Source organism: Bubalus kerabau, chromosome 2 (genome assembly GCF_029407905.1).
Source record: "Bubalus kerabau isolate K-KA32 ecotype Philippines breed swamp buffalo chromosome 2, PCC_UOA_SB_1v2, whole genome shotgun sequence".
NCBI lineage: Eukaryota > Metazoa > Chordata > Mammalia > Artiodactyla > Bovidae > Bubalus > Bubalus kerabau.
The window spans coordinates 81,011,906-81,083,994 of record NC_073625.1 but is presented as its reverse complement, the minus strand read 5'-3'; positions in this window follow the sequence as shown (position 1 = coordinate 81,083,994).

Genomic DNA, 72,089 nt, shown 5'->3' with positions numbered 1-72,089 from the left:
ACACAGAGTTGGACATGACTGAAGTAACTTAGCAGCAGCATATAGTCGAAAAATATATTTTGATTTCCACTAATGTGTGGTAAACTGAAACTCAAGATTCAGAGAAATATTAATGGGCTATTAAATCATGCCCTATGATGTCTTTAAATCATATGTCTTTTAGGCTTACATTTAATTAAAATTTAAAGGCTATTTTTGGCTATCGAACCTACTCTCCCATCAGAAAAATCTTAGAGAAAAGTAAGATTATTCACTTTTCTTGTTAAATATTCAGCATCAGTTAAATGTTTTCATACCACTAACTACATGCTCCCAAAATTCCAATTCTAGTAACCTATTTCATTTGCATAATACTTTTCTTGCTTTGAGAAACTTTATGGTAATACTTTTATATTTAGATAAACTAAAAGGCCATTACAATTTTAAATAGATTTATAATCTATACACAGAAATATGGTGTTAGCACATCCTCTTTTTAAGGTGATATTCCAAAAAGCAAATCTTTATTATGAATGAGGGATTTTTCAATTTTTATAATTTTATATCCTTGACTTGTATTCACACCAATAATGTATCTTCTGCAGTTAATGTAATGTAATATGATCACCTAAATGGCTACCAACGTTTTATTTGCAAGAGAAGACTATGAACATTTCTATAATAATATTTTTAAGAGATTTGAGTCAGAAAGAAGAACCCTGAATTTACAAGGTTCCAGTAAGATTATATTGAGAAGGTAGTTCAATTTTAAATTATGTATATTAATACTCTGAAAGTTCAACTGTTGATGGATTAAGAAGTAGAGTAAAAAAGAATAAAAAAAAATATAATTCAAAAATAAAATTAATTAGTTCCACAAAGATGGGCAGAATTCAAATCTGAATTTGAGTATAGAAATATCTTTTGTGGAGGGATGCTGAAGGATGCCAGGTGTAGCAAAAATTTGGTACTATGAGCCTTAAAACGCATCACTGAAATGGTTCTAGTTGAATGAGCTCTGATTTGACTTTGAGTAGGCAATCTACCAACTAATGATTATGTGAATTTTTCTGGGACAATAACTTCACATGTTTGTGCTTTTTTTTCCCCCTTCAACATAGAATTTGATTATTGCTACTGCTGTAGAACAAAAGCTTGAGATTTTCCTAGTTATTAAATTTTGAAAATCATTTTAAAAATCCTGATTTTTTGATACACCAGGTTTTTAAAAAGAGAGAACACTACAAATAGAACTCTATTAAATAAAGAAGAAAAAGATGATATGCTATGAGAGTAAAATTTTAAAAATTCCCTTAGTATGTTTCATATGTGATCTAACATGTAGTTACATACTAGCACAAAGAAAAATACAGAATCTCTTTCCTATTGAAGTTAATTTGTGGGTTATTTGGAAATAAAAAAAAAAAAAAAGTAGTAATGCATTTTGTAAAAGTTAGAAAAGTCACTGAATTGATTGAAATTTTGAGCATTGAATTAGGAATATGCAACATCCATCCCATTCAGGAAATATATAATCTTGCTAGAAAGATAAACTGTGTTGCATCCAAAATAAATGATATTCAGTGGGAGGGACTCTAGATACTATTTGTAATTTCAAAACAACAACAACAACAAAGCTGATAATCTATGATATCCTTTACCTTAAGAAAGGGGTATAATTGTTTTAAAAACAAAGTATCTTTTTGCAATTAAATGAATGTTTAAATTAATCACTATGTCTTTATTATTTTTAGAAATATCTACTTTTCTAGTTTGTAAGATGTTGAAGAGTATTTGACTTTCATATGAATCAGGGAATCAAAGTGTCACTACATATCCAAGTCTTTTTGTTTTCAAGGTATTACAATGTAGTGCTAGTTTAATCAACAACTATTCTGATGAAAGCCACGTTTTACTCAGTATTATGGAATTTGGGTCATTCAAATAACTTTACATACACATCATCCGCAGAGTTTCACCGGTAGAGGGAGCCATTATCTACATAGTCTAAAATCTGAAAACAAAATATTCTCTGCTCTTAAAAAAAAGCAGTCACAGAATATTAGTCAATTTATCAAGCCCTTTGTAAATTAAAAAAAGAATCCTAATGGGTTTAACATTTTTAATTTTAAAGCAAATTTGAAATTAAATTTACTTTAATTCCTTTTGATGAAATAAATAAATGAACATTTTTAATAATTTGCATACTTTTAAAAATCTTTCCTCAATTACTTAAATGTCAGTATACTGAAAGAAATGTATAAATAGCTATTACCTGAGTATTTTCTTATTTTCATATTATTGCTAATATATTTAGCCTCATTTTTACCAAAAGAAATTCAAACAACATAGTCTCCATTCTCATATTATCAAGTCATATAAAATATTTTCTAACTTATAAATAATTATGAATTTTCTTATTAGTAACTATGAGAATATACTGGAAAAAATTTTGATGAGTATAATGTATTTAGTAAACTAATGCTTTTCTCTTAAAAATAAATAGAATTAGGAATCTGTGTTTGCTCATACGTTGACACATTTGTAACAGTGTGATATTTAAAGCTTATATATTTAATTAAAAGATATTAAAAAAAATGATGTGTGAACATACCTAAAATGACTCACATGATTTTGTATAGCACAGATTAACACAAATTTAAAATAAGTGTATAATTCAAAGTTTCCACATTCATACTCCAAAAGCTCAGTTTGCTTCTCATAATGACATTTGAATTAACACCTGTATTAATCAAATAAAAACATCTTGTGACTATTTACTTTTAAGTAGCATTTCATTAGAGATTTTTTTTTAATAGGGTTATTGTTACCATCTTTCTAAATTCCATATATATGTGTTAGTATACTGTATTGGTGTTTTTCTTTAAGGATCCCACACTTTTTCACAGTTCTTACTATCATTATTTGATACACTTCTTACTTTATCATAGTTGTAATAGTTACACAGACACAGCCCTTCTTTATACCAAACCTTAGGGTCTAAATTCAGCAAATATAAGGTAGCAGATGCAAATGAGATTATTGGTTGTTATAGTGTGAGTCAAAACGAGGTTTCACAACTTCATTTTTAATGTGGTTTGTATAGTAAGAAATCAGCCAAGTTAATGTTCAAGAGAGGAGTCTACACCTTTGCCACTCAAAGTGTGTTCTAGTATCCAGTAACATTGGTCTCCTCTGGGAGCTTATTACAACTCTCCTCTCAGGTCCCATCCCAGAGCTTCTGAACCTGAATCTGCATTTTAATAAGATCCCCAGGTACTTCGAATGCACATAACATTTTAAGAAACACAGGAATACACCAACTCTTTACAGAGGTTTCCCTGGACACAGGGGACCCCTAGACTTCTGGTATCTCTAGTATTAATAAATATATGTGACTTTGAACCTGAATAGTTTTGGAAATCTATAAAAGTTTCCTAGGTCTTAGATGGCCTGTCAGTGCCTAGGCGTTCTACTTGAAATCATGACTTTGAAAGTGTGACACAGAGTACTTAATGCAGTTTTACACCTGCAGGGTTTAATTATGAAATCACTGAAAAGTTATTTTTTATTTATTCTATAATTTTCAGTAGAAAAAAACATTCATTAGAAATGCATCTAAGGCTATTATCTACATAGCTTGTGTGTTTTGTTCTTCTCTGTTTGTAAAACTTTTCTATTTAAATAGTCACTGTCAGATAAGCAGTTTTTATAGAATATGAAGTGACAGTATATTGGTAGCATTAAGACATTTCATAATAGTGTTGAAAAAATAATCCTGTATATACGCTTTGGCATAACAAAGCTGGCAAGGAATTAAACATCACTAGCTGCTGCTTGTGGAGAAGGCAATGGCACCCCACTCCAGTACTCTTGCCTGGAAAATCCCATGGATGGAGGAGCCTGGTGGGGTACAGTCCATGGGGTCGCTAAGAGTCAAACACGACTGAGTGACTTCACTTTCACTTTTCACCTTCATGCATTGGAGAAGGAAATGGCAACCCACTCCAGTGTTCTTGCCTGGAGAATCCCAGGGACAAGGGAGCCTGGTGGGCTGCCGCCTATGGGGTCGCACAGAGCCGGACACGACTGAAGCGACTTAGCAGCAGCAGCAGCTGCTCCTTGGGAACAGAGGTGGAGATTGAGGTGCTAGAATACTGTGATTACCTGTTGTCCCCAGACTTGCACTCCCACTTCAGCTGACAGGGTGATCATCTCCACATTCAGCGATTCCCAGAGTTATGTTAATACTCGGCCAAATTAAATCTTCAATGTCATAAGCAGTCTTGCCTTCATTATGATATAAAATGAACAAACAGCAAAACCCGTGATGTAGAACCAGCAAAGAGAATGGAAGTTTATCTTCTGGCTAGAGCTAGCTTTGTGTCCCTTGCAATGTGGGTGATAACCTCAACCCATGCACATCCCTCCTAGAGAACTGTGTCTCACGTGGGAAAGAAGTAGAGGAGGAGAACCAGGAGAAAGGTGGTGATTCCATTGCCTGCAGTGTCCTAACCTCCGTGTTGTGTCTGTATGTGTGTGTGTATATATGTGCACACACAAAACTAATATTCCCTGTCTCCCTGTCTTTTGTCCATTGTCACAATTCACAAGGGTCTCAAGGGATCAATGTCATGTCCTTGAACAGAAGGAAGAATCATCCACTTTGATTACAGATAGAGAAAGTGGGGTTCAGCAAGAACTATGAAACAGTCAAAGCCAAGTTTCATCAAGGCCCAACAATATTTTTCCACACTCACCTCAAAGACTGCTTTTTAAAAATGTATGGATTTTATTCTTCCTTCCAGGCATCCCTTTTAACATAACTTTGAGATTGGGAAGAGAGGGAAAATGCTCAAACATGAGGCACCCTGGGTCTTTAGACTAATTTGATTGAAGGAATTGCTGTCAAGTGTCTACCATACTCAGGACTGTGTTAAGTGGTAAGACAGATCGACCAGAAAGATGTCCCCTCTTATCTCACTGAGCTGATATATATGTGAAGGCTGAAGGTTGTCCCCAGGCTGCACAAACTGAACAATTCTCTCCAGTAGGAAGTTACAGTAGCCTGTCATAAGCCTCAGTGGGAGAAAGCACCTCTCTCTCTCTCTGATCCTTCACACTTATACCTAGAGGACTGCACACACCCCTAGGAATCACACATTCTCTGAACACATAAACAGGTCTACCGGACTTAAATGTGGTTCCCTGGGAAATAGCAGACCATGTCCCTTATCGACTTGAGAACCTTCTTAAATTTGAAAGGTGCAGACTAGGGAAATATTGAAATTCTGAACATAGTATTCTGTTGTTGAAATTTCATCATAAACTAGGCTGTTTTATCAAACACCAACATCATCTTATACTTTTAATTTTTTGCCAAACATAGGGGTTTGCAAAATTAAAAAATTAGTGGCCTCAGCAATTTAAGATTGGCATGTTATTTTTTAAAACTGCAAAATTTAAAATTCTAGTGTTTCACCCTTTGATCTCATTCCTTTCCCCTGTTGGTAAAATGATTAGTGGCAAGCATCAGCTCCCCACTCAAATACACACATGCATCCTACTGTTTTTGCAAGAGAATAAAATTATATTTCTGACTGAGAAAAATCATAAACCTCTCATTATATCATTTTCCTCCTTCCCCAAAATCAAATAGAAAGAGGATGGCAGGAAGATTGGCATTATTAGGGATTGTCATCGCTAAAAAGTGCTTTAGCACATGCTGAAGAAATTTCAGCATCTCCCCATTAAAATTTTGTTGTTTTAAACCATCGAGATGCACATTTGAAGAATCAAGTGCAGATCATCTTAACACTCTCATCACATAAAAGATGAGTGCTTACTTTGGAGGGGAAGGGAAAGAGGGGGATTAATTAAAAAAAAAAATGAAGGTGCAGAAACTGTAGAAGGATAGAACTGCAGATGTTGAAACATTCTTACATAATACACCTAAAAAATTATATATATATATATATATGAAAAATCAATAGTGCACACATACATAGTGATAGTAAGAATTTCATTTTAGATGCTGCTATTAATTCTGTGTAAGTCCAGGTCCTCACTCTCACTTGAAATACTGCTTCAACTTCTTGACTGACTACATCTTTACATGTCTCTCCCTAGTCAAATTCATCTGACAAATTGCCACAAAAAGGTCTTCCTGAAAACATAATTCACATAATTTCCTAGTTTTTAAACAGTTTCCTGTTGCTTGTCTATGGGATGAACTCCCACACAGACCTAGGCGTTAATGTCATTTGCAACCTTTCTGTAGCTCTGTTTCAAACTTTGTGTTATGTTTGCCATTACTCCAACACTCCACCTGCTTTCTACAACGTATAATCTGGGTTGCTAAAAGTCTTCCAATATTTCCCAGACAAGCAAAGCATCATTCCTCCTCAGCTTGGGATGCTTTCTTCCTTTTTCACAAGGCAACTCCTGGTTTTCTGTGCAATTCTGACTTAAAGCTAGCTAATGAGAATGAATCCCTTAGTAACACTGCTCCTGCCTCTTCAAACCATGACTTAATGTCGTGTACCTTGCAGAATCTGAGCATGTATTTTCAACAATCACTACAAGATGGTATTATACAAGTTTCCCAATTTCTCATCTATTTTATTTTTTTAGCAATTAATAAGACAGATGCTTTTGAACTGTGGTGTTGGAGAAGACTCTTGAGAGTCCCTAGGACTGCAAGGAGATCCAACCAGTCCATCCTAAAGGAGATCAGTCCTGAGTGTTCATTGGAAGGACTGATGTTGAAGCTGAAACTCCAATACTTTGGCCACCTGATGCAAAGAGCTAACTCATTTGAAAAGACCCTGATTCTGGGAAAGTTTGAGGGCAGGAGGAGAAGGGGACAACAGAGGATGAAATGGTTGGATGGCATCACCGACTCTATGGACATGGGTTTGGGTTATTTCCGGGAGTTGGCGATGGACAGGGAAACCGGGCGTGCTGTGGTTCATGGGGTCGCAGGGAGTCAGACACGACTGAGGGACTGAACTGAATAAGAGAGAGTCCATGTTTTTTCTACTTATCTATTTCCAGTGTTCATTACCAAGCACAGTACCAGGCAAATAATTGTTTCTCAATAACTAATTGTTCAAGGGAAAATAAATGAATGACCCTAATTAGATTGGGCAAGTCCATTGACAAAATTAAAGAGTTCACTCTTTTTAAACTCATGAGCACAATATTTTGCAGCTCAAATTATTCTTCAAATTGTATTCATATGTACTACAACAATTATTAATTGGCTATTTCTGGTGTATAGGGTTCATCCCTCCTTTTGACTGAGTAACAGAAATATGAAAATGCTTTCTATCCATTTAGACCCTCACTAGAACAAAGCTAGTGAAGGTGATGGAATTCCAATTAAGCTATTTCAAATCCAGAAAGATAATGCTGTGAAAGTGCTGCACTCAATATGCCAGCAAATTTGGAAAACTCAGCAGTGGCCACAGGACTGGAAAAGGTCAGTTTTCATTCCAATCCCAAAGAAAGGCAATGCAAAAGAATGTTCAAACTACTGCACAATTGCACTCATCTCACACGCTAGTAAAGTAATGCTCAAAATTCTCCAAGCCAGGCTTCAGCAATACGTGAATCGTTAACTTCCTGATGTTCAAGCTGGTTTTAGAAAAGGCAGAGGAACCAGAGATCAAATTGCTAACATCCACTGGATCATGGAAAAAGCAAGAGAGTTCCAGAAAAACATCTATTTCTGCTTTTTTGACTATGCCTAAGCCTTTGAGTGTGTGGATCACAATAAACTGTGGAAAATTCTGAAAGAGATGGGAATACCAGACTACTTGACCTGCCTATTGAGAAACCTGTATGCAGGTCAGGAATCAACAGTTAGAACTGGACATGGAACAACAGACTTGTTCCAAATAGGAAAAGGAGTCCATCAAGGCTGTATGTTGTCACCCTGCTTATTTAACTTATATGCAGAGTACATCATGAGAAACACTGGGCTGGAAGAAGCACAAGTTGGAATCAAGATTGCCAGGAGAAATATCAATAACCTCAGATATGTAGATGACACCACCCTTATGGCAGAAAGTGAAGAGGAACTAAAAAGCCTCTTAATGAAAGTGAAAGAGGAGAGTGAAAAAGTTGGCTTAAAGCTCAACATTCAGAAAACTAAGATCATGGCATCTGGTTGCATCACTTCATGGGAAATAGATGGGGAAACAGTGTCAAACTTTATTTTTGGGGGCTCCAAAATTACTGCAGATTGTGACTGCAGCCATGAAATTAAAAGACGCTTACTCCTTGGAAGGAAAATTATGACCAACCTGGAGAGCATATGAAAAAGCAGAGACATTACTTTGCCAACAAAGGTCCGTCTAGTCAAGGCTATGGTTTTTCCAGTAGTCATGTATGGATCTAAGAATTGGACTGTGAAGAAAGCTGAGTGCCAAAGGATTGATGCTCTTGAACTGTGGTGTTGGATAAGACTCTTGAGAGTCCCTTGGACTGCAAGGAGATCCAACCAGTCCATCCTAAAGGAGATCAGTCCTGAGTGTTCATTGGAAGGATTGATGCTAAAGCTGAAACTCCAGTACTTTGGCCACCTCATGCGAAGAGTTGACTCATTGGAAAAGACTCTGATGCTGGGAGGGGTTGGGGGCAGGAGGAGAAGGGGACAACAGAGGATGAGATGGCTGGATGGCATCACCGACCGATGGATGTGAGTTTGAGTGAACTCCGAGAGTTGGTGATCGACAGGGAGGCCTGGCGTGCTGTGATTCATGGGGTCAGAAAGAGTCGGACACGACTGAGCGACTGAACTTAACTGAGTGTATCAGTGAGAAATTTTCTGCTATGGCAAAATAATTTCCACATTTGTTCTTAGATTTCTATATAACTTTATACAAATATCTTGCAAAATTACAATGAATAAAACTCCACTGATATCATAAAACATCCTCTTATATCTCTCCAGATTGTTTAACACTAAGCACACGTTTTGAATTATTATCTTGCACTGCTTCCCTGATAGCTCAGCTGATAAAGCATGCACCTGCAATGCAGGAGACCCTGGTTCAATTCCTGCACTGGGAAGATCCCCTGGAGAAGGAATAGGCCACCCATTCCAGTATCCCCTGTGGCTCAGCTGGTAAAGAATCCGCCTGCTGTGCAGGAGACCTGGGTTTTATCCCTGGGTTGGCAAGATCTCCTGGAGAAGGGAAAGGGTACTCACTCCAGTATTCTGGCTTGGAGAATTCCATGGACTGTATAGTACATGGGGTCGAAAAGAGCTGGACATGACTCTTTCACCTACCAGGTATAAAGTTCAAATCAAATTAATTGAGATTATAAAGTTTTATCCTACACTCTTTGTGTGCTATTATAGTTAATAAGTAGTCTCAATGTGTTTGCAAAGGCTTATTGATCCAGCCATCTAATAATAGGAAGTATTAAACTTGGGGTTCATTTACCATTAAATGGATTCAAGAAAGCCAGAGAACCTACACTTTTTCACCATGAGATACCATGATTCACCTGTATGACATAAACCCAGGTTAAACTTTCTTAGAAACTCTTTGAAAAAAAATTACTCTATTCTCTATAGAAAATTATGCCTATAAGTAATCATAACAGTGACTGTGTTGGATACTACTCCCTTCAGAAGTGTTTGAACAGACATGATCCCATTTCCACTGCAACAGTATAAAGTTGAATAGAAATAATGAAAGAAGATGTCCTTTTCTTATTCTCAATATTAAGATGGAGGAAATGTTCAGTATTTCTTCATTAGGTATGTTGTAAGCTGTAGGCTGTTACAGATGCTTGCTTTTAGATTGGCATATTCTCCATTTGGTTTGTTGATAACTTTTACTATGAATCAGTGCTGACTTTCATCATATGATACTTTCTGTATCTATGGATGTCATTACATGATTCTTTTAAGGTAACAGTTTACACTGATTGAATTTTTGTGTGAAACATTTTATAATCTTGGGGTAAAGCCTATTTGATCATAGTGCATTATCCATTTTCTGTATTATTGGATGGGATTTACTAATATTTTCTCATGCTCATGAGCTTCCCTTGTAGCTTAATTGGTGAAGAATCTGCCTGCAATGCAGGAGACCCAGGTTTGATTTCTGGGTCAGGAAGATCCCCTCAAGAAGAAAATGGCAACCCATGAATGATTTCAATATGTAATTATCTTTGCCAATAATACCTTTGATTTTGGTATCAGGGTTATATGGTTTTGAAAAGAGCAAGGTGAGAAGTGTTTCCTCCTCCTCTAGTTTGTCAAGAGCTTTGCATGACGTGGTATTAATCTTCCTTTAGTGCTTCACAGAATTCATCAGTGAATTTATCTCATTCTGAAATTTTCTATGTAAGGTTATTTTTATTAAATATTTCAATAACAAGTATAGGGATAATCAGATTTTCTACTTCTTGATTCAGATTTGGCAAGCTATAACTTCCAAGGAATATGTTCATTTCACCCAAGTTGTCAATTTTATTGACATAACATTGTTATAATCTTTTAAAATGTGAGTATCATCTGTAATGATGTTCCACCTCTTATCAGGGTACTGATATTTTGTGCTCCCCCCACCCTTGTTTTTCTTTTTGCATCATCAGTGTTCCTGAAGAGTTAACAATTTTATTAGTGTCATCAAATAATCCATTTTGACTGCTGATTATTTAAGTATTATTATTTAATGATATTTAACCATTTGTTGTGATTTTTTCTAAAAATATGATTTATTTGCAAGTGGTTGCTTAATTTCTGATATTTAAAGATTTTTCCAGATATCCATCAATGATTTCTATTTTAATATCAGCATGGTCAGAGAACATATTCTGTATGATTGTGATTCTTTGAAACTTATTGAGATGTGATTTATTGCCCATTCTTAGTGCATGTTCTATGTGCAATTGAGAATGTGTTTCCTGCTGTTTGGGGATGTAATATTCTATAAATATCAGTTAGTGTAGCTCAGACTTCTATAGTCTTTCTTTTCTCTACTGGAATTTCAGTGTAAATCTAAATTGTCTCAGGACTCTGGGTCCTGATCTGGATATCTTCCCAGGAGGAATAAACGGCCCGTCATCTGAGTTCACTCTGAGGAGAGGTCAATGCCATCACTTTCATTGCTTCTGTAGTAAAAGAATAAGGTCTATGGAGTCCCTTCACTATAGGAGGCCATCTCTAGAAACTTAAAGGTATGCGAAGAGGTGGGAGAAAAGAAATCTTCACTATGTGTCCTTGTTTAGTTTCCTCATGTTGAATATACTCTGCTGTTTTAAAAGCCTGTATATGAGGAGTGCCAAAATACCACACAACTGCACTCATCTCACACACTAGTAAAGTAATGCTCAAAATTCTCCAAGCCAGGCTTCAGCAATATGTGAACTGTGAACTTCCTGATGTTCAAGCTGGTTTTAGAAAAGGCAGAGGAACCAGAGATCAAATTGCCAACATCCGCTGGATCATGGAAAAAGTAAGAGAGTTCCAGAAAAACATATATTTCTGCTTTATTGACTATGCCAAAGCCTTTGACTGTGTGGATCACAATAAACTGTGGAAAACTCTTCAAGAGATGGGAATACCAGACCACCTGATCTGCCTCTTGAAAAATCTGTATGCAGGTCAAGAAGCAACAGTTAGAACTGGACATGGAACAACAGACTGGTTCCAAATAGGAAAAGGAGTATGTCAAGGCTGTATATTGTCACCCTGCTTATTTAACTTATATGCAGAGTACATCATGAGAAATGCTGGACTGGAGGAAACACAAGCTGGAATCAAGATTGCCAGGAGAAATATCAATAACCTCAGATATGCAGATGACACCACCCTTATGGCAGAAAGTGAAGAGGAACTCAAAAGCCTCTTGATGAAAGTGAAAGTGGAGAGTGAAAAAGTTGGCTTAAAGCTCAACTTTCAGAAAACGAAGATCATGGCAGCCGGTCCCATCACTTCATGGGAAATAGATGGGGAAACAGTGGAAACAGTGGCTGACTTTATGTTTTTGGGCTCCAAAATCACTGCAGATGGTGACTGCAGCCATGAAATTAAAAGACGCTTACTCCTTGGAAGGAAAGTTATGACCAACCTAGATAGCATATTCAAAAGCAGAGACATTACTTTGCCAACAAAGGTCCATCTAGTCAAGGCTATGGTTTTTCCTGTGGTCATGTATGGATGTGAGAGTTGGACTGTGAAGAAGGCTGAGCACCAAAGAATTGATGCTTTTGAACTGTGGTGTTGGAGAAGACTCCTGAGAGTCCCTTGGACTGCAAGGAGATCCAACCAGTCAATTCTGAAGGAGATCAGCCCTGGGATTCCTTTGGAAGGACTGATGCTAAAGCTGAAACTCCAGTACTTTGGCCACCTCATGCGAAGAGTTGACTCATTGGAAAAGACTCTGATGCTGGGAGGGGTTGGGGGCAGGAGGAGAAGGGGACGACAGAGGATGAGATGGCTGGATGGCATCACTGACTAGATGGACGTGAGTCTGGGTGAAATCCAGGAGTTGGTGATGGACAAGGAGGCCTGGCGTGCTGCAATTCATGGGGTCGCAGGGAGTTGGACATGACTGAATGACTGAACTGAACTGAACTGAACTGAAATTTAGTCAGCCTCACAAAAGATATGAAGGGAATTGGAAGTTACTTCAAATTTAAAAGCAATGAGGTTTGATTAGAAATTCAGAACCAGTCAAGGGAAATTTAGAATAGTGCTTATAATAAATACTTTGCTTAAATAACATTTGTTTCTTTTATTACCCCTTCTTAACGCCATCATACACAACACACACACACACACACACACACACACACAATTCAGATCTTAACTTCTAAAATGAAAGCCCAGAAATCATTAAGTTTTGAATACAGAATGACATATTTAAAAGGTACCATTGTATCCCTTCTAAAATTATATTTGCATAAAGTTTTTTTAAAAATAAATTTAATCAAAATCTTTGATTTAGCAGACCCATGAAGGAACACCAGATATTTTTCCCTTTAATAAAAATGCAAGGATAAAAAATATGAAGAAAACATTTAGTTAGAATTCCCATCAGCCTAGGTTTTTTTTTTTTTTTTCTCCTTCTTGGCTACTTTAAGCATTAACAAATGAAAGAGTGAAGAACTATTTCAATATATAACTAAATCATAGACACTTTTCCATTACTTTACAAAATAGATTGGTTGTTTCCCAAGTAGTCTATTTGCCAGATTCTTTCTCTAAAAAAGTACTGCTGTGACCTAGAAACCACATGAGAACCTTATAACCAGAAATAATTTTTCTTTTCCTGCTACGATATCTGTTCATTACAGTGCTTTAGAAACCAGGGAATGGGTGTCTTCATTAGTTGCATATTTTTATGTCTAGTAAACTGCTTTTAAAAGATCATTTCTTATAGCAGAACAGCCATTAAAATGAGGTTTTCCAAGTAAGATAATTTTATCAAAGAGCACTGTGGGTTTTTATTGGATATAGTCATAACATGTGAATATATGTTTTTGCTTTATCATTTTTCATCTGTTTAGTTATCACATTAATTTGTGTGACTCTATTGCCTCCTATACACATATAATTAGGGAGATGAAAATCAACTCAGAGAGAACGCTGGGAAATTCTATACAAGGCAGTCATTTTAATCTGCTGGTGCTAAGACTATTGAGATGCATTCCTTTTTTTCCTTTTTAAGTCAGTCTTACACAATATCTTGAGTGGCAAACCTTTTTTCCTACTTCATTGATATATGACTGACATATAACATTGTGTGAGTTTAAGGTGAACGGTGATAATTTAACACAATGCATATATTGCAAAATATTTACCACAGTGAGGTTTGTTAACACATTCTTTAACGTAATTACAATCGGATTGGTGGTGGGGGTTCAGTGAGAGCAGTTAAAACTCTATTTTGATAGCAACAGTAAAGTTATAGAATACAATATTGTTGACTGTGGTCAGCATGCTTTATATTAGATCCAGGTAACTTATCCATCCACTGAAAGGTTGTATCCTTTGACCAACATCCCCCATTTTCCCCACCCCATAGCCCCTGACAACCCCTCTTCTACTGAGTGGTAAAGTTTTACAAGTGTTTAGAGTTATATATGCTTTGGTGTTGGGGCAGATTTGCTGGTGTCTTACCACAGGGTTAAAAGTGTGTTCTCAAGGCAGTCTGGTCTAAAAGGACAGTTTGGAGTGAGAAGCAGAAATAGGCACCTGTTTGGAATTATCCTTGACCAGTGGTGAAACATTTTATATATTCCTGTTTGAAAGGATCTCCATTAATGGAGAGCAAATCAAAACTGCTTCCAACAATCATTTCCTGAACAAGGTTATACCCTTTAGCTTAAACTCTTCTAGAAAATAATAACATTACATTAAGGATTGAGTTCTGGCTAAGTGAATTTAGCTGGTCAGTTTCCATCTTACTCACTTGAAAGGTTTTCTGCTATTTAAAGAAATGCCATATGTATTTAAAATTATATTAATGGCTAAAGATTGTGGTGGATTCATTTTGATATTTGGCAAAACTAATACAATTTTGTAAAGTTTAAAAATAAAATAAAATTAAAAAAAATTATATTAATGGCTAAAGAAAAGCTGACTGGGCAAAATATGGCAATGGCTATTTTCAAATATAAGTATATATATATATATTTATAAATAATACTTTGTGCCTACAAAAATACAAAAAAAAAATCATTCTTATTTCTACTAAGAATACCTTTAAAGTTATCATCTCCCTGAGAAAATTGTTGTCTATAGAACAGATTTAACATAGAGATACTTATTTGAAGTGTTATTTCTTCACATATGTATATTTTTGGGCAAATGAAACCCAATGAAATAGACTTTTTAATATTCATGCCCATTTTGCCCAAGATGAAACTAAAGACTAATTTGTTCATCATCATACAAACAGGATAGAGAAAATTAACACATTTATCAGATATTTATTTTATTCATTTATATTATTTAGCATCTAGACCAACCATGTGCATACAAACACATGGATGTATAGTATGAAATAGACTAACAGACTGATTTATTGTTCAATATAATTTATATGAGTCCATATACACAAATATGTATTAATTAATTTATTACTATTTCAGGTGATTTAATTATATATGGCCTGGAAGAATGTAGTAAAGTTTAAAACACCAAATAAGCAAATCATAAAACCTACAATAAAATTTTTATAAATCATCAGAAAATGGAGAGATGGCTAATAAAAGTACCACTCTGATGTAAAAGTCATGGATAGTAAGGCTTGCTAAAAACACTCCCAAATATTTTTTCCTTCTGCAATGAGGAGCTTATTTTGTGTAAATCTGCATCTATTCCTGTGGAAAGAGAAATGCATGAAGATAATGCAAATTTAACCCAAAAGGAATTTTTGTAACCAGGGTTAGCAGGGATAGTAATACAGATGAGAAGTAGAAGCTATACAATTTTCAAGCCCAGATGCAGAAGCAATAAGGGACTGCTACTCAAAAGCAACAATTTGGTGGCAATTTAGTTTCAAACACATTAAGATTAGAGTCAAATGAGTGTGATCGACTCTCATATCCTTGAATTTTCCCTGGATGGAATGGACAACTCAGATACATGGCAATAACCTCCTGGCTGATTTTGACCTAGAGACTTTCTAGTTCATTACCTTCCTTAGTATTTTAGTCCAGGGAAAACCAATTTCAATTCTATTAAAGGGATTCTTGCTATTATGCCTCTTTGTCTCTCTCGTTCATTTTTTAAAAGATTTTTTTCTTTTACCTTATCTGAACATATTTCAAGAGACATCAGTTTTGTTTTATACTCCACTGCTTTGAAATAGGTAGTGTTTCTACTATGATCTTACCCGATAAATGACTGCAAAATTTCTGAAATACATGCTGCCAGTTGCAATGAAATATTAACACTTAAAGCATTTTGATTAGTTATTTATATCCACAATTAGTTGAAGTATTAAGAATTGAAAATGTATTTATAGCACATCAAAATTGATTAGCTTACATTTACACTTTTCACTTACTTTACAGAAAATCAAAGTCAGAGCATTTGCACAGTGACGCCAGCCACCAGTACTTTCTACATATCCAGCATCCTTGTCAGTTATTAAATCAGTGTGCTTCATTTTCTCAGCGTAGCCTTATGCTACTGCAGAAGAGATGTGAACAGTGGAAGCAACTGCTTGAATTTCTCAAATAATCCAAGCAGAAATAGAAAGTTTGCTTGAAGCACTATTGTTATCCTTCTCTTCACAAGTTGAGTCATCCCCAAGCCTGTCAATCAAATGTCCTCTCTGTTAGACGGTTCCACTCTCTTAACCACCATTGCTCAAAATGTCTAGACCTCATACATTTTCTTATTTTATTCTTGGAAACACTCTTTTAAAAATATAGACCTCATTTTTGATAGAGAAAGAAATGAACTCTAGCAACATTTTTTTTGTAAATTAAATATTTTATTATGCATTTCCATATAAAATTTTCCAATCCTCATACCAACATGATTATATTTCCTCCACCATATAAGTCATTATGAAAATAGGCATATTGTGTATGGCTATGTGAATTTTCAAACATTAAAATATACACATATAAATAATGTTAATACTTTCAAAGGTAGGTTATATGTTTATTCAGAAGTAACTACTACCCTGAAAAGAAGTATTTAGTGTTTTTCTTAGAGAATTAAATTGAATGTCTGTGATAAATTTGTTGAATTTCTAGAATTCTTTGCCCATAAAAAATTTATTCATGTCATCACTGCTGCACAACCTCATCAAACATTCTTCCATGTCAGAAATAGAACTTAGCCTGGCACCTGAGAGGGTCCTGATGTTCTCCATCCAGATAACAATCTTCTCTCTCCTTCCAAAATAATGCTATCTTGATTTTTATCATCAGAAACATCCTTGCTTTTCTCTATGATATTTATCATTCAAGTGTTCATTCACAGACATTATTGTATAGTACAGTTTTTTTTTTTTTTTAAGTTGGATATGTAATTTAAATCTCTTTTAAGCTTCAGGGTCATTTTCTATTTCTTTAAATTCTAAAATGTTAATTATTAAGCCATTTGAACTGTAGAGTTTCTGGTAGTCTGCAGGTGACAGATTTCATGCTTACTGTGTAATGCTAAGTGCTACTGTGACTTCTGTATTCTTGTAAACTGGCCATTGGATCCAGAGAGTTGATGAGACTTAAGTTTGATCCTTTTGGCAAGCCCACATGTGATAGCGTTTGTGTGTGTGTGTGTGTGTGTGTGTGTGCTCAGGAGACACATCTGGGTGGATTCTGCTAATGAAAATGACATCTTTTTTGGGTGTTAGTTCTAAAAGGTCTTGTAGGTCTTCATAAAACTGTTTAACTTTAGCTTCTTCAGCATTGCTGGTTGGGACATAGGCTTGGATTACCGTGATATTGAATGGTTTGCCTTGGAAATGAACAGAGATCATTCTGTTGTTTTTGAAATTGTATCCAAGTACTGTATTTTGGACTCTTTTGGTGACCATGATAGCTACACCATTTCTTCTAAGGGATTCCTGCTCATAGTAGTAGATATAATTGTCATCTGAGTTAAATTCACCCATTCCAGTCCATTTTAGTTCTTTGATTCCTAGAATGTAGATGTTCACTCTTGCCATCTCCTGTTTGACCACTTCCAATTTGCCTTGATTCATGGACCTAACATTCCAGGTTCCTATGCAATATTGCTCTTTACAGCATCGGACCTTGCTTCTATCACCAGTCACATCCACAGCTGGGCATTGTTTTTGCTTAGGCTCCATCCCTTCATTCTTTCTGGAGTTATTTCTCCACTGATCTCGAGTAGCATATTTGGCACCTACCGACCTGGGGAGTTCATCTTTCAGTGTCCTATCTTTTTGCCTTTTCATACTGTTCATGGGATTCTCAAGGCAAGAATACTGATGTTGTTTGCCATTCCCTTCTCCAGTGGACAACATTCTGTCAGACCGCTCCACCATGACCCGCCCGTCTTGGGTTGCCCCATAGGCATGGCTTAGTTTCATTGAGTTGAACAAGGTTGTTGTCTTAGTGTGATTAGATTGACTAGTTTTCTGTGATTATGGTTTCAGTGTGTCTGCCCTCTGATGCCCTCTCTCAACACCTACCGTTTTACTTGGGTTTCTCTTACCTTGGGCGTGGGGTATCTCTTCAAGGCTGCTCCAGCAAAGCGCAGCCGCTGCTCCTTACCTTGGACCAGTGATATCTCCTCATGGCTGCCCCTTCTGACCTTGAATGTGGAGGAGATCCTCTCAGCCCTCCTGCACCGGTGCAGCCGCTGCTCCCCCGGACGTGGGGTTGCTCCCCTCAGCTGTGCTTCTGTGCGGTCCGTCGCAGCCGCCATGCTTCTGTGCAGCAAAGAAAGAGAGGAAAACAACATCCTAAAGGAAATCAGTCCTGAATAGTCATTGTAAGGACTGATGTTGAAGCTGAAGCTCCAATACTTTGGCCACCTGATGCGAAGAGCTGATTCATTTGAAAAGACCCTGATGCTGGGAAAGTTTGAGGGAAGGAGGAGAAGGGGATGGCAGAGTATGAGACGGATGGATGGCATCATCGACTCAATGGACATGAGTTTGGGTAAACTCCATGAGTTGGTGATGGACAGTGAGATCTGGCCTGCTGCGCTTCATCAGGTTGCAAAGAGTTGGACACGACTGAGCAAGTGAACTGAACTGAAACTCTATGAAGGGAGCTTGGATTATATAGTTTTTCTAACTTTAGAAAGTTTTTCTTACTTTCACTACGTTTTGAGTAGTGTTAAAAAAAAATAATGCCTTGTTTTATGATTTCCTGCCATGTTCCCAAGCCCAGTTTCAAATAGATCCTCTCACCAGAGGAATATAACACACAGTTGCTTTGTACTGGGGCTTCCCTGGAGTCTCATTTATAAAGAATTGCCTCGCCTACCAATAAAGGAGACTCAGGTTCAATCCCTAGACCTGGAAGATCCCCTGGAGAAGAAAATGGCAAACCACTTCAATATTCTTGCCTGGGAAATCCCATTAACAGAAGAGTGTGGTGGGCTACAGTCCATGGGGTATCAAAAGAGTCAGACATTACTTAGCAAGTAGACAACAAGGAGCTGTGTATTGCTTTTTAAATTCTAATTACTAGTTTCAGCTTGGGGGAATACCTTGTCTTCTACCTTTGTTGTAAATTTTTAAAATATGTGCTTTATTTTATTATCTAGTCTCTGCTTATAATTGGAGATTTGACCAAATCTCCAAAGATATGTTCCCATCACTTGCCATTTTCCAAAAAATTCTGAGAACAATTTCAAAAAGAGTTTTCTGAATATCATTTGAGAAAGGACAACATAATAATGGCCATCTTTGAAAGGAGATCACTAAGATGTCTGAAATATTAAAAACTTAATATTTTATAGCCATGTCTCATGTTATATATATTTCTATTGAAAAATGATGAAAAGCAATTTGGAGCTCAATGTCATTTTAAAATGTAGCGTTGGAAAAAAAAAGAAAACTACTTTCCATCTATACAGTGCTATTTTTATCAAAGAGATTCAATAAGATGAATAACTTAATATGCAGTGTTTTCTTTTAATTCCAGCTTTATCTTGACTATAACACAAAAAACAAACACACTTACATATCTGTGAACTACACAAATATGTAGAGTTGGTCAAAAAGTTCAGTTGAGTTTTTCCATAAAATGTTACAGAAAAACCAGAATGAATCTTTTGGCTAATCCAATATAATAGCTTCTTATACATGGGAAATAATATACTTTGAGAGGTACTAAAGTTATTAGGATATAAAATTGAATGCATTTCTGTGTTATCTTAAGGAATAATGTGAATCTTTTTCTCACTGAATAATTCTATAGCAAAACTAGGAAATTTCTCTGTAACCATAATATATCCTTTGATCCATGAGGTTCTACACACATAATTCCCTCCATGTTTCTAGATTTCAGTTTGATAAAGACAAATTTTCCCTGGATTATGCTGGAAGAGGTAGTATAATTTTACTACTAGTTGTCAATTCACTAACAGTGACACTCCAGAAAAAAACTGTTTTCTTATTTATATCTTAATATTTGCTGGTCATATTTCCTCTAAACTTTTAGTAGTTAAGTATTACCAACTCTGAATAGAATATTGGCTTCGTTTATATTGGAATAAATTAGAATAATTTAGACAAACTAAACTTAGATTTCTAGGAGTTTTAGCTCTAAATTCTATGCTCAGAAAAAGTTATATTACATTTACCTATAGAAACATATGTATTTGTACATATGTACATATATGCTAATATGTATCGCTGCTGCTGCTGCTAAGTTGCTTCAGTCGTGTCTGACTCTTTGCGACCCCATAGACGGCAGCCCACCAGGCTCCCCTGTCCTTGGGATTCTCCAGGCAAGAACACTGGAGTGGGTTTCCATTTCCTTCTCTAATATGTACTAGTATTTACATATGAATTATGCATTTCATATAATTTTATATGTATATATATGTGTGTGTGTATGCATGTGTGTGTGTGTGTGTGTGTGTGTATGAGATGTGTAAGTGTTAGTTGCTCAGTTGTGTCCAACTCTGTGCGACCCCATGAACTGTAGCCTACCAGGCTCCTCTGTCCATGGAATTCTCCAGGCAAGGATGCTGGAGTGAATAGCCATTTCCTTCACCAGGGGAACTTCCTGACCCAAGGATATGTGTGTGTATGTGTGTGTTTATATATGCTAGAGTTTCCATAGAAACAGAGAATACCACAGCACAGTCTGGGTGCTTACACAACAGAAATTTATTTTCTCACAGTTCTGGAAGCTAAGAATGCTATCAGTATTAGTTTCTGGCAAGGTTCTCTTCTTGGCTTATAGATGACTGTCTCTTGCAATCTCCTCAAATGCCCTTTATTCAATACATACATGGAAAGAGAGAGATTTTTGATGTCTCTTCCTCTTCTCATAAGGACACCAGTCCTATCAGATTAGAGCTACACATTTATCACCCCCTTTAAGTTAGTTACTTCCCTAAAGACAATTTCCAAATACAATCATATTGAAGGCTAGAGGAGACATTATTCAACCCATTATATATACATATAAACACACACACAAATATACATATAAGCCTACAAACAAATAATACAGATGCAGAGAGTCAGGAACACACTCTGTATAGATGAGCATTGTTAAAATTTCAGTTGTAGGTAACTATTTGGAAATGTGGTAGTTCCATTTCCCGATCTGTTTTTCTAAATCTTAAATCTATTTAAATCATAGTTTACCTATATTTTATATTCAAAACAAGAACTAATACAGATTGCTATTGTCTCACTAGAAGTTGACTAATATTAATGTAAAACCTTAAACTATATTCTTGACATGACGTGAAATTCACTCAGTCGTGTCTAACTTTTTATGACCCCGTGGACTATACATTCTATAGAATTCTCCAGGTCAGAATCTTGGACTGGGTAGCCTTTCCCTTCTCCACGGGAAACTGTATTATTAGTGGTTAAATACTTATTATTATTATTTGTTTTTGCAATTTTGAATTTTGGTGCTGAAAACATGCAAAAGGGGGGTAAACAAATAATTTTTATAGAAACTTAGAAAGACTTTAACATATTCAGTTCAGTTCAGTTCAGTCACTCAGTCATGTCTGACTCTTTGCGACCCCATGAACCACAGCACGCCAGGCCTCCCTTTCCATCACCAACTCCCAGAGTTCACCCAAACTCATGTCCATTGAGTCGATGATGACATCCAACCATCTTGTCCTCTGTCGTCCCCTTCTCCTCCTGTCCTCAATCTTTCCCACCCTCAGGGTCTTTTCAAATGAGTCAGCTCTTTGCATCAGGTGGCCAAAATACTGGAGTTTCAGCTTCAACATCAGTCCTACAAATGAACACCCAGGACTGATCTCCTTTAGGATGGACTGGTTGGATCTCCTTGCAGTCCAAGGGACTCTCAAGAGTCTTCTCCAACACTGCAGTTCAAAAGCATCAATTCTTCAGTGCTCAGCCTTCTTCACAGTCCAACTCTCACATCCATACATGACCACTGGAAAAACCATAGCCTTGACTAGATGGACCTTTGTTGGCAAAGTAATGTCTCTGCTTTTTAATATGCTGTCTAGGTTGGTCATAACTTTCTTTCCAAGGAGTAAGCATCTTTTAATTTCATGGCTGCAGTCACCATCTGCAGGGATTTTCGAGCCCCAAAACATAAAATCAACCACTGTTTCCACTGTTTCCCCATCTATCTGTCATGAAGTGATTGAACCAGATGCCATGATCTTAGTTTTCTGAATGTTGAACTTTAAGCCAAATTTTCACTCTCCTCTTTTACTTTCATCAAGAGGCTCTTTAGGTCTTCTTCACTTTCTGCCATAAGTGTGGTATCATCTGCATATCTGAGATTATTGATATTTCTCCCAGCAATCTTGATTCCAGCTTAATTATATTAGCAAATACTAAAGTAATTTTCTGAAATTTCCACCAATACTTCAAAAGATATAATTTCCTTTATTAGAATAGGGGTTACCCCTGAACTCCTCATATTTTGATTTGAGTCTGATAATGTTTCTATATCACAAGTGTAAGGAGGCAGGGAAGGGAAGAGAGAGAGACTGAGATTGACTTGGGGTAATTTTTCCGTATTTCTATTCCTCTCAGTTCAGTTCAGTTGCTCAGTCGTGTCCGACTCTGTTCCTATACCATCTCCAAAATGAACAGCCACAGTGACATTGCCTCTCTGAATTCCTGGGGTGGAATCTCTTAAAGCTTTGGGTTGTTCTCCTAAGATTCTCCCCATATAGTCACAATCACAGCAATCTGTCAAAGTGGTTTTCAGGACTTATGCCATCAAGGTATTTCTTTGGATTGGTCACCACAGGATACTTGATATTCCCAGACATCTCACATCATTTAACACACACAATGATGCTGACTAGAATTATTTTAAATTCAAAATCTCCTCTCAATTCCTTATTCTTAACCAATATGCTTGATTTTTTAAATAATACTGACTAAAAGAAACAATAGTTGCTTCTTTATTTTTATGCTAAAATAACAACTGGAAGATAAATAATACTTGGGCTCCACCAAGTTACCAACCTATACTGTCTGCCTTCCTTCTTTGTATAATATGGTCTGTGCTCCCATCTAGGGTGATTTCTTCATTTACAGTGGATTATATTCACTCTTCATTCAAGGAAGTCAGTTCTGAAGTTGTTTCTTCCCAAATATCACCAATTGTCCCTTCTATTTTCTCAGTCTCATCAACAGACAAACATGCTATAGTCTGATTTTCAATAATAATAATAACAATAAAGTTGTTCTGATGATTATTTCCATCTCATTTCTCAGCTCTAATTCTGTAGCAAAATTCCTCAGCAAATTCTTCTACATTTATTGTTTCCAATTCCTGACTTCTCATTCTCTTAGAAAGCCATTTGGTTCACCATTACTTCACTGAAATGTCTTACTCATGGATAATTATAGGAAAACTGTTTCAGTTTCCTCATTAGTAAATTTGAAATTTTATTTTCTGTTTAGAAGGGTTGTGTGAGGGTTCAGTAAGAATGTCTTATTTGTGTTCAACTGCTTGAGGACACAGCCATTTCAAAGTCCATTATAACCCAAGAAGATGGCCATTTTACAAAGACTGAGGCAGGGTTAGGACAAATATCTCTTTAAAATCACTGTCATTGTGAATGGGGCTGTGGAGAGAGCACAGTGCTGAGTAGCTGCAGTCTGATCATTTTACAGAGAACTTTAAGGTGGAAAATGTCTCTCTTACATTCGCTTACTAAACTCAGAAAGTAATGGTGACATATTTGATCTTCATGGCACTTGTTACAGTTGCAAAATCCTCTACAACAAAGATATCTTCTCTCCTATCTAATAGGTTAAGGTATATGCTGGAACTTGTACTATGGCTCATGAGCACCAATTGTTAAATATTTCAGAATTTTTTAAACCAGTTATGGCACTGTTCAGTTCAGTTCAGTTCAGTCACTTAGTCGTGTCTGACTCTTTGCGACCCAAAGCATCGCAGCACGCCAGGCCTCCCTGCCCATCACCAACTCCCGGATTTCACTCAAACTCATGTCCATCGAGTCGGTGATGCCATCCAGCCATCTCATCCTCTGTCGTCCCCTTCTCCTCCTGTCCCCAATCCCTCCCAGCATGAGTCTCTTCCAATGAGTCAACTCTTCACATGAGGTGGCCAAAGTACTGGAGTTTCAGCTTTAGCATCATTCCTTCCAAAGAAATCCCAGGGCTGATTTCCTTCAGAACGAACTGGCTGGATCTCCCTGCAGTCCAAGGGACTCTCAAGAGTCTTCTCCAACACCGCAGTTCAAAAGCATCAATTCTTCAGCGCTCAGCTTTCTTCACAGTCCAACTCTCACATCCATACATGACCACTGGAAAAACCACAGCCTTGACTAGACGGACCTCTGTTGGCAAAGTAATGTCTCTGCTTTTGAATATGCTATCTAGGTTGGTCATAACTTTCCTTCCAAGGAGTAAGTGTCTTTTAATTTCATGGCTGCAGTCACCATCTGCAGTGATTTTTGGAGCCCCCAAAAATAAAGTCTGCCACTGTTTCCACTGTTTCCCCATCTATTTGCCATGAAGTGATGGGACCAGATGCCATGATCTTCGTTTTCTGAATGTTGAGCTTTAAGCCAACTTTTTCACTCTCCACTTTCACTTTCATCAAGAGGCTTTTTAGTTCCTCTTCACTTTCTGTTTGTGACCTGAAAGTGATAATGGAGCAAGTATTTATAGGACAGAAACTGGCAAACACTATAAAACAGGGAATTAATTAATTAATTATTAACTGACTTACCAAATGACACTGCATATAATAAAATGGTAATAATATGTTTCTCTGTATTACTTAATTATATTCAATTTATTCTAATAAATTTTTATCATTTAGACAATTTCAACTGTATCTACAACTGTGAAGAGATTTACAGATTGAGTGGACACTACTTGGGGAGAGCCTAAAAACTAGCATACACTAAAGCCTTAGAATTATTCTAGTTTCCATCTTGCTAAACTGAATAATAGTGGGGCCCAGCTGCATATTTTACTTCCCCCTTCATAAGAGAGGGCTTCATTTTAAGGATGTAATATGCCTAAAATAATTCTTAAGCTTTTCAGACAGAGAATGATGGTCTCAAAAAAAATTGTTGAGCATATATATGAAAATGAGTCCTATTATTAGATGAAACAAAATACAGATATGTGGAAAATACAATTTCCTGTAACATTTCTTCAGAGGAAACTACTTATGCCATTATGAAACACTCTTCCCCAATCATTTATTATGGTTTATTCTCTATAAATATTTTGGTTTCCAGTTATAAATGTAGTTAAAATATCCAGTGCATCCTGCTATCTGGTTTCCGTCACACTAAAGTTATGTTTGACTAATGACTACTTGTATAACTTCTTGTTTTACAATATCCTTTCTAATCCTAAATCATTCTCAAAGCCAATAATAGGTTCTGATGTGTCATGTCACTCAGCATAAAGTTCCTCATGTATTTTTGATACCACTCAGACTAAGGCAAGATAACTCTCAACATAAAATCGTTCTTGTGAACTTTCCAAGGGAAGAACTTTTGCAAAACTACTTTAAAAAATCTTTTTTAACCCATGCTGAATTTTGATGAATAACAACTCCCTTAGCCCCTGACAGCATCACCCTTCTAAAAAGGTTGCCTAATACAATCTCACATAAACCACTTCTTTGTTCTTTGAATTCTCAGCCTTCATTAGTTTTCAACTCCTTTAATTTGAACTGATATTTGCATTTAATCAGAATATATGTCTGTATTTTCCATGTACTTACCTTGAGATTGTGCAGTGTACTGATATACATTTATGCTGTGCCATAATACTTAAGTTTTAAAAACTCCTGAAGGGATCATATATTTTGAGTATTTTAATGTTTTTATTTGCTCAGTGACTAATGTGACCAGCACTCAATAGGTATACAATGTGTGTTGAAAGATTCTTACATGTTTGTCAGATTTGCATAAGTATAGCAAATCTAGAAGATATCATATGTAACTAGAAAAATCAACAATTTAGTTATTAAATAGAATATTATAATATGGCTTTGTACATTCAAAGACCAGAATACTTTCAAAGGAATCAATGATTTTATGATGATAAGATATTTTAAATATTTTGAATAAATATGACATTTCCAGACCATCCACACTGGTTAAATTGTTATTCTGGTCTTGTAATTACAGCCTTATTTGGTGATAAGAATTATTGTGGCATATCACATTTCAAATAATTGGACCACGGCTCAGTAACAGACAATCTGAGGAATTTCATAAAGTCTGAATGAACATTGGAATTAGGTTTATTCCCAAGTAAGGCTAAAATTTAGACTTACAGGAAGGTTGAATTAGGGAGATCTTACAACAAGTGCTGGAGTTTGGGAAAAGGTTTCCAATTTCTTGAAAGATAGAATTATGTACCAAATGAGACTATCAGTCCTGAATAAATCACACTTATAAAGAGAATAAAACCCAAGTTTATTCAGTAGAGACAATACTGGATTTAGGCTTGAAAACCAGGCTGCACAATCAGTGAATTGGCTAACATGACTGACTTGCTTCCTAGATGGCTTGTAGAGTCTCAGGCTGAGGAGGAGGAATCTACAGATTGATATTAAAAAACATCATCAAAAAAAAAAAAAGGAGAGAGAAGAAAACCAAAAAGAACATTGTGGTTTTATTACATGATTGGCAAAAATGATGTTCCTCTGGAATAGTTCTTTGTAAGGCTGAATATAAACAGATTTCTGGGATCTGTATATAATTCATTCCTCAAACTGGTGTCAAAAAGTATCCTTTTTTTATCTCCCTTTTATCCATTCCTAAATACCATAACTTATTCAGAAGACAAAGACAGAATCACTGAATAAAACAATATTACTAGGCTGGTCATAAATGCAGTTTAGCCAAGAAGGCATTTAAAGTATTTAGCATACCTATGTACATAACTTGGAGAAAGCAATGGCACCCCACTGCAGTACTCTTGCCTGGAAAATCCCATGGATGGAGAAACTTGGTGGGCTGCAGTCCATGGGGTCGCTAAGAGTCCAACACAACTGAGTGACTTCCCTTTCACTTTTCATTTTCATGCATTGGAGAAGGAAATGACAACCCACTCCAGTGTTCTTGCTTGGAGAATGCCAGGGACAGGGGAGCCTGGTGGGCTTCCATCTATGGGTTCGCACAGTGTCAGACACAACTGAAGCGACTTAGCAGCAGCAGCGGTAGCAGCAGCGTGTACATAACTATTAAAATAGTGTTTCTGACCCAAACATCTGCTTTCAAATATACACAGATTCAGTAAACTTGCTTAGACTTCTTGAGAAAGTGTACATTTTATAGGTAGTTCTAAATATTAAGTTGTGCCCTAGAAAGTTATTTGCATTAATATACAGAAACATAAATGGTTCTGCTAATTAAACAGTTATATGAAAGTTTTGATAAAACCTCAACTGACTTACCTATACATATTTTCCTAAAATACACACTTTATTTGCTTAGCTAAAATTTAACTATACGATTTAACATAGAAGTGAAAAAACAGGACTTATTCAGAAAATGTGAGGGGAAAGTGCTTATAAACATTAGATTCTGTTGTACAGGAATAACTGTTATAGGAAAGGAACATGAGTGCACTCCTTTTAATTCATTCACTTTAGAAAACATGTACTAAAAATGTATAAATTAGTTATACTGCTCGACATAAGGATGATCTATGAAATTAATGTATTGATTAAAATATTAATTCCATGTATAAGCATAGGAGATTTATTTCTTAAAGAATATATTTTTAAAATCATATAATTCATCAATCAACATATCAGGATAGTTTTTGTCTCATACAAAAATATATTTTCCAGAATAAAAATAACAGGTTTAATATTATTTGCATAAAGAACCTTTTATTCATCTTCCATCAAATCTCAGTATATATTTATATATTATATAAAATTTTCTACTAATTTTAGTCAACTTAAATTTAAAAACAAATATAAAAATTAACCAGGTTAAGAATAAAATGGGCTAATTATCTAAACAACACCTACCCATATTCAACCCATTCTTTATCATATGTCTTATTTTCTGAAATCTGTTCTATTATTTCCATTGAATCATTCTCCTTGGATTTTTTTATGTTAGACTCTGCCTGCATTTCACAAACAAAACTTTGATTATATGTCTATTATTTTACTCAGTAATTAAAACAAGGAACTTCTTGAAAATTTTGGAAGAAATAGTTTTAATTTTTGTGTAATTTTTATGGGAGTATAGTTGATTTACAATGTTGTGTTAATTTATGTTTTATGACAAAGTGAATTAATTATACACTTTAATATGTCTACTCTTTTTAAGATTCTTTTCCCATATAAATCATTATAGAGTACTGAGTAGAACTCCCTGTGCTATACAGTAGGTCTTTATTAGTTATCTATTTTATATATAGCATTGTGTGTATATCAATCTGAATCTCCCAATTTATTCTCCTTCCATCCTCCCCTCCAGGGTAACTATAAGTTTGTTTTCTCATCTATGACTCTTTTTTAAAAAATTTAAATTTATTTATTTTAATTGGAGGCTAATTAATTTACAATATTGTACTGGTTTTGCCATACATCAACATGAATTCACCACGGGTGTACACGTGTTCCCCATCCTGAATCCCCCTCCCACCTCCCTCCCCGTACCATCCCGCTAGGTCATCCCAGTGCACCAGCCCCGAGCGCCCTGTTTCATGCATCGAACCTGGACTGGCGATTCATTTCACATATAATAATATACATGTTTCAATACGATTCTCCCAAATCATCCCACCCTCTCTTTCTCCCACAGAGTCCAAAAGACTGTTCTATACATCTGTGTCTCTTTTGCTGTCTCACATACAGGGTTATCGTTATCATCTTTCTAAATTCCATATATATGAGTTAGTATACTGTATTGGTGTTTTCCTTTCTGGCTTACTTTGTATAATAGGCTCCGGTTTCATCCACCTCATTAGAACTGATTCAAATGTATTCTTTTTAATGGCTGAGTAAAACTCTATTGATTGGAGAAGGAAATGGCAACCCACTCCAGTGTTCTTGCCTGGAGAATCCCAGGGACGGGGGAGCCTGGTGGGCTGCTGTCTATGGGGTCGCACAGAGTCAGACACGACTGAAGTGACTCAGCAGCAGCAGCAGCAATACTCTATTGTGTATATGGACCACAGCTTTCGTATTCATTCATCTGCTGATGGACATCTAGGTTGCTTCCATGTCCTGGCTATTATAAACAGTGCTGCGATGAACATTGGGGTACACGTGTCTCTTTCAATTCTGGTTTCCTAGGTGTGTATGCCCAGCAGTGGGATTGCTAGGTCATAGGCAGTTCTATTTCCAGTTTTTTAAGGAATCTCCATACTGTTCTCCATAGGGGCTGTGCTAGTTTGCATTCCCACCAACAGTGTAAGAGGGTTTTCTTCTCTCCACACCCTCTCCATCATTTATTGCTTGTAGACTTTTGGATCGCAGCCATTCTGACTGGCGTGAAATGGTACCTCATTGTGGTTTTGATTTGCATTTTTCTGATAATGAATGATGTTGAGCATCTTTTCATGTGTTTGTTAGCCATCTGTATGTCTTCTTTGGAGAAATGTCTGTTTAGTTCTTTGGCCCATTTTTTGATTAGGTCGTTTATTTTTCTGGAATTGAGCTGCAGGAGCTGCTTGTATATTTTTGAGATTCATTCTTTGTCAGTTGCTTCATTTGCTATTATTTTCTCCCATTCTGAAGGCTGTCTTTTCACCTTGCTTATAGTTTCCTTTGTTGTGCAGAAGCTTTTAATTAGGTTCATTTGTTTATTTTTGCTTTTATTTCCAATATTCTGGGAGGTGGGTCATCTATGACTCTTGAGCAGGAAGACAGTGTTGAAAAGCACTGCCACAGAACAGAATAAAGAAAAAAGAATGAGAAGAAATGAGGAAAATCTCAGAGACCTCTGGGACAACATTAAACATTTACACCAACATTCACATTATAGTGGTCCCAGAAAAAAAAGAAAAGAAAAAGATCTGAGAAAATATTTGAAATGATTATAGCTGAAAAAGTCCCTAACATGGAGCAGGAAACATTCACCCAGATTTATGGCATTGAAACATGTAAAATATCATGTATGAAACGAGCTGCCAGTCCAGGTTCAATACACGATACTGGATGCTTGGGGCTAGTGCACTGGGACAACCCAGAGGGAGGGTATGGGGAGGGAGGAGGGAGGAGGGTTCAGGATGGGGAACACATGTATACCTGTGGCAGATTCATTTTGATATTTGGCAAAAACTAATACAATTTTGTAAAGTTTAAAAATAAAATAAAATTAAAAGAAAAAAGCAGCACAATGAGTCCCATACATGATAAGCCCAAGGAGGAATGTGCTGAGACACATATTAATCAAACTGACAAAAATTAAATGCAAAGAAAAATATTGAAAACAACAGGGAAAGGCACCAAATAACATACAAGGGAATCCCAGTAAGGTTATCAGTTTTTTAATGCTGAAAATAGTAAAAACATACATAAACAGGACAATTACAAATGTTCATCTAGCAATCTTATAACCATCAGTTCAGTTCAATTCAGTTCAGTCGCTCAGTCGTGTCCGACTCTTTGCAACCCCATTAATCGCAGCACGCCAGGCTTCCCTGTCCATCACCAACTCCCGGAGTTCACTCAAACTCATGTCCATCAAGTCGGTGATGCCATCCAGCCATCTCATCCTCTGTCGTCCCCTTCTCCTGCCCCCAATCCCTCCCAGCATCAGAGTCTTTTCCAATGAGTCAACTCTTCGCATGAGGTGGCCAAAGTATAGGAGTTTCAGCTTTAGCATCAGTCCTTCCAATGAACACCCATAGGTATTAAAAAAAAAAAAAAAATCATTGCAGCCCTATTTATAACAGCTAGGACACGGAAGCAACCTAGATGTCCATTGACAGATGAAAGGACAAAGAACATGTAGAGCATATATAAATGGAACAGTACTCAGCTATAAAAAGGAATGCATTTGAGTCAGTTCTAATGAGGTAGATGAACCTAGAGCCTATTATTCACAGTGAAGTTCAGTCTGAAAGAGAAAAACAAGTATTGTATAGTAATGCATATATATGGAATCTAGAAAGATGGTACTAATGAACCTATTTTCAAGGCAGCAAAAGAGAAACAGATAAAGAAGGGACTTGTGTACACAGTTGGGGAAGGAAAGGGTGGGATGATTTGCTAGAGTAGCATTTAAGCATATACATTACCATATGTAAAATAGATATCCAGTGGGAATTTGCTATATGATGCAGAGAGTTCAAAACTAGTGCTCTGTGACAACCTAGAGAGTGGGATTGGGTGGGAGGTGGGAGGGAGGTTCAAGAGGGAGAGGACATATGAATACCTATGACTGATTCATATTGATGTATGCCAGAAACCAATGCAATATCGTAATTATCCTCCAATTAAAAATAAAATAGGAATTGTTTTAAAAATAATTTAAAAATTAAAAGAACAATGTCATAATATTAGGAAAAATTAGTGTAAGGCATACAAGGACATGATGTTTAGAATAGTAAATGACAACCTAACTACTTGAAATGAGGCAGAAAATAATCAAGGTTTAGTTGTCAGCATATTAAAAATAAATTTTAAGTTTTTAAGATCATTAAATACACAGTTATCAAAAATATCAACTAATTGATATTATCAAATAATTGAATATAAACTGATGGAGAGGTTTGTACATATAATCAGTAATTAAAAAATTTAAATTCAAGATATTAATCTGCAATAGCTGCTGTACTTTAATATGATTTAAACTGAGTTATTTGGATCAAGGATTTATTAAAAAAGATTTTTAGCAAATTCTGAGCCTGGATACATCTTTATCCTTTTGAAATCAGGGCAATGCTTAGGGGACCTTATTAAAGAGAATAAAATTGCAAAAATAATTAGCATGCCTATGTTCACTTTATAAACCCAAATGCCAGGAAATGTCCTTTAGCTGGAGGCTCCAAAACTTTAAATGCAAAGTAGAATATTTCTAGGTGGAGAGAAAGGATTTTGTGGTAAATATGGATTGAAGAAAGGAGAAAACTGATAGCTATTGAAAAGGAATAAGAGAAACTCAATGAAACATTCTATGCAGAAATGAGATGAGCCACTCATGAGATATAATTACTCATGACATTCATATCCTTTTTATCATGACTTGGTATGGTTTGGAATATACAGTAATCTACCCACATGTCAGAGCTTTCCTGGACTATTCTGCAGCATAGTCCTTAGCCTATTTCTCATTCAGTACCCCAAGTAATGTGCTTAGTCGGTCAGTTGTGTCTGATTCTTTACGATCTCATGGGTAGTCCGCCAGGCTCCTCTGTCCATGGGGATTCTCCAGGCAAGAATACTGGAGTGAATTGCCATGCCCTCCTACAACCCAGAGAGTGAACCCAGGTTTCTCACATTGTATGTGGATTCTTTACCACCTGAGCCACCATGGAAGCCCACCCCAAGTATTAGCCTACTTCAGTGACTAAGGCCAATACTGACCATGACAATTAACAAGTGAGATGAGCCACACCATTACTATTGTTATTGATGAAGAATTAATAATATTAGTCCTGCTGCAAAGAGTTGAGGAGTCTGTCCTTATACCAGACCAATATCAAGGGTTAGGCAAGGATAACACAAATGAACTCACTATGAAATGGAAAGAACTTGCAAAGACTCCTTAAACTTTCTAAATGTCATTCGTGTGTGTATACTTTGACAATGTCTGTTTCTTTCCTCTGCCATTTCCCTGCCTTTAGCTGCTGCTGCTGCTGCTGCTAAGTCACTTCAGTCATGTCCGACTCTTAGCGACCCCATGGATAGCAGCCTACCAGGCTCCTCCGTCCATAGGATTGTCCAGGCAAGAGTACTGGAGTGGGTTGCCCCTGCCTTCTCCTCCCTGCCTTTAGAGGACTGGTTTTATTTTCATTCTGAGTATGAAATCTGTCTTTGTCATCTTTCCTCACAGACCTCCTCTGTTTGCAATTTGGAAACTGTGATTTTTTTTCTTTGTAAGAAGATTAATATCAAACATGATCTATTATACATATATCTTAAATTTCAGATTAATTAGTGTATTGGGCAGTTGACTTGCCATATCTTGAAATGATGTGTTATGCTTATTTAAATTTTTGTTGAATTATTTAATTAGGTAAATGATACTGAATAAGGGATATCTGTCAATTATTTTTTTTAAAGCTAAGGAAGGCAAATAGGAAGATGCTAGTATTGTCATGGAAACTAGTAAAATATAACAAGGGAAATGTTTCAAGTTCTGTGAAACCAAAACTCAACACCTTAATTAGAGGGCATAATCAAACTATTTTTAGGAATAGAGCACAAAAACTATTGATAGGAAAAAATAAAATTTAAGAGACAAAAAATATTAGGAACACAAACTATTAAATATAAGGTTAAAAAATAAGTTGAACACAAACTATAAATATAATTTAATCTATAGGAAACTCTGATTTATAATGAGAAAGAAATATGTGTAGGTTGCCAAGAATAAAATATTTTGAAAATTAAATGATTCCACATCTTAGAATATTAAATACTGTAGCAATATTACCATATGAGGAAACAATTAACCTCTCCTGACATCAATGGCAAAGTTTTTTAAGGGAACTGAGGTATGAAAATAGAAATTGAAATTTTAAATATAACCCTAAATATTAGAATTGAGCAGTTTGTATTAGTGACATTTAGAAAATAATGTCACTTGTCTAAATATTTCCACTCATTGTGAAAAATGTTACAAGTTTGTGGATAAATTATCTACTATCTAAAATATAATATAGAAAAAAATTTCTAAAGTGTTCTTTTTGTTTTCCTCCTTGATTCAAGCTAATGTATTCAGGATACCTTAAAATCTATTTACCTATTTGTTTAAAACCATACTCTTACCTTATTTTACATATTTAACATTTGTTTTATACAATATAGTAACTTAATATAATTATATTGCTATATAACCTACACTTTGACTATTTCCTTTAATCTATCGAAAAAACTATAGAAATCAAATAAATACGATAGACTACTATGTTGTCCCCAAAACCAGATGTTTTGAATAATCCATTAACTTTCACACTAAAACCATAGGAATGTCCTCAAGAAAAGCTTCAATCACAAAGATACATTAAAAACAAGAACCTAGTGTTCAATTCTCTTATCCATTCCCCATTCATTTTAACTGTGTAAAATCTAAATTCAATTGTAAACTGTGATCAGTTAAGGTAAAATTTTCAACCAAATTATTTTAAAAATACTTATTCAGACAGTATCTAATAGTTTGTTGGCTTGCTGGCTAATCCTCTCTTTTATTCATATTTAATAAACCATGATGGCCAAAGCAGATCTCATCCTCTCTCTTTGTCTTTTCTTGCTAGGAATAACACTATAAAATCATATCTACTACATAAGTTACCGTTTATTTAGAGAAACTAAAGATGTAAGATGTTAAATAGCCTGCTCAAAGGTCATACAACTCACTCTTGGATGAGTCAAGTCTAGAACTCAGGGATCTAGAGTACTCTTTGGTGCCAGTGAAAGTGAAAGTCACTCAGTTGTGTTGGACTTTTTGTGACCCCATAGACTATGCAGTCCATGGAATTCTCTAGGTGAGGATACTGGAGTGGGTAGCCTTTCCCTTCTCCAGGGGATCTTCCAACCAAGGGATGGAACCCAGGTCTCCCACATTGCAGGTAGATTCTTTACCAGCTGAGCCACAAGGGAAGCCACTGCTGCTGCTGCTAAGTCGCTTTAGTCCTGTCTGACTCTGTGCGGCTCCATAGACGGCAGCCCACCAGGCTCCCCCGTCCCTGGGGTTCTCCAGGCAAGAACACTCAGTGGGTTGCCATTTCCTTCTCCAATGCATGAAAGTGAAAAGTGAAAGTGAAGTCACTCAGTCATGTCCGACTCTTAGCGACCCCATGCACTGCAGCCTATCAGGCTCCTCCATCCATGGGATTTTCCAGGCATGAGTACTGGAGTCGGGTGCCATTGCCTTCTCTGCAAAGGAAGCCAAGTTGCCCTTAATTCCTAAGTATGCAACAATTTCCCAGTAATTTTTAAATTGTGAGCAGATGCTAAATGAACAATGAACTTTGAAAGCTATATAAACATGAATAAAGTTTAGAGTGATAATCAAATAAAACTTAACAACAAAGTCCATTTAGCACATGCTTAATGGATGCGCAATCATATCCTGCCGCAAGGTAATCGGGTAAATAGTGAGCAAAGATCATAAAAGAGCATAGTTAGTCTTTTTAATGGTCAATTGTATTATCTCTTTAATTTTTTACGTCCTGGGTTATTAGTTAAACCTGATTCTAGTTTCCCATTAGCCATGTTCGGTCTTACTCTGCTTGGAAAGGTTTCATGGGGCACAGAGGCACACACCTTCACAGAAGCATTTTGAAAGCACCCTATAGATAAGTGAATAAAGCAGCCTATTCAAAAGCACCTTGTGGGTGGGAAAGGCCTCTGGAAACCAGGATTGTAAACTAAGTCTTATGAGGGAATTAGACCAGTTTCCAGCAGTAAAATATTTTCATCAAAAAACTAGTACAAAAAGTTCCTAACTTGAAAAGAAAAGTTGCTTATTGCTTCAAGTAACAGAGTTATACCAACTGGAACTGCTGAGCTCAAGGTTAAAGTAAAAGCACAATGATAAGAAGGGCAGGAGCAAGGAATTGAACTTGAAAAATGCTGGTGCACAGAGACAGTGAAGGGAGAGGGAGGTTGAACCAGTGTGAACCACACTAGCCTGACTTGCTGGGTCTTCAGGGGGTGGAGATCAGTGCTGAAATGCATGGTCTGCCTGGCTCACTTTTTGATCTGCCTTAAGGTTAAAGCTTGAGGAAAACAGCAATTGACAAGTTTAGAGGAAGACCACTGCCTAAACTTGCTTCCCATTACTTTTACTAGTTTTTACATGAGGCAAGGCAATGTTCCTATATTAGAACAAACTAGGCTGCAGTTTGTTTACTGCCATTTAACTGACTTGCCTGCTTTTTACCAAGTGTCCCTTCTTTAAGGAAACGTTGATCTTAAACAAGGAGCAGCAAAATATAGTACAATTGACAGATAACCATTAGGGCTTTCATTGAGAGGAAAGATTATTTTAGGAACTTTTGACTTTGATTACCAGAAATGTAAAACAAGAAGAAGTAATATACTCAAGATTAAGGGTGAGCATTTTAGCAAAATCATTTTAATTTATCAGATTCTCTATGGCAATGCTTTCATAATTGTATCCTATAAATAAGTCACAAAATCATTTTAAGGGGATACAACCAACATTTAAATAATAGCTAGAAGAAAGAAAAAATATAATAGAAACTATAACAGTACATGTTTTATAGCAAGCACAAGTATTATTTGATGTAATTTTTGTCTGTGTGTGTGTGTTATGGATTTCTACGCTGCCAATGTGTTTGTTATTTGAGTCAAAGAAAATCCAGCAAATCTCTACCCCCTTAAAAAAAATAACTAAGCATTGAAAATTACTACCCCTTTTTCAAGGTGCAAACTATAAAGGACTATTGTGCTGAATGTACAAACAATCAGATAGGTGGTAAAATCCCAGTAACTCACGAAGTCTTTACTTCTAAAAAAACCACTTCATTTCTCTATGTAAAAATGCTCCCTTTGGAGCCTAATTTCTATTTTTATTTTCTCTCACATACACAAACACCGCATACAGAGTCACAGCTCACATAAAGTAGCCTACAGAATATTACACTGACAAATGCTAATTAGCTCAAAATGTTTGACAGTTTGCTTTCTTTTTTCTCATAATTATTTAAAATTGGTGCATCTTTTTTTCACAGTTTTTCAGAAGGAATCTGTAAAATGATACAAACTGCTTTCCACTCACTTTTCCTATTTTGCATTACTATAGCTACATCAAACTCACAAACACTTATACATATACCCACCACAGAAACAAGAGGAAATCTTCCGAAAATCATTATTATCAACAGGCTCCAGAACCATCCCCCTACCTATTTTCTATTCATAGATAAATGGGCAAAATAACAGCATTCCATCTGGTTTATCCCACTGGGTTTCAAATGTGCCATCTGGCCCATTCTCCATAATTATATTCATCTCTTCCAACTACCTAATAAGAGTGCAAAAGAAATCCTGGATTTATCTGATTCCATGAGAAATATTTATTGAACAGTTATTCATTAAGGTAATGTTTTTATGTAATCTTTTTTCCTGACTCAGTGTAATTTTAGGGTGTACTCACCTCTGCAATAGTTTATTTCATGGAATGAAAATTACCACTGTTTAACACATATCACATGGAAGAGTGGGCTGGTTCCCATCTCTGTGTGATGAAAGTATAACCGGTACTATGGCCATTGAAGATTGGAAATGTCTATGTGAGTTTGAGGACAAAGAAAGGCACATGTATCCACACATATACAGCTCTAAGTCTGTATTTTACAATGGAAAATTACCTTACAATAGCATTCAAAACTAGAATTTTTCTAAGACTTCAATATAAAATTTTCAATATGCAATGAACAATGGCTTTTACAGAGTATAAGCTATTCAGTTTTGTTATGGAATTTTTATTCCCTTACTGTCTCAACTTAATGAGTGAAAACAATAGTGAAACTTAACAGGCCTTTTGCTAGAAGAATTTTCTAGCTAAATTACTTATGGAGCAACAAATATGCTATGGGAGGGAAGTGTACAATACTAAAAGTCAGAGAGCATAGCTCTGAGAGGCTTAAGTAATTCTGTGTGACTCAAGATTGATGCAAGTAATAATACGGGCTAAGGGGCAGGTGGAGGTAGCAAAGAGGGCAATATGTTTGTTTAATGGAGTGTCTTCTATATTACTGATGAAAGAGAAGGCAGGTATCTGCTGGTAAACACTTAAACCTCATATTCTTTTTGTTTCCTTATTCACAGAATTACAGTTTCCTAAAAAATGTGCAATCACTAAAGGCCTAATATCAGTGTTTGTCCATTTTTTTTCTCTATATACATTAAATACATTAAACTTTTAAATGCTCTAAGAATAGACTTAATGTACATATAGTATCCTCAACAATTTCAGGCCATGAGTTAAGGACTGACTTATTATTTATTTTATTATGGCAAGATAGACAAAAAATGAAATTTAGCACTTTATTTTTAAGTGTACAGTTCAGTGGTATTATGTACATTCACATTATTATGCAATCTTCACCACCATCTATCTCCATAAAGTTTTTCATCTTCCCCAAATGGAACCATATTCATTAAACAATAACTTCCTACTCCCTCTTAGGTCCTGGCAATCTACTTTCTGTCTCTATGAATCTGAGTGTTCTAGATAACTTGTATAAATGGAATCACAAAATATTTGTACTTTTGTGGCTGGCTTCTTTCATGTAGTATATTTTCTTTGAGGTCTAGTCATGTTGTAACATGTATCAGAATTTCCTTCCATTTTAACGATGAATAATTTTCCATTGGGTTGCTTCCATATTTTGGGTATTGTAAATAATGATGTTGTGAATGTGGAGTATAAATATCTGTTTAATACCCTGCTGTAAATTGTTTAAGGTATATATAATATCCAGGAGTGGAATTGCTAGATTATATGGTAATTCTATTCCTAACTGAATTAAACATCAGTGAAAAATCTATGTATATATACATAGTCAGATTTTTATAAGCTTATTTATTCAGTTCTAATATATACATCTATAGTGGTTTCAGAATAGTTGACCAGTAGTTTAATAGGAAACAGATTTACCAATAGGGTACACTGCATCTATAAATTTTCTTTTGCCTTTAATCTTGTAGCTCAGTTCAGTTCAGTTCATTTCCTCAGTCGTGTCTGACTCTTTGCAACCCAATGCACCGCAGCACGCCAGGCCTCCCTGTCCATCACCAACTCCCGGAGTTCACCCGAACCCATGTCCATTGAGTTGGTGATGCCATCCAACCACCTTATCCTCTGTCATCCCCTTATCCTCCTGCCCTCAATCTTTCCCAGCATGAGGGTCTTTTCAAATGAGTCAGCTCTTCGCATCAGGTGGCCAAAGTACTGGAGTTTCAGCTTCAACATCAGTCCTACCAATGAACACCCAGGACTGCTCTCCTTTAGGATGGACTGGTTGGATCTCCTTGCTGTCCAAGGGACTCTCAAGAGTCTTCTCCAACACTACAGTTCAAAAGCACCAATTCTTCAGCGCTCAGCTTTCTTTATAGTCCAACTCTCAATCCATGCATGACCACTGGAAAACCATAGCGTTGACTAGATGAAACTTTGTTGACAAAGTAATGTCTCTGCTTTTTAATATGCTGTCTACTTTAGTCATAACTTTCCTTCCAAGGAGTAAGCATCTTTTAATTTCATGGCTGCAATCACAATCTGCAGTGATTTTAGAGCCAGAAAAATAAAGTCTGACACTGTTTCCACTGTTTCCCCATCTATTTCCCATGAAGTGATGGGACGGGATGCCATGATCTTCGTTTACTGAATGTTGAGCTTTAAGCCAACTTTTTCACTCTCCTGTTTCACTTTCATCAAGAGGCTCTTTAGTTCTTCTTCACTTTCTGCCATAAGGGTAGTGTCATCTGCATACTTGAGGGATATTGATATTTCTCTCAACAATCTTGATTCCAGCTTGTGATTCCTCCAGCCCAGCGTTTCTCATGATGTACTCTGCATAGAAGTTAAATAAGCAGGGTGACAATATACAGCCTTGACATACTCCTTTTCCTATTTGGAACCAGTCTGTTGTTCCATGTCCAGTTCTAACTGTTGCTTCCTGACCTGTATACAAGTTTCTCAAGAGGCAGGTCAGGTGGTCTGGTATTCCCATCTCTTTCAGAATGTTCCACAGTTTATTGTTATCCACACAATCAAAGGCTTTGGCATAGTCAATAAAGCAGATATAGATGTCTTTCTGGAACTCTCTTGCTTTTTTGATGATTCAGCAGATGTTGGGAATTTGATCTCTTGTTCCTCTGCCTTTCCTAAAACCAGATTGCACATCTGGAAGTTCAAGTTTCATGTATCCCTGAAGCCTGGCTTGGAGAATTTTGAGCATTACTTTACTAGCATGTGAGATGAGTGCAATTGTACAGTAGTTTGAACATTCTTTGGCATTCTCTTTTCTGGGGACTGGAATGAAAACTGACCTTTTGCAGTCCTGTGGCCACTGCTAAGTTTCCCAAATATGCTGGCATATTGAGTGCAGCACTTTCACAGCATCATCTTCCACGATTTGAAATAGCTCAACTGGAATTTCATCACCTCCATTAGCTATCTTTGTAGTGATGCTTTCTAAGGACAATTTGACTTCACATTCTAGGATGTCTGGCTCTAGGTGAGAGATCACATCATCATGATTACCTGGGTCATGAAGATCTTTCTTATACAGTTCTTCTGTGTATTCTTGCCACCTCTTCTTAATATCTTCTGCTTCTGGTTAGGTCCATACCATTTCTGTCCTTTATTGAGCCCATCTCTGCATGAAATGTTCCCTTGGTATCTCTAATTTTCTTGAAGTGATCTCTAGTCTTTCCCATTCTGTTGTTTTCCTCTATTTCTTTGCATTGATCTCTGAGCAAGGCTTTCTTATCTCTCCTTGCTATTCTTTGGAACTCTGCACTCAGATAGGTATATCTTTCCTTTTCTCCTTTGCTTTTCATGTCCCTTCTTTTCACAGTTATTTGTAAGGCCTCTCCAGACAGCCATTTTGCTTTTTCTGCATTTCTTTTTTCTTTTTTTTTTTTTTTTGGGATGGTCTTGATCCCTGTCTCCTGTACAATGTCACGAAACTCTATCCAGAGTTCATCAGGCACTCTGTCTGTCAGATCTAGTCCCTTAAATCTATTTCTCAGTTCCACTGTATAGTCATATAGGATTTGATTTAGGTCTTTTCTGAATGGTATAGTGGTTTTCTCCACTTTCTTCAATTTCAGTCTGAATTTGGCAATAAAGAGTTCATGATCTGAGTTGCAGTCAGGTCCCGGGCTTGTTTTTTCTGACTGTATAGAGTTCTCCATCTTTGGCTGCAAAGAATATAATCAATCCGATTTTGATTTTGGTGTTGACCATCTGGTGATGTTCATGTGTAGAATCTTCTCTTGTGTTGTTGGAAGAGGGTGTTTGCTATGACCAGTGTGTTCTCTTGGCAGAACTCTATTAGCCTTTGCCCTGCATCATTCTGTACTCCAAGACCAAATTTGCCTGTTAACCCAGGTGTTTCTTGACTTCCTGCTTTTGCATTCCAGTCCCCCATAATGAAAAGGACATCTTTTTTGGGTGTTAGTTGTAGAAGGTCTTGTAGGTCTTCATAGAACTGTTCAACTTCAGTCTCTTCAGTGTTACTGGTCAGGGGATAGACTTAGATTACCGTGATACTGAATGGTGTACCTTTGGAAATGAACAGAGATCATTGTGTCCTTTTTGAGATTGCATCTAAGTACTGTATTTCAGACTCTTTTTTTGACTATCATGGCTACTCCATTTCTTCTAAGGGATTCCTGACCACAGTAGTAGATATAATGGTCATCTGAGTTAAATTCACCCATTCCAGTCCCTTTTAGTTCGCTGGTTCCTAGAAGGCCAATGTTCACTCTTATCTTCTCCTGTTTGACCACTTCCAACTTGCCTTGATTCGTGGACCTAACATTCCATGTTCCTATGCGATATTGCTCTTTACAGCATCGAACCTTGCTTCTATCACCAGTCCCATCCATAACTAGGTGTTGATTTTGCTTTGGCTCCATCCCTTCATTCTTTCTGGAGATATTTCTCCACTGATCTCTAGTAGCATATTTGGTACCTACTGACCTGGGGAGTTCATCTTTCAGTATCCTATCTTTTTGCCCTTTCATTGTGTTCATGGGGTTCTCAAGGCAAGAATACTGAAGTGTTTTGCCATTCCCTTCTCCAGTGGGCCACATTCTGCCAGACCTCTCCACCATGACCCATCCCTCTTGGGTGGCCCCACATGGCATGGCTTAGTTTCAATGAGTTAGACAAAGCTGTGGTCCATCTGATAAGATTGGCTAGTTGTCTGTGATTGTGATTTCAGTCTGTCCTCTGATGCCCTCTCTCAGTACCTACTGTCTTACTTACTTTTCTCTTACCAACATTACCATACTGTACAGAATATTTTCACTGCCCTATAATATCCTATGTACTTTATCTCCTCAACATCCCCCTCTTTCCCTAAAGTACTGGGAACCATTCATCTGTTTACCATTTCTATAGTTTTGTCTTTTTTAGAATATCACATGAGTGGTATATACTGTATGTAGGCTGTTTAGATTGATAGATGAGTTTAGTGACTCAGAAGGTAAACTGTCTGTCTGCAATGCAGGAGACCCGGGTTTGATCCCTGGGTTGGGAAGATCCCCTGGAGAAGGAAATGGCAGCCCATTCCAGTATTCTTGCCTGGAAAATCCCATGGATCACGGAGCCTGGTAGACTACCCTTCATGGGGTTGCAAAGAGTTGGACATGACTGAGCTACTTCACTTTCACTTTCAGTTTGTTTCATTTAGCAATATGCATTTAGGGTTAATCTATATCTTGGCATGGTTTAATAACTCATCTATTTTTATAATTAAATAGAATGTTACTCACAGTTTTGTTTTCTATTCACCTAACAAGGATATCTTGGTTGCTCTCTGTTTGGGGCAATTATGAATAAAGCTTCCATAATTTTGCATGCATGTTTCCATATCAGCATAAGTTTTCAAATCATTTGGGTACAAATCTATGAACACAATACCAGGATCATATGGTAAAACTGCATTTAGCTTTGTATGAAACTGCCAGACGTTTTTCCAATGTGGCTGCACCATTTTACATTCCCACAGCAGTGAATGAGAGTTCCTGTTGAGGTTTGGTTTTTAACCAGCAATTTTGCAGCAAGATGGCAAACAATGCTATGCTATGCTTAAAAATGAAATGACCTACCTATCCATTCCCTCCCTTGAAAGTGTTATTTCTATGGTAGGTCAGTTCAGTTCATCCAGTCACTTAGCAAACCAGTAACAACTGGTTAAATAATAGATATTATTGCTTGAGCATCTGACCTAACAAAACCAGAAAAAAAGTTAAATTATGAGATAAGAAGTCAAAAGAAAGCTATACCAAATACATGGTATAACTGAACATATTTTAAATCATGATCTACTGTATAAAGCTTTGTTTTACTCTGCTAGATTATAAGTGTGGGACCAGATCAGTATTTCTTATCATTATATTCTAATTCTTAAAATATTTATGCCTAATAAATGTTTGTGGAGTGATGAAATTATAATGATAACAATGATGATGCTGCTGAAGGTATGTTGAAATAAAATGTGCTTACAACTTTGTTATGGCACATCTTAAATGCTAAGTAAGTTTCAATGAATAACAGATAAAATAGTACTTTTTTAAAAATTAACTAATCATAGGTTAGTTATAGCTAGCTCAAGGTTTTTGGTGGAGATTTCTAATTCTGGAGATAGTCTTTCCAGGCATGGGTGTGCAAAGAAGCAAGGAAAAATAATTGCTAATGTCATAAAATCATGGCTATCATAAAATGGAGGGGGAGGGTGGGCTTTTCTGGTGGCTCAGATGGTGAAGAATCTGCCTGCAATGAGGGAGACCCAGGTTTGAGCCCTGGTTTGGGAAGATCCCCTGGAAAAGGGAATGGCAACCCACTCTAGTATTCTTACCTAGAGTACTCCATGGACAGAGGAGCCTGGCAACCTACCGTCCAGGGGCTGGCAAATGGTTGGACACGACTGAGTAACTAATACATAACATGCAGTGTTATTATGGCAGACTTAGGTATAAATATCTAGTGTGTAGACAGTTGTCTTAGTAGACTGGAACTCAGGAATAAGGAATAGGCTAAAGATTAGGAATTCTTGAGTTATATTTTTGGCAAATGAGGCCTTGGATGAAACCACTCAGGAAGAAGGGTAATGAGATTAGAACAGGAGAAAGAATTCTAAGGACTTACATTTAAGGTGAGGGTGGTCAGAGAACCTTTTCAGAGACTTATAAGGCCAATGGATGATGGGTGAGAAACTTGGAAGAGAGTTTCCAAAAAGAGAGAGTGGTCAAACATAATTAAGACATTAATATACAAGACTGAAATTTTCAAAGCAGATTCTGTAAATGCGATATGAATGATAGCCCTCAGCAAGTAATTTTAGAGATCTGGATTGATTTTGTTATTGTTTTCAAGAGTGAATATGGTTAAGGAAGTGAACACAGCCAGGATGAATAGAGACTATATGATTAAGGGTGTTAAGAGCATTTTGTTTCATTTTTGAATTCACTCTTCTAAAATCAGATCTTCTCTTGTGTTCTCTTGTTTTATCTAATCTCCATGCCTTCCCTCCTTTCCTCTTTCCCCCATGCCACCCCGCCTCAATTTCTCTCTTATATTCTGTCTTTGGTGCTGTGAGATTCCTCACTTGCTTTTTCAGACACTAGAATAAGAATTTGGCTAAGAGGAAAAAAGGTTGAAATCATATAATCCCTTATAAAAATTAGATTTCACTTCTATAGTGCAGGCTTCGAAATTCAGATAGTGTGTTACAGGGAGTGTGCTTTGCCTTGCTGAGCTTCTGTTAGTCAGCTGACACTGCAGTTTGGTAAATGTCACTGCTCTCTGGGATCTAGAATGCTAGGATGCAGCTGGTCTATTGGACTCTCTCTGAAGCTATTAAAGAAAGAAATATCTGACTTTTCATGGGGCATTTTTCCAAAGACATTGACCAAATGGAAATTTCTTCACCAGAGTATTTGTAGAATAAACTTCCTGGTGCTGAATTGTGACATATTGGACCAGATTAGGAAGAATTTTACTTTTATTTTTACCCTAGGGAAACAATATTCAAAAGTCATCCCTCATTTATAGCACTATTTGGAATGTTTTCTGGAATGTGAATAAAGTGACTCTGTCACCCTTCTCTGCATATTTGATGTAGTTGCCTAAATCTCTCCTTGCTTAAGGATTTCTCCATAATATGAAACTTAACTCACACAAGAGTGCCTTACTCAGAAGATGCACTCATTAAATATTAGGTGCTTTTGGTGAGAGGCAGAGCTTCTCTTTCACTTGAAACTGAAAATGCCTGTGATTACATTTTAATCTCCCTTTGCATTTAGGATGAGCCACATAACCTTGACTTTTTACATCAGAAACATCCTCTATAGTTTCTGAAATTGAAATATACAGATAGAGGATGTTAAAGAGACAGAGAGAGCAGAGAATAAATTCTGATGGTCCATGGTGACTATGGAGCAGACACATGCTGATGTCTGGGGTGACAGAACCCATGTTTTCAGGAGAAACCTGTAACCAGGGAAGCTTCTTTTTGTAGTATGCAGTGCTTGAGGCCTATTTCCATTCTGTGGCATAATTTTGGCTAAGGTCTTGACTGCAACCTCACATTCTTTTTCTCACTCTTTTTCTGTATGTGGTTTTCAAGGCTCCTGGTATTTTGTGATCTATTCATTCTATTTTTAAAAATTTATTTTCTGCCTAAATAATAATCAGAGTCAGGTTCTATTGCCTACAGCTAAGAACCCTGAAAGATACTATTGCCATATACATCAAAACTCAGAAGCAGCCACCAAGGATCTTAAATTTAACTCTGACTATGTATTGTTAATGCCTCAAGAATCTCAAGTATGGGAAATCTATGTGAAAATACTCTGTTTATTCTTGAGAGTTGGTAATGAAGTGAGATGCTAGGGATTGATTACTTAAGGCATGAATTTGGTGAGTGAGCTCGGTAGGTCGGATTCTGATTGCTGCCTATGGAGACTGCTTTTCCAGTTTGAGAAATAAAATCCCAAGCTCCAAAGCTATTTTTCTGACTAATTTCTAGTAATGTTCCCTTAATAAATAGAACCAATTTTTAAAAATCTACTCAATAATGTCCCAAATAATGATTTCTGTTGCTAAATTTTTCTAGGAGATTTTTTTGTATAATGATCTCCTAACTTCACCAGTTTAGTGACTTTTGTGACTCTATGATCCTTTTTAATGTATCATGGTTCCACCTCAGTCCCTTTGCCCTCAAAGTAGAACTTTTCTAGATAATTGGGTGCTCCTGTAAAAATGTCTGCCAGTTTCCTCTTGTTTAAACCTCAAATCTGAGATTCCTCATAATTCTTTAAGAGAAAAACTATGTTTCAGGATTTGACTTAAAATAAATATTTGTGTTGAGATGACAATATCATATTGTCTTAATATGCCTACATAGAATCAGAAGAATTTTCTTTTGATGGATTTACAGTGTGGGACAAAATATGAAAGTGTTTTGGTTTTCTGTAATTTAAAAGTTTTTCTTGATACTTTGATAATATCTTTGAACAAATAAAGTGCATAGACATCAGCATGATGGACAGAAAGTTCTTCTGCTTTCTATATGCAAATCAAATGGACTAATTTTCTTGAAGTAGAAGTAATCTTAGCAGGTAAATGACCCCAATATATACTTGTTACCATGGAAAGTAATTATTTAGGCTTGGTTGGTAGACAAACAGAGTCTTCAGAAAATTGACTGGTTCATACATACATTTGACTGGTTCATACATACTATACATACATTTGAAAAAAGGATCTTCAAGTGTTAAGCTGACCACCTCATGCAAGAGTTGACTCATTGGAAAAGACCCTGATGCTGGGAGGGATTTGGGGCAGGAGGAGAAGGGGATGACAGAGGATGAGATGGCTGGATGGCATCACCGACTTGATGGACATGAATTTGAGTAAACTTCGGGAGTTGGTGATGGACAGGGAGGCCTGGCATGCTGCAATTCATGGGGTCGCAAAGAGTTGGACATGACTGAGCGACTGAACTGAACTGAACTGAATGTTCAGCTGAAATAATAAAGGATATAACACTTTACCAAAGTTATTTAATTGGCAAGATGGATATTCAATAAAATCCAGTATTATTTGGATAAACCAATATGACATATTGGGCTTCCCAGGTAGCTCTGATGGTAAAGAATCTGCCTGCAATGTGGGAGACCTGGGTTCAGCTCCTGGGTTGGGATGATCCCCTGGAGGAGGGCATGGGAGCCCATTCCACTATTCTTGCCTGGAAAATCCCCATGAACAGAGGAGCCTGGTGGGCTACAGTCCATAGAGTGTCAAAGAGTTGGACATGACTGAGTACAACACAATATGACATATTGCCTAGAAGTTTGACCCTCAGAGTTGGCATGACATCAAACTTCTTTTTCTTTTCAGGAAAATCTTGTCCTTATTAATGGGTGGTCTTTCCATTTGAGCTTTATCAATATTCATAAGGGGAAGTGAAATCTATTCTAAGCTTAGGTGATTGTTGAATTATATGACTCCATTCTTTTCCAGTATAACACAGACCTGTTTTCACATAGATGTCAAAGAGCATAAACTCAATTCACTTCTATTTAGTCCTTATCAAAACTGAGCTGAAATGGATAACCTGTAGGGAATATTGCCTGAATGAGATTTAACCTTTCTACTCATTTATCAATCAATTTACATTAGCAACTAAAAAATTATGCTCTAGAATACTCTGTTCTAACAAGACTTTGAGTAAACAGTCACTGTGTAATAGAGATGAAGGTAGGATGGGCTTAGTTGGAGTGCAAGTAGACAGCCTTCATCCTAATTTACCAAGAACTTGGCTTTCCCAGGATCTAAAGAGTAGTGTTTAAAAAACTTCACCCTGTGTTAATCTGGTTTTCTGCATTAAGACATTCCATCAAAGAATGTACACCAGAGCCATACTGTTCAATTTCCACCACCTAGGATTACCTTAGTTCATTGAATGTATTGTATGACACAGGTCATGGATGACTTATGAAAGATATAGAATACATCACTTTGAAACTCATTATAGCTCTATTACAATTAGAATATTTGCACATTTGCCATCATTGTAACTCCTCTTTACTCACAGGAAAACTGTATTTCACATAACACAGTGAGGAATAATCATGTGAAATCAATTTGTGTTCATCTTTGGAACATTGGGACATTGGGATTCCTTATATTCACTGGTTGCTTGCAAGCTAAAATCTAGCACGTGTACAATGAATGACCTATGGCCATATTTTGTGTATTAATGTTTGATTTTGTGTGCTCTGTTTGTGTTTTTGTTTATTTGGGGATTGCTTTTGGACTTGATTTTATCTTTAACTTGTTTTGTTTCTCAACCAAAAAAATCTGATTCACAGTATTTGTACTTTTGAGTGCTGCCTGAAATTCACATTTTGGGGTCTTCTTTTGAACAAGGCAGGATATATATTTGTTAGAATAATTTAAAAATGTATTATCTTTATTTTCACATTCATGTAAAGTCTTGGTTTTGTCCACTTAATTTGGCACCTTCTGAAGTTTTCCTTCTCTTTTCTCAATATTTATCTTCAATTAATCCACTTGTTCCTAATCTGTTTTTTCACACACTAAAAATAAGCTACTAAGAAATTTTCAAATATTTGTTGTGCTCATAAACAATTGTGAACAGTCCATTTACTTCAAAGATAATTTAGGTATAAACATTTGTCTTCTACTTTTAATTAAAAAACCTCCTAAGTTCCCAGTCTGGTGCAAAAACACTAAGCTCAAAATGCTTCCAAAATCTTAACAACTGGACAGAGTAATTAGATGATAAAGGCAGCCACTAGTGCTCTTGTACTCATTAGCAGAAAACTAAATAGCAGAGCTTTTAAAAATGTTTTCAAAAGCTAAGTGAGTACACCAAAGAGAGCTATTATGTGCACAGAGATTTCAGACATGTAAATTGAGTTGAACTTTGCTTGCATCCATCAACCTGTCCTCAGTGAGGTTAACCAGGAATTTTGTAAAGCTTTGCTGTAGTAATTGGTATATCTAAAATAATAACCAGTCTCCAAAGTATGGTCTATTAGAGGCAGCAACCTTAACATTGGGGAGAACAGGAATTTAACTTTATGTGGTCCAACTATATTTTAGGGTCATAGGGGTGTCCTGGTACCATCAATTGATTGACCAAATTAATAGATAGTGCTCAGGTGTCCTTAAATAGCTATATTTTATTAAGAAATATTCTTCTTATAACATCTGCTTCAATATAACTAACTTAAAATAAATATTTCCCAGTGTTAAAAAATTATCTGCTTAATAGTCAGAGAGTCTAGTAGATCCCCAGGGATAATTAGACAGAATCACACTATGGAAACTGGGAGGCACATCAAGCAGATAATTTCTAATACATTTTAAGCAGTGGCTCTCCACTTTTGCACTGTAATTATTTCTTGCACAATATGATCCATCCCAGGGCAGAATTTTTGAACATAAACATAACTTTCAGTGGGAACCACTAATGAAGGAGCAATGCTTAGTGCTATCTAGCACAAGGACATGCATAAATCATAATCTTGAAATGCAAAAACAGAATGAACTACTCTATTATTCAAGGGTCACAGTCCTCAATACATTAGTATCTCCCAAACTAATGACATCAAGTAGACTTTCATTCCAGCTAAAACTTTCTAACCCACAAAAGCTAAATGAATATATTTACTATTTCTAAATTTCCTTAAGATACTTTCTAATTAACTGTATAATTTGGGACAACATATGACTAGCATTTCTATCAAACAAAGCCAGTATTTTAATCAAGCCAAATATCCTCCAAAATGATTTATATATTGAATCTTTTTTATAAATTAGCCTCATGCTTTATATATAATAATTGTATTCATCTCTAATTTACTTAAAATTCTGCCACATGACAAAATCTGTAGATAGATTTTTTTTTACAAATCTGTGATCTGATATAATATTTGCAAACCAACAAGATAATGATTGATAAAAAAGAAAATCAATACTTTTTTTTTCTGTTTTACCTAGAGCCAAGATGAAGACAGGAAATTAAGCACCTTATTGCTTTCTAGTTTTTTCTAGGTGTGCTCACTGTGATGTCAAAGAATCCTCTGTGTGTGTATGTTGACAGTAAGAGCGATCCCTGGCCTGACCTTTCATTCTCCCTTATACCCAGGATTTTGTCATAGCTTCCACATATGTGCATATTATAAGCTGATGCCATATTTAAACCACTAGGGTTTGACAGATGTCATCTGGGCAAATACTACTCAATATCCCTTCATCCTTTGGAACTCTATTTCTCTCCTCCATTTGTTTTCCTTCCTTTCCCACCAGCTCATTCTTTAAAACAAAAGCAAGTCTTATCTTCACGTTTTATTTGGTATATGTGGTATTCTGAACTGGGAGAACTGTTCTCTATATCTTGCTAATATAATTCCAAAAACTTCCTTTCAATTATATTTCTGGACTGCAGCAATTTTTGTTATACTTAACATGTTCCCTCTATAGAAGCCTTGATAAGGTGAAGTATGGTGCAATGAAGTCACTCGGTCGTGTCCGACTCTTTGTGACCCCATGGACTGTAACCCACCAGGCTCCTCCATCCATGGGATTTCCCAGGCATGAATACTGGAGTGGGCTACTATTCCCTTTGCCAGGGGATCTTCTGAGCCCAGGGATTGAACCTGGGTCTCCTGCACTGCAGACAGATGTTTTACCATCTGAGCCACCAGGGAAGCCATAGGTTACATCTAATATCCCACTAGTTGGATGTGTCCAGAGCTGCAATTATTCTATTTCTCAAAGAAGAGGTCAAGCTAAATAATGTAGAGAAAATTCCAATGGGCCTAGCTCTTCCCATAAGAATGGAGAATAATTTCTAAGACTATTTAATTATAGCCTTTTTTAGAATTGTGAAGATCTAGCCCAGTTTTTGTTGGTAGGTATCCAATCACCAGATCTTCTGCTGGTAGCTTCATGAAGGGAAACAAGGAAACACAAATCAAACTCAAAATGATGAGTTTTTTTGTGAAATTCATACTGTAAGTTTGGGGCCACTTAGAAAAAATAATGGATATGTGTATATAGTTCGGTTTGGATCTTCATAGCACAGTAAAGGAAGGCATTCTTATTTATTCTTAATATATGTAATTAAAATGTAGTCAGAATCAGTGAGGAAATATCATTTTGGACATATGGCATATATAAACACATTTCAATAGTATTTTACAAGTTTATCCAAAAAATTACTATCTGCAAAGTAAAATAGACCAATTGCTTTGTGGACCAATTGAGGAATAGAAATATATATATAACAAATTCTCACTCCTCATTTCATTTTAAAGCTTATCTTATCACATAAATCCTGTGTCTTCATGTGTTTTGCTATGCCTCTGTATTTGATTTAATAATGAAAGTAAGAAGATAATTATCCACTTCCATTTCATTGAATGATGAAATATTTGCAAAATTATTGTTGAACCTGGTTGACATGAGGAAAATAATTTTTCCTAAATATAAGCAAACTTCCCTGTTGGCTTCTCTGGCTTCCCTGGTGGCTGAGACAGTAAAGTGTTTGCCTACAATGCAGGAGACCTAGGTTCAATCCCTGGGTTGAGACGATCTCCTGGAGAAGGAAATGGCAACCCACTCCAGTATTCTTGCCTGAAAATCCCACGGATGGAGGAACCTGGTAGACTAAAGTCCATGGGGTCACAAGGAGTTGGACATGACTGAGCGACTTCACTTTCTTTTTTTCAATAAGTAAACTTTAAATTACCCATGGAGATAGTGGATTTAAATCTGAGCAGCCCAACCACAGAGTCCAGATTCTAACCATTATTTGTTACAGCCTCATAGTTTTGTGTCTTCAGTTTAGTTCAGTTCAGTTGCTCAGTCACATCCGACTCTTTGCGACCCCATGAACTGCAGCACTCCAGGCCTCCCTGTCCATCACCAACCCCCGGAGTCCACCCAAACCCATATCCATTGAGTCAGTGATGCCATCCAACCATCTCATCGTCTGTCATCCCCTTCTCCTCCTGCCCTCAATCTTCCCCAGCATCAGGGTCTTTTCAAATGAGTCAGCTCTTTGCATCAGGTGGCCAAAATATTAGAGTTTCGCTTCAAAATCAGTCCTTCCAATGAACACCCAGGACTGATCTCCCTTAGGTTGAACTGGTTGGATCTCCCTGCAGTCCAAGGGACTCTCAAGAGTCTTCTCCAACACCACAGTTCAAAAGCATCAATTCCTTGGCGCTCAGCTTGCTTTATAGTCCAACTCTCACATCCATACATGACCACTGGAAAAACCATAGCCTTGACTAGACGAACCTTTGTTGGCAAAGTCATGTCTTTGTTTTTTAATATGCTGTCCAGTTTGGTCATAACTTTCCTTCCAAGAAGTAAGCGTCTTTTAATTTCATGGCTGCAATCACCATCTGCAGTGATTTTGGAGCCCACCAAAATAAAGTCTGACACTGTTTACACTGGTTCCCCACCTAGTAGCCATGAAGTGATGGGACCAGATGCCATGATCTTAATTCTCTGGATGTTGAGCTTTAAGCCAAATTTTTCACTCTCTTCTTTCATTTTCATCAAGAGGCTCTGTAGTTCTTCTTCACGTTCTACCATAAGGGTTGTGTCATCTGCATATCTGAGGTTTTAATATTTGTCCCAGCAATCTTGATTCCAGCTTGTGCTTCCTCCAGCTCAGCATTTCTTATGATGTACTCTGCAGACAAGTTAAATAAGTAGGGTGACAGTATATAGCATTGATGTACTTATTTTCCTATTTAGAACCAGTCTGTTGTTCCATGTCTGGTTCTAACTGTTGCTTCCTGACCTGCATACAGATTTCTCAAGAGGCAGGTCAGGTGGTCTGGTATTTCCATCTCTTTCAGAATTTCCCACAGTTTATTGTGATCCACACAGTCAAAGGCTTTGGCATAGTCAATACAGCAGAAACAGATGTTTTCCTGGAACTCTCTTGCTTTTTTGATGATCCGGTAGCTGCTGGAAGTTTGATCTCTTATTCCTCTGCCTTTTCTAAAACCAGTTTGAACATCTGGAAGTCATAGTTCACATATTCCTGAAGCCTGGCTTGGTGAATTTTGAGCATTACTTTACTAGCGTGTGAGATGAGTGCAATTGTGTAGTAATTTGATCATTTTTTGGCATTACCTTTTTTTTCAGATTGGAATGAAAACTGACCTTTTCCAGTTCTGTGGCCAATGCTGAGTTTTCCAAATTTGCTGGCATATTGAGTGCAGCACTTTCACAGCATTGTCTTTCAGGATTTGAAATAGCTCAACTGGAATTCCATTATCTCCACTAGCTTTGTTCCTAGTGATGCTTTTAAGGCCCACTTGACTTTGAATTCCAGGATGTCTGGCTCTAGCTGTGTGTGAGTGATCACATCATCATGATTATCTGGGTCATGAAGATCTTTTTTGTACAGTTCTTCTGTGTATTCTTGCCATATTTGTGTCTTACCATACTTTAATTGTAAGGAAATTGCAACCCATTCTAGTATTCTTGCCTGGAGAATTCCATGGACAGAGGAGCCTGGTGGGTTGCAGTCCATGGGGTCACAAAGAGTCAGACATGACTGAGGTACTGAACATATTTTAATTAAAACAATGTATTCTTTTGTATAGATTAACAATGTCTATTCATCCAATTAAGTACTATTGCTTAAAATTTATAGTAGCAAAAGACAAACTCAAAGGAAGTGTCATTATTTGTTAGACATTATTTTATTGTGTATAGATTATGCATATGGAAAATACTATAAATTTAGCATTGGATTGTTTCTAGAGCAGCACTATTCAATAGAACTTTCTGCAATAATGAAAAGATTTGATATATGAGTTGTCTAATACCATAGCTTCATGTAAGTACTGAGCACTTGGAATATGGTTAGTAAGACTAGGAAACTGATTTCTCCATTTTATTAAATTCAGTGAATTTAAAGTTAAATAAAAAATAGTCCCATGTGGCTGGTAGCTACTACATTGAACACCTCAACAATGGAGGATGTCCTAAAGTAATGGCTTTCAGTCCTTTATGACTCTGACTAGGGTAAGAAATATATTTTGCATCATAATGTCATACAGCTTAATTGTGTTATTGTTTCTATATGCATAAAACCAAAATGCAATTTTCATTAATAAATCTAACCAACATTCAGTCTGATAATAGCTTTTCAATTCTATAATTTAGTAAAAATTTTGACTCACATAATCAATTCTATGATATATGAACATTTGGAGATCTGTTTCACAACCCTTCAGTGAAGGATCTGTAGGTATGTGTACGCTTAGTAGCTCAGTCATGCCTGACTCTTTGTGATCCCATGGACTGTAGCTTGCCTGTCTGTAGGTATAAAGGTGTCATTTTCACTTGTTTTCTGAATGGACCTGAAAGCCACTCCCAAGCACCGACGCAAGTTGCACTGAACATTTTACTCTTGTACTTCCTTTACTGGGTCTAGAGGAAAATAAGAGCACCTTGAGTCTTGAAAAGAGAGAATCTCAGTGATAGGTTTATTTTCCATTTTCAGTGAAAGCTTGTGCTGATGGTTATTGATGGTGTTCAGGAATGACTGAAGATAGAAAAACTCACCTTTTCAGGCCAAAAGTGTAAGAAGTATGTACAGGGACACTTACATCTGCAAAGCACCACAATGGGTCTCAGGAGAAAGACAGAGGAAATGATCAAAGCTAGAAGGAATTCTAAGAAGGGAGAAGGAGGCAAGAAACAAAAGCAAAAAGTCTTCTCTATCCGGAGTACAAGAGTCTGCTGCGTGTCTTAGAATCCACTTGCACACATCCTCCTTAGTGACTGAAAAATATCTTCCTCAGAATAACAAAGGGACATATTAAATCTCTCAGTCACTGTTAGCATATGACAAATCTAATGCTTATTGATCATGTCTGCTAAAGTTCTTCCTAAAACAGTATAAAAAGTATTGACAAGTAGAATGTGTTAGGCTGTCCTGTGTTAACTCTTCTATCTGGATAAAAGCTATGGATCTCCCCTTTCAATCAACGAAGTTGGTTTAGTATTAATAGTACTATTATATTATAATAAATTGCCTTAATTGCTTAAAGCCAAAGATATACACAGTAAATTATGAAACAATTGTACAATTTTTTATCTTTGTGGCAAGGAGTTTAAATTTTGTTTTTCCTGTTCTACTGATAAGTATTAAACATAGATTTACTATTAAATGTGTGTGAAATCTTATCAGTGTGATCTAGAGTTGGGAAACTGAAAGTCAAACCAACTACATACAATATTTTTCAAAATCAGTGTTAATCTTTTTTCCTTTTTCCTTTCAGAATTGTTTTTTAGGTTATCAAAACACTATCTCCTCTGTTTATTTATCTTTGCAACTCGACTGAAAAGTTATCTCTTTTTCTAAAGTCTTATCTTGAATTTTCTTTAAATGCATTGTCTGACCCTGCATTCTAATCTCTAGGCAGTTTGTGGGAAGTTTTGTAAATTTATTTTACAGTATTTGATATTAGAGATTAGCAAATTTATGTCAATACCAGACAAATACAGATGAAAATGGGTTGTTCATCCTCCATTTAGCTCCATTTTTTTTCATGAATATATTTGTAGCTTTAAAAATATTCATGGGATTTTTCTTGCTTAAAATTTATCACAAGCTTATATAAAACAATTCAAAGAAAATATAGAAGGAAAAGAGGACGTAATGTATTTGAGTCTTATCCCATACATTTTCTCCATTTTTAATTTTAGCATATGTGCTCTGAAGTGAATCACATAATTTCTAAAGTTTAGATCACCACACTTTCAAAACCAAACTACCTTTATTGTTAATTTTCTGAGGTGCCAAATGTTTGTAACAAATATACTAGAGATCATATTTGTTCAAGGACTGTGATGATTTCTTCAAAGGATTTCCTTCTAAAAGGAAGAAAAAACTATAGAAAAAATATTTGGTTGGCTCTTTTGCTATCGCTTACAAAATCTATTTGTATTTCACTTACTGTGTACATTTCATGAAAAAGTGTTCAAGTGGTATAGAATATTGTACGTGTGTGAATGTATAGGTATATATGTGTGTATATATAGGTAAATGTGTGTATACGCGAGCATGTCCTCAATATTAAAATAGGAAATTTAGTCTTTCCAGCAAAGTGATTCTTTCTGTGTTCTGTAGAAACACTGACTAAAGTTCCCAAAGACTCATAAGCCAGACCATTTTGCTAGGCTATAATTATTAGAAAGTAATTTCCCATAATGGGCCAAACTTTGTTCTGCTGTAACTTTCACAAAGTAATACAAATTATACTCCTAAAACTACAGTAAAAAAATAATAACTAGTCTTCCAAATGATATATTTTCAAATACAGCTTCAAATCATGAAAAGAGCTTTATTGATTTTTCTAACATAATAATAAATTTGATAAGTGACATAAATCATACTATAAAGTATATTTAATAAAATAAAGTAACAATCTTTCATAATCTAATAATCAAGGAAAAAACTATTTATATTTTTATATAAATGTCAGTATTTTAATGCATTTTTGCATAGCCACATCTTAGAAAAAATTGTTTTGAACTTACATATCATTTTATAGCCACTTTGTTCAGTTATGCAATCATATCTTATTTTATATATATGTATCTGTATGTGTGCTCAGTTGCTCAGTTGTGTTCCAACTCTTTGCAGCTCCATGGACTGTAGCCTGCCAGGCTCCTCTGTCCATGGAATTTTCCAGGCAAGAATATTGGAGCGAGTTGTCATTTCTTTCTACTCCAGGGGATCTTTCAGACCCAGGAATCAAACATGTGTCTCTTGCATCTCCTGCACTGACAGGCAGATTCTTTCCCACGAGCACCACCGGAAGCCCATATGTATCTGTGTGTGTGTCAAATCTAAGTTTTATTGAATGGATGATATTTGGTCATATTCTATTGCAGTATTTAAGAATATATAGTCTTTCCCAAAATGAATTTCTGTATTTTTCTAGGTCAAAGTTGTTTGTGTGTTTTTAAGAATGTTGACAAGTATTTCCCTTCTATATAGTGTCTGGTCCTGAGAATGGAAAAATAAATATTGGGAACCAAGCCCCACTGTGACTGACTAGAAAACCTTAACAAAGGACTTTCCTCTTGATATTACTGTAGATTAACAACAAAATCATTTTTATTTACATTTTAAATGAAATAAAACCAAATTCACAACAAATTCTCCTCAGCACCTAGTTCATTTTATTAAACCAGAATTTTCTTGATACTAAAACTTGAGAATGATATTATAAGAAAAATATCACGTCAAAATCACCCATGGAAATAAATGTAAAAATACAAATTATCAAATAAATTGTATTAGAAGTACATTCAAAGTTAATATATCCAGAAACTAGAGTTGTTTTAATGTTCAAAAATTATCATCTCCATATATAGAAAATTATTTTGTAAACAATGTCTATTATCAAAGTGCCTAGAATACTACAACTAAGAGAATTTGTTAAACATTTAAAGGGAATCTACTAAACAACAATAGCGCATATCAAATTTAAGTAAAAAATTTTAAGACATTTGTCTCTAATCTAAGATAGGTACTTAGATTACTACAACTTCTCCAATACTTTGGCCAGCTGATAGGAAAAGCTGACTCATTGGATAAGATCCTGGAAAGACTGAAAGAAGGAGTAGGGGGCAACAGAGGATGAGATGGTTGGATGATATCATTGACATAATCAGCATGAGTTTGAGAGAACTCTGGGAGATAGTGAAGGACAGGGAAGCCTGGTGTGCTACAGTCATGGGGTTGTGAAGACTTGGACATAACTTAGCAACTAAACAACAGTCAAGTATTTCACTTGTAAATATCTTCTCCCATTCATTCAGTAGGTGGCTATTTCATTACATTGGTAGCTTCCTTTACTATGCAGCATTTGATGTAGTCCCATTTGTTTATTTTTACTTTTGCTTTCCTTGCCTGAGAAGGCATATTAAAAAAAAAATATATTGTTAGATTTATGTCAAAAGTGTACTCCTCATGTTTCCTTCTATGAATTTTATTGTTTCAGGTCATACATTTATGTCTATAATCCATTTTGAGAGTATTTTATATATAGTGTGAAACAGTAGTCCAATTTGAATATTTGAGGTAGCTGTCTACTTTTCCCATCAACCATTTATTGAAGAGACTATCTTTTTCCCATTGTATATTCTTGCCTCCTTTGTCATAGATTAATTTACCATCTATGTATGGGTTCATTTCTGGGCTGTCTGTACTGTTCTAATGATATGTGTCTGCTTTTGTGCCAATACCATAATCTTGATTAATATAACCTTGTACTATACTTTGAAATAAGGGAGCATGATTCCTACATCTTTTTTGTTCTTTCTCAAGATTATTTGAGCTAATCAGGCTCTTTTGTATTACCAGGCATAATCTAAAATTATTTGTTCTGGTTATGTGAATGAAGACATTGGCATTTTGTTAGGGATTACACTGAATCTATAGATTGCCTTGAGTAGAATGGCCATTTTAACAATATTAATTCTTGTAATTTATAAGCATGGAATATCTTTTCATTTGTTACTTTCATGTTCAGTTCATCAGTTCTTATAGTTTTCTCTGCACCAGTATTTTACCTTCTTGGTTAGATTTATTGCTAAATATTTTCTTATTTTTGATGTGATGGTAAAGAAGAATGGTTTCCTAATATCTGTTTCTGATAATTCACTGATGGTTCATTGTTAGTGTATAGATACACAATAGATTCGTTTATATTAAATTTGTATTCTACAGATGAATTCAGCTCATTAAAAATAGGTTTTTGGTGTATCATTAATATTTTCTATGGATAGTATCATGTTATGTTCAAAAAGGGATAGTTTTATTTCTTCCTTTTCAGGTTGGATTACTATTATTTATTTTCCTCATCTTATTTCTGTGGATATTGCTTTCAAATGTTGTTATGGTTCAGTCACTAAGTTGTCTCCTACACTTTCTGACCCCATGGACTGCAGCATGACAGTCTTCCACATCCTTCACTGTTTCCCAAAATTTGCTCAAACTAATTTCTCTTGAACAGTGATTCCATCCAATTATCTTATCCTCAATATGCCAGCTTTTGGAAAATTCAACAGTGGCCACTGGACTGGAAAAGGTCAGTTTTCATTCCAATCCCAAAGAAAGGCAATGCCAAAGAATGCTCAAACTACCGCACAATTGCACTCATCTCACACACTAGTAAAGTAATGCTCAAAATTCTCCAAGCCAGGCTTCAGCATATGTGAACCGTGAACTTCCTGATGTTCAAGCTGGTTTTAGAAAAGGCGGAGGAACCAGAGATCAAATTGCCAGCATCCACTGGATCATGGAAAAAGCAAGAGAGTTCCAGAAAAACATCTATTTCTGCTTTATTTACTATGCCAAAGCCTTTGACTGTGTGGATCACAATAAACTGGAAAATTCTGAAAGAGATAGGAATACCAGACCACCTGATTTACCTCTTGAGAAATTTGTATGCAGGTCAGGAAGCAACAATTAGAACTGGACATGGGACAACAGACTGGTTCCAAATAGGAAAAGGAGTTTGTCAAGGCTGTATATTGTCACCCTGTTTATTTAACTTATATGCAGAGTACATCATGAGAAATGCTGGACTGGAAGAAACACAAACCAGAATCAAATTGCCGGGAGAAATATCAATAACCTGAGATATGCAGATGACACCACCCTTATGGCAGAAAGTGATCAGATCAGATCAGTCACTCAGCTGTGTCCAACTCTTTGCGACCCCATGAATCACAGCATGCCAGGCCTCCCTGTCCATCACCAACTCCCGGAATTCACCCAGACTCACGTCCATCGAGTCAGTGATGCCATCCAGCCATCTCATCCTCTGTCGTTCCCTTCTCCTCCTGCCCTCAATCCCTCCCAGCATCAGAGTCTTTTCCAATGAGTCAAGTCTTTGCATGAGGTGGCCAAAGTATTGGAGTTTCAGCTTTAGCATCATTCCTTTCAAAGAAATCTCAGGGCTGATCTGATTCAGAATGGACTGGTTGGATCTCCTTGCAGTCCAAGGGACTCTCAAGAGTCTTCTCCAACACCACAGTTCAAAAACATCAATTCTTCGGCGCTCAGCCTTCTTCACAGAACAACTCTCACATCCATACATGACCACAGGAAAAACCATAGCCTTGACTAAACGAACCTTTGTTGGCAAAGTAATGTCTCTGCTTTTGAATATGCTATCTAGGTTGGTCATAACTTTCCTTCCAATGAGTAAGCATATTTTAATTTCATGGCTGCAGTCACCATCTGCAGTGAATTTGGAGCCCAGAAAAATAAAGTCTGACACTGTTTCCACTGTTTCCCCATCTATTTCCCATGAAGTGGTGGGACCAGATGCCATGATCTTTGTTTTCTGAATGTTGAGCTTTAAGCCAACTTTTTCACTCTCCTCTTTCACTTTCATCAAGAGGCTTTTGAGTTCCTCTTCACTTTCTGCCATAAGGGTGGTGTCATCTGCATATCTGAGGTTATTGATATTTCTCCCAGCAATCTTGATTCCAGCTTGTGTTTCTTCCAGTCCAGCGTTTCTCATGATGTACTCTGCATAGAAGTTAAATAAGCAGGGTGACAATATACAGCCTTGACGTACTCCTTTTCCTATTTGGAACCAGTCTGTTGTCCCATGTCCAGTTCTAACTGTTGCTTCCTGACCTGCATACAGATTTCTCAAGAGGCAGATCAGGTGGTCTGGTATTCCCATCTCTTTCAGAATTTTCCACAGTTTATTGTGATCCACACAGTCAAAGGCTTTGGCATAGTCAATAAAGCAGAAATATATGTTTTTCTGGAACTCTCTTGCTTTCTCCATGATCCAGTGGATGCTGGCAATTTGATCTCTGGTTCCTCTGCCTTTTCTAAAACCAGCTTGTGCATCTGAAAGTTCATGGTTCACATATTGCTGAAACCTGGCATGGAGAATTTTGAGCATTACTTTACTAGTGTGTGAGATGAGTGCAATTGTGCGGTAGTTTGAGCGTTCTTTGGCATTGCCTTTCTTTGGGATTGGAATGCAAACTGACCTTTTTCAGTCCTGTGGCCACTGCTGAGTTTTCCAAATTTGCTGGCATATTGAGTGCAGCACTTTCACAGCATCATCTTTCAGGATTTGGAAAAGCTCAGCTGGAATTCCATCACCTCCACTAGCTTTGTTCATAGTGATTCTTTCTGAGGCCCACTTGACTTTACATTCCAGGATGTCTGGCTCTAGGTCAGTGATCACACCATCGTGATTATCTGGTCATGAAGATCTTTATTGTACAGTTCTTCTGTGTATTCTTGCCATCTCTTCTTAATATCTTCTGCTTCTGTTAGTTCTATACCATTTCTATCCTTTATCGAGCCCATTTTTGCATGAAATATTCCTTTGGTATCTCTGATTTTCTTGAAGAGATCCCTTGTCTTTCCCATTCTGTTGTTTTCCTCTATTTCTTTGCATTGATTCTGGAGAAGGCTTTCCTATCTCTTCTTGCTATTCTTTGGAACTCTGCATTCAGATGTTTATATCTTTCCTTTTTCCCTTTGCTTTTCACTTCTCTTCTTTTCACAGCTATTTGTAAGGCCTCCCCAGGCAGCCATTTTGCTTTTTTGCATTTCTTTTCCATGGGGACGGTCTTGATCCCTGTCTCCTGTACAATGTCACGAACCTCATTCCGTAGTTCATCTGGCACTCTATCTATCAGATCTAGGCCCTTAAATCTATTTCTCACTTCCACTGTATAATCATAAGGGATTTGATTTAGGTCATATCTGAATGGTCTAGTGGTTTTCCCCACTTTCTTCAATTTAAGTCTGATTTTGGCAATAAGGAGTTCATGGTCTGGGCCACAGTCAGCTCCTGGTCTTGTTTTTGCTGACTGTATAGAGCCTCTCCATATTTGGCTGCAAACAGCATAATCAATCTGATTTCGGTGTTGACCATCTGGTGATGTCCATGTATAGAGTCTTCTCTTGTGTTGTTGGAAGAGGGTGTTTGTTTTGACCAGTGCATTTTCTTGGCAAAACTGTATTAGTCTTTGCCCTGCTTCATTCCGTATTCCAAGGCCAAATTTGCCTGTTACTCCAGGTGTTTCTTGACTTCCTACTTTGCATTCCAGTCCCCTATAATGAAAAGGACATCTTTTTTGGGTGTTAGTTCTAAAAGTTCTTGTAGGTCTTCATAGAATCATTCAACTTCAGCTTCTTCACCATTACTGGTTGGGGCATAGACTTGGATTACTGTGATATTGAATGGTTTGCCTTGGAAACGAACAGAGATCATTCTGTCATTTTTGAGATTGCATCCAAGTATTGCATTTCGGACTCTTTTGTTGACCATGATGGTCACTCCATTTCTTCTGAGGGATTCCTGTCTGCAGTAGTAGATATAATGGTCATCTGAGTTAAATTCACCCATTCCAGTCCATTTCAGTTCGCTGATTCCTAGAATGTTGACAGAAAGTGAATAGGAACTAAAAAGCCTCTTGATGAAAGTGAAAGTGGAGAGTGAAAAAGTTGGCTTAAACCTCAACATTCAGAAAACTAAGATCATGGCATCCGGTCTCATCACTTCATGGGAAATAGATGGGGAAACAGTGGAAACAGTGTCAGACTTTATTTTTGGGGGCTCCAAAATCACTGCAGATGGTGACTGCAGCCATGAAATTAAAAGACGCTTAAGTTATGACCAACCTAGATAACATATTCAAAAGAAGAGACATTACTTTGCCAACAAAGTTTCGTCTAGTCAAGGCTATGGTTTTTCCTGTGGTCATGTATAGATGTGAGAGTTGGACTGTGAAGAAGACTGAGCACCAAAGAATTGATGCTTTTGAATGTAGCTTTGGAGAAGACTCTTGAGAGGCCCTTGGACTGCAAGGAGATCCAACCAGTCCATTCTGAAGGAGATCAGCCCTGGGATTTCTTTGAAAGGAATGATGCTAAAGCTGAAACTCCAATACTTTGACCACCTCATGCAAAGAGTTGACTCACTGGAAAAGACTCTGATGCTGGGAGGGATTGGGGGCAAGAGGAGAAGGGGACGACAGAGGATGAGATGGCTGGATGGCATCACTGACTCGATGGATGTGAGTCTCAGTGAACTCTTGGAGCTGGTGATGGACATGGAGGCTTGGCGTGTGGGATTCATGAGGTGGTAAAGAGTCGGACACGACTGATCTGATCCAATCTGATCTGATCCTCTGGTGCCACCTTCTTTTCCTGCCCTTAATCTATACCAGCATTAGGGTCTTTTTCAGTGAGTTGGCTCTTTGCATCAGGTTGCCCAATTATTGGAGCTTCAGCATCATTCCTTCCAATGAATATTCAATGTTGATTTCTTTAGGATTGACTGGTTGGATATCCTGGTTGTCCAAGGGACTCTCAAGAGTCTTCTCCAACACCACAGTTCAAAAACATCAGTTTTTTGGCACTCAGCTTTCTTTATAGTCCAACTCTCACATCTATACCTGTCTCTGGAAAAATAATAGCTTAGTGGCATAGAAGCTGCCGAGTGGAGCTACACACGTCCAAGTCAGGGGCGTGAGATGGGAGGAGATACCCCACATCCAAGGTCAGGGGCGGCAGCTGAGAGGAACTACCCCACATTCAAGATAAAGAGCAGCAGCTGCTCCAACAAAGTGCATCTGTGAAGAGATACCCCATGTACAAGGTAAGAGAAACCCAAGTAAGATGGTAGGCACTGAGAGAGGGGATCAGAGGGTAAACAGACTGAAACCACAATCACAGACAACTAGCCAATTTGATCACAAGACCACAGCCTTGTCTAACTCAATGAAGCTATGCCATGCTGTATTGGGCCACCCAAGATGGACGGGTCATGTTGGCGAGGTCTGCCAGAATGTGGTCCACTGAAGAAGGGAATGGCAAACCGCATCAGTATTCTTGCCTTCAGAATCCCATAAACAGTACGAAAAGGTAAAAAGATAGGACGCTGAAAGATGAACTCCCCAGGTTGGTAGGTGCCCAATGTGCTAATGGAGATCAGTGGAGAAATAACTCCAGAAAGAATGATGGGAAGGAGCCAAAGCAAAAACAACACCCAGTTGAGGATGTGGCTGGTGATAGAAACAAGGTCCGATGCTGTAAAGAGCAATATTGCATAGGAAACTGGAATGTTAGGTCCATGAATCGAGGCAAATTGGAAGTTGTCAAAAAGGAGATGGCAAGAGTGAAAGTCTACATTCTAGGAATCAGCAAACTAAGATGGACTGGAATGGGTGAATTTAACTCAGATGACCATTATATCTACTACGATGGGCAGGAATCCCTTAGAAGAAATTGAGTAGCCATCATAGTCAACAAAAGAGTCCAAAATGCAGTACTTGGATGCAATCTCAAAAAGGACAGAATGATCTCTGTTTGTTTCCTAGACAAAGGATTCAATATCATGGTAATCCAAGTCTATGCCCTGACCAATAACACTGAAGAAACTGAAGTTGAACAGTTCTATGAAGACATATAAGACCTTTTAGGTCTAACACCCAAAAAAGATGTCCTTTTCATTATAGGGTACTGGAATGCAAAAGTAGGAAGTCAAGAAACACCTAGAATAACAGGTAAATTTAGCTTAGAGTGCAGAATGAAGCAGAGCAAAAGCTAATACAGTTTTGCTAAGAGAACATACTGGTCATAGCAAACACCCTCTTCCAACAACACAAGAGAAGACTCTACACAGGGACACCACCAGATGGTCGAAACCAAAATCAGATTGATTATATTGTTTGCAGTCTAATATGGAGAAGCTCTATACAGTCAGCAAAAACAAGACCAGGAGCTGACTGTGGCTCAGATCATGAACTCCTTATTGCCAAATTTAGACTGAAATTGAAGAAAGTGGGGAAAACCACTAGAACATTCAGGCATTACCTAAATCAAATCCCTTATGACTATACAATGGAAGTGAGAAATAGATTTAAGGGACTAGATCTGATAGACAGAGTGCCTGATGAACTATGGATCGAGGTTCATGACATTGTACAGGAGACAGGAATCAAGTCCATCCCAGAGAAAAAGAAATGCAAAAAGGCAAAATGACTGTCTGCAGAGGCCTTACAAATAGCTGTGAAAAGAAGAGAAGTGAAAAGCAAAGGAGAAAAGGAAAGATATACAAATTTGAATGCAGAGTTCCAAAGAATAGCAAAGAGAGATAAGAAAGCCTTCCTCAGCGATCAATGCAAGGAAATAGAGGAAAACAATAGAATGGCAAAGACGAAAGATCTCTTCAAGAAATATAGAGATACCAAGGGAATATTTCATGCAAAGATGGGCTCAATAAAGGAAAGAAATGATATGGACTTAACAGAAGCTGAAGATATTAAGAAGAGGTGGCAAGAATACACAGAAGAACCGTACAAGAAAGATCTTCACGACCCAGGTAATCATGATGTTGTGATCACTCACACTCATCTGGAGCCAGACATACTGGAGTTCAAAGTCAAGTGGGCCTTAAGAAGCATCACTACAAACAAAGCTAGTGGAGGTGATGGAATTTCAGTGGAGATATTTCAAATCCTGAAAGATGATGCTATGAAAGTGCTGCACTCAATATGTCAGCAAATTTGGGAAGCTCAGCAATGGCAACAGGACTGGAAAAGGTCAGTTTTCATTCCAGTCCCAAAGAAAGACAATGCCAAAGAATGCCCAAACTACTGCACAATTACACTCATCTCACACACTAGTAAAGTAATGCTCAAAATTCTCCAAGCCAGGTTTCAGCAATATGTGAACCATGAACTTTCAGATGCACAAGCTGGTTTTAGAAAAGGCAGAGGAACCAGAGATCAAATTGCCAGCATCCACTGGATCATCCAAAAGCAGGAGAGTTCCAAAAAACACAACTATTTCTGCTTTATTGACTATGCCAAAGCCTTTGACTGTGTGGCTCACAATAAACTGTGGGAAATTCTGAAAGAGATGAGAATACCAGACCACCTGACCTGCCTCTTGAGAACTCACCTGTATGAGGTCAGGAAGCAACAGTTAGAACTGGACATGGAACAACGGCCTGGTTTCATTTAAGGAAAAGGAGTACGTCAATGCTATATATTGTCACCCTGCTTATTTAACTTATCTGCAGAGTACATCATGAGAAACACTGAGCTGGAGGAAGCACAAGCTAGAATCAAGATTGCTGGGAGAAATATCAATAACCTCAGATATGCAGATGACACTACCCTTATGGCAGAAAGTGAAGAGGAACTCAAAACCTCTTGATGAAAGTGAAAGTGGAGAGTGCAGAAGTTGGCTTAAAGCTCCACATTCAGAAAACTAAGATCATGGCATCTGGTCCCATCACTTCATGGCAAATAGGTGGGGAAATAGTGGAAACAGTGGCAAACTTTATTATGAGCTCCAAAATCACTGCAGATGGTTATTGCAGCTATGAAATGAAAAGACACTTACTACTTGGGAGGAAAGTTATGACCAACATAGACAGCATATTAAAAAGCAGAAACATTACTTTGTCAACAAAGGTCTGTTTAGTCCAGGCTATGGTTTTTCCAGTAGTCATGTATGGATGTGACAGTTGGACTATAAAGAAAGCTGAGGGCTGAAGAATTGATGCTTTTGGACTGTGGTGTTGGAGAAGACTCTTGAGAATCCCTTGGACTGCAAGGAATTCCAACCAGTCCATCCTAAAGGAGATCAGTCCTGGGTGTTCATTGGAGGGAATGATGTTGAAGCTGAAACTCAATAGTTTGGCCACCTGATGCAAAGAGCTGACTCATTTGAAAAGACCCTGTTGCTGGGAAAGATTGAGGGCAGGAGGAGAAGGGGATGACAGAGGATGAGATGGTTGGATGGCATCACCAACTCAGTGGACATGAGTTTGGTTAAATTGTGGGAGTTGGTGATGGACTGGGTGGCCTGGCGTGCTGTGGTTCATGGGGTCACAAAGAGTCGGACATAACTGAGTGATTGAACTGAACTGAACTGAACTGACTATATGGACCTTGTTGGTAAAGTGGTCTCTGATTTTGAATATGCTGTCTTTGTTAGTCATATCTTTTCTTTCAAGGAGCAAGCATCTTTTAATTGCATGGCTGCAGTCACCATCTGCAGTGATTTTGGAGACAAAAAGAATCTGTCACTATTTTCATTGTTTCCCAATCTATTTGCCATGAATTAAGTGATGGGACCAGATGTCATGATCTTAGTTTTTTGAATGTTGATTTTAAGCCAGTTTTTCCACTCTCTTCTTTCACCTTTATCAAGAGGCTCTTTAGTTCCTCTTCACTTTCTGCCATTAGAGTAGTATCATCTGAATATCTGAAGTTGTTAATATTTCTGCTGGCAATCTTGATTCTAGCCTGTGATTCATCCAGCCTGGAATTTCACATGATGTAATCATATAAGTTAAATAAGCCTGTGACAATATACATTCTTTATATACTCCTTTCCCAATTTTGAACCAGTCCATTGTTCCATGTCTGATTCTAACTGTTAGATCTTCACCTGCATACAGGGTCCTGGTATGCCCAAGGTTTTTCTTTGAGCCCTCCAAGAATTTCTGTTTCTCCCAGTGTCTGTTTCTCCTTGTCGTCTTGTGGAATTTCTGTAACTGAATTCTGTTGACCTACAGAGTCAGATCCCCCGGAGATTCCCACTCTCTTTGCTGGATCCAGTTTGGAAAGTCTGGTGAGGCATAGAACCTTTACAACCGTGTCAGAACTTCTTTGGTACAATTGTTCCCCTGTTTGTGGGTCACCCACTCAGTGGTTCTATGGTAGGGCTACAGCCTCTATGGTAAGTCTAATGGCTACCTCCTCTAACTGCACTTATACCACACATCTCACCTCTTAGGACTGCTGCTACCAGTGCCCCTTTGCCCAAGGCAGGCCATTGCTGACCCATGCCTCCCCAAGAGATCCTCAAACACTCACAGGCAGGTCTGGCTCACTTTCTTCTGGGAGTCAATACTCCTTTCTTCTTGGTCCTGATGGGCACAAGTTTTTTTGTGCCCTCCAAGAGTTTCTGGTGGTATGAGGTTTGATTTTATCATGATTGTGCATCCACTACTACCTGTTGCCACTTCTCCTTTGTCCTTGGACATGGAGTACCTTCCTTTGATGGGTTCCAGCATCCTCCTGTTGATGGTTTTTCAGCAGCTAGTTGTGATTTTGGTGTTCTTGCAGGAGAAGATGAGTGCATTTCCTTCCACTCTGACATCTTGGCTTTTATTTTCATACTTTCAAAACTACATTGAATAAAAGTTGTGATAGTCAACATCTTTATCTTGTTCCTGTTCTTAAAGGAAATGCTTTCAGCTTTTTACCACTGAGTATCATGTTAGCCGTGGCCTTGTCATATATGACAGTTATTACATTGTGATATGCTCCTTTTATGTGTACTTCATTTAGAAATTTTATCATAAATAAAAGCTGAATTTTGTAAAGAAATTGGTATTAGTTGAAATGATTATATGTTTTTACTCTTCAGGGTTTTAATGTTGTGTGTCATAATAATTGATTTGGGTATATTGAACCATCCTTGCTGCGATTCATGGGGTCGCAAAGAGTCGGACACAACTGAGCGACTGATCTGATCTGATCTGAATCTCTGTGATAAATTCCATTTGTTCATGATATGTTTTTTTAATGTATTATTGAATTTGGCTTGATAGCATTTTGTTGAAGATTTTTTTCATCTATATTCATAAGTGCTATTGGTTTCTATTTTTTTTCTGGTATTTTTGTTTTGGTATTAAGTTCATGTTGACCTCATGAAATGAGTTTGGAAGCATTTCTTTCTCTGCAACATTCTAGTAAAATTTGTGAAGGATAAGTATTAATTCTTTAAATGTTTGATAGAATTCATCTGTGAAGTGTAAAGTCATCTGGCCCTGGACTTTTGTTGGAAGTTTTCTGTTTGTCTGTTTGTTTAACTATTGGTTCAATTTCATTACTGGTAAGTGGTCTGTTCATATTTTCTGTTTCTTCTAGATTCAATGTACAATTGAGAGACTGTGCATTTCTTGGAGTTCATTTCTTCTGGGTTTCCCATTTTATTACCATGCAATTGTAGTAAACTATTATGATGCTTTGCATTTATGTATGTCAGTTGTAACTTCTCCCTTTTCATTTCTGATTTTATTTGGGCTGTCTCTTTGTTTCTTGATAATCTGGCTATAAGCTTTTCTTGGAAAGAACCGATTCTTTGTTTCATTGATCTTTTGTGTTGTCTTTCTAGTCTCTGTTTCTTTTTATTTTTTCTGCTCTGTTTTTTTTTTATTATTTCTTTCATTTTACTAACTTTGTGGTGTGTTTGTACATCTTTTTCTAGCTCCTTTATGTGCAAGTTTAAATAGTATATTTGAATTTTTTTGTTGTTGTTCTTGTTTATATCCTGAAGTAGGCCTGTTTGTTCCCAGAGGAACTTAATTACTATAATGTTCCCTCTTAGAGTGTTTTTTTTTTTTTTTTCCAGCTCTATAGATTTTGGATTTTTGTGTTTTTAAACTTTCCCCCCAATTTTTTATTCAGTGACCTTTGTTGCTGTTGTTGTTCAGTCTCCAAGTCATATCTGATTCTCTGTGACCCTGTGAACTGCAGCACAGCAGACTTCCCTGTCCTTCACTATCTCCCTGACCTTTAGTACCTATTTTTTATTCTCAAATACATCCTGACTGGACAATAAATTGTATGGTCACTCTAATCATAGATTGTTGTTTCCACTGCTTTAAAAAAAAGTTAGCCCCTTGCAAATAGATCTCCCTTGAGCAATTTCCCCCCTGTAAATGTGAAACAATATATTAGTTGATGTTACTACGACATGTGGTGGTGGTTTAGTCGCTAAGTTATGTCCGACTCTGGCAACTCCATGGACTGTATAGCCTGCCAGGCTCCTTTGTCCATGGGATTCTCCTGTCAAGAACAGTGGAGTGGGTTACCATTTCCTTCTTCATACTATGACATATTACTGTTTAAAAAAATTGTTTTCAAATATTTATTTTCATTTTCCAAATAATATTAAAATGATAATGGAGATTATATTAGATTGATATTTATAATAGGTAAGTTGATAGTCAGACTTGAAAAATCTCAAATGTTGAGCCATAGATTCACTCTGCTTTCTCAACCATAATGTCATTGGAGTCATTTGACTATTATCCTGGATTTTATATTGGTATTAATAAAGTATAAATATAAATTCCCTTCAGAAGCTAGATCACACTTTTGAGAAATTTTTCATAACAATACTCCTGTCTAATTATAGATCTAGTCATTTGTTGTTGTTTTTTTTTTTGTCTTGTTGCTCTGACCTCATGTGGTGTCACAAGGAAATTCTGTCACTTGCCCCTGCATCCTTAAGAGCTCAGGTTTGATTGTCTTCATAGTTATTATTATTATTATTTCTGTCAGTTCATTTCAGGCTAGAGAACTATAAGACTTTATTGTTTTTTACATATCTTGGCTTTTTGAATGTATTAGCTTTGGGTTACAGTTCCTCTTCCCACCTTAATTGTTTCTCATTAGAAAAAATACTTTTTAAGCCAGAATTTCATAATGAGTTGAAAAAGAAAACTTTGTCTTGGACGTTACTTGTGTACCCACCCCAAACTATAAATTGTCACTGTGTCTGTGTGATTGACTTCCAAGCTAAATAAACTAAGTGAGATTTATTCTTTTATCATTTTTCAATCTCTTATTGAAATTGTGGTCTATTCATTCTTGCCTAAAATGACTTTAGATCTTGCTGATTCTCCCATAATCTTCCAAAAATACAATTAAAATTATTATTTACAAATGAATAGTCATTATTTATTGAAAAGTCCTATGCATTTTGTAATTTCCATCTGTGAGTTGGACTGTGAAATGTAAATAAGTGCAGCAATTCCTAATCCATTCTGCTTTGAATAAACTGCATCAATGTCAATTTTTTTAGAAACGTGAACATAATAAAATGAAGGATTTTCTTGTGAACAGAGTCTGCTTTCTTCACCAGTGTTGTAAGTAAAAAATAAAAGAGACTTCAAAAGTCTTATATTATTTGACTTTAGGGTTATCCTTAGTCTTTTTTATTCAAGTGTTTATAAATTTCTTCTTCTAGTTAGTTAAATATTACATTTTTGCTCATATATGAAAAAATAAATAATTGAAGCTTAAAATGTCTCCCACATAGTGTCACTTTTATTTTGTTCTTCAGTTTATTACAAAATATGAGCAAACTAATGTTTATTATCAAATATGAAAGTGAAAATTTGCTTTATTATTATATGAGGAAAACTAATTTTTTTCAGATAACTACTTCCTTTCTTTAAATTCTTGTAAAGAATGTGAAACATAAACTAACCTGTGTCCCCAAAGAGTCTGCTATTATTGAAAGGATTCTTTCTACCATAGAAATAACAACTTGCTTTCTTGTTTCTAATGAGTTTGACCTTGATATAAATATGAACCCCCAAATCTACTTCCTTCCTGATTCTACCTTTTGGCAGAACATATTCAAGCATATTTTTTCATAAAGAAACTCTGTACTTGGGTCATTTCTGTGGAAATATGAAGTAAAATGGGATAGTATACCAATTTAAGGTGCTCTATGATTTGTGCAATGTGTGCAATATTTAAAGAAATGAGAGTTAAAGAGAAGCTGTTGGTTTCAAATTGTCTTCAGGCTGGAGAAATAGCTATGATATACTTTGGCTTTGAGTGTGATCTTGAAAGTTTTGTGATAATGTGCTGTCTACCAACTTGCCACACGTGACAGTTAATCAACTGGAAGAATAAGGGCGCTGGGGTAGGCAGATCTCATCAGAATGAATTCCTATGTGCAGTGACCCACTAGAATCATATTTCATATTTTGAAGCCTCCCTTATTATCATTTCATCTTTTATTTAATATTTCAACTCTACAGTTTCTGCCATACCCCCTTTTTTATTACACATATTAATAAAAATTAATGTAACATCACATTTAGAAAAGTATTTCTGTCATAAAGAAAATCAGAAAAAATATTATGACTTCTCTGGACCCTGGATAAGGAAGGAATGTTAAGCATAAGTCTAAAAGAAAAAAGAT